Genomic DNA, 70,771 nt, shown 5'->3' with positions numbered 1-70,771 from the left:
CACTCAAGAACTGGCCGTATAAAAGTCAAATATACTTTCATTAGAACATCACAAGGGAGACCTGTGTTTTTAGCAACACAGAGATACTGGATTCTAGGACGCACCTTTGCAATCATGTACTTAATGTGGGCGTCCCATGACAAATCAGAAGAAATTTGAACTCCAACTCCAACAATTGCTATATATTGAATCTCATTTAATAGAGAATAAAATAGACTAAGCTTCCTGTGAGTAATTTGTAATGTTCCATCATAACTTCTTTATAGGGGTGTAATTAAATCCTTTAAAACATCATTCAAATACAAAACAGCAATTTGATGGCATACAGTAATTTCAAGAAATATGCAAAGAAAGTGGCAAAATATCAGAATCTGAATACATCTACATAGATATCTGTATAAATATCAACCAAAACAACATCCAAATCACCATGAAGTTAAAGATGTCATAACAGTACTGACCTCTAGTGTCATGTAAATGACACTGACAGCCAAGTTCAGATCCCCAGTAGATGCAGCTTTCATGTCTTTCAACAGCATCTGCTCCGTGGAGAGGCCTGAAGTACAGAGCAGTATTGAGAAATTTATTTTGATGAACACATGCTTTAAAGTTTTGATGAGTCTACGAGCAGTTTGATTCATTAACCTACACAATAAAAGATTCTCTCACCTGACACGTCAAACTTGGCATTCTGTAGCGACTGAAACAGAGCGCCCCTCGGAGGCAGCTTTGGAAAACGCTTCTCCAAAAAGATGGCGTACTGGCTGTCCTTAGGGGTGACTTTACCTGCCTCAGGTGCCATGTTAACACAGTCTAGGATAATGCTACCTGTCAACACAAGGCAGAAATACATTCTGCAAGTTAACAAGATTTTATCTTTCTGCTGACATCTCACATCTCTATCATATTGCATGTACAAGTCAATCTGCTCCAGCTAAATGCCACTGAAGACCATGCTGAGCCCATCTGATTTCTAACAGTGTCTAGCAGAATGAACAGCAGTCATGCTGACATTCCAAGCTGTGTTTATCATGTCGCCATGACACTCACCGTATAAAAGCTGAGCCACTTGTTGGTCGAGTACCTCAGGTGCTTTTTGGGCAATGATTTCTGTCACCAATGTGGCACAGGAGCCCACGGTCTCCACGGTGACGGGGCAGGAGAGAGATGAGGGTCTCTGTAGGAGATGATGGTCAATCACTTGCACAACTGCATCCTCCAGCTTACTGTCAGCACTACAGAATAAAACAGATTTATTATAAAAGAACAGACAGACCTAAAGAACTTGGTTGGCATTTGAGGTAGATATAAATAACCATTATTGTAACAATATTCTGATATTTATTTTTGTTGCCATTTATTTACATACAATTAGCCATATTTGCGGTTATTATTATTATTATTATAGTACATATATGGATATACATATCCATATATAAAATTTTTCAATGTTTTTAAAAGATGTCTCTTAAGCTTACCAAGGCTGCAAACTAATACAGTAAAATAATTATATTGTGTATATATATTAAAATGAAAATTCACTATAAAGCTCAAGTTAATGAATTAGTTCAAATTTGACTCCTTTATCATTCCTTTTTTGATGTGATTGTGAAGATGGAAGATGAAATATGGTGCAATACATGTATTGAACTGAACAGAACACTGACCTGGGCAGAACATTATGGTCAACCAGGGTCAGCGTTAGCTGTTTGTTCTTGTGAAGGCCGTGGAGGTCCACCTCGTCCCTGAAAAGCAGGTAGTCCTGCGACAGACCGGTTTCTCTCAGCAGAAAGATGCTGTCAGATCGCAAGGGAAACTCAGCCCGTGGGATGTTGAGTACAGGCACCGGTAACCTCTTACAATCAAGACTCTACAACAGGTCAACAATAATGATGAACTAAACAATAATCCTCAACCTCCAGTACAGAATTATCACGTCTGTTATCTCCACCACAATTTAAAGCTTTCCAAGAACAACACAGCAGATATGATTGGTTTATTAGGTTGGACATTGCATACCTTTGAAAGAAAGTAGGCGAAGGTCAGGGCTGATACCATGGAGTCCATATCACAAGCCTCATTTCCCATTACGACATGCAGCCCTGGGCTGTTCTTACTACAACCCTGAGAATGAAGGAGAATAATGTCACAGGCTATTGGACTAATATAGGACAATAATTCATTACGTACAACTGCAAGCCTAGTTCTTCATAACAAGGCTTTGGTGGCCTCTATTAAACTGCAGGCTGAACTACAAAACTAAAATGTCTGTGAATTTTGTGACATTCCCTACTGTATGCATGCACACATATTTACAGCAAGCAAACTACATGACAAGCTGAAAATTTATCCAATAGGCCTTCATCTGACAAACAATGTTTGACTTCTAATCAACCAGTCACTCTATATCACTGACAGCCAGTGTGAGGAGTGGTGCAATGTGTCAAAGATAAAACACATTCTTGAGGCTTCTCAACAAACATAGTCCAGCAGTGTATTCCTTAACAGATGATAACATGGATGTTGTTCTTATAGTACACCCAAAGATGACAATTCTATCATAATATACTCATCTTCTTGTGTTCGAAACCTGTATGACTTTCTTTTATCCATGGAACATAAAAGGAGATGTTGACTGCTATTTTACATACAATAAAACCATTTAGTGATGAGGGGTTATCAAGAAAAGACAAAAAGAAGCTCCATATAAGTTGTGCGTACAACCTACGTACTATGTAGTCAAATGGTATATTTGTGTGAGGAACAGACCTGAAATGTCTTTCTTCCAAGTCAAATCTCATTTGCATATCCACATTTTTAAACTTGCCATGTGAAGACATTTTAATGTCAAATGGCTTTAAATGTTGCATGTCTCGTAACCGATTACATAGCAAGTATGATTAAAGGTCACGTTCACATCACAGTTCAGTTATTTTCAGAAATCACAACCGCATTCTTGGAAAACCTGCACTGTGTGAACGCAACCGGACTGGACAGCTAGTTGTCTGCCACATCATCCAGTGCGAGAGGGCCGCTCTGCACAGCACGACCACAGCACAGTCTATGTTGAATTAAAATTTCATTTAAATAAAAATGTACATTTAAATAAAACAAAATATAAAAACTTATTGTATTGGCAAAATTTCTTATTTTCATTTAGTTTAACTTTATGTGCTAAAACTAAAATAAATTTAATAAAAAACTACAGACAAAATAAATTACTAAAACTTGAGCTAAAATATCAAAATAAAAATGAATTCAAAATATGAATAAAAACTCAAATAGATACTCTAATAATGATAACACTACTAAAATAACACTGGCTTCAGAAGACATGAATTTACACTTCCGTATAAAAGTTTGGGGTCTGTTAGATTTCATGTTTTTGAAAAAAGTTTCTTATGCTCTCTAAGGCTGCATTTATTTATTTATTATATTATACATTTATATTAAAATACAGGGGGAAAAAACCCTGTAAAATCTTGAAATATTACTACAATTCAAAATAACGGATTTGTATTTTAATATATTTTAAAATATAATTTATTTCTGTGATGCAAAGCTGAATTTTTTGCATCATTACTCCAGTCTTCAATGTCCCATGATCCTTCAGATACAATATGCTGATTTCGCTCAAGATTTTAATTTTTTTTATTATAATCAATGCTGAAAACAGTTGTGCTGCTTAATATTTTTAGGGAAAGCAAACTTTGTAATACCTCTTTTTCAAGATTTTTTGAGGAATAGAAAGTAAAAAATAAAAAATTTTTTTTTGCATCATTGCCAAACAAAAGGATTACTTTCTAAAATAAAAAATACTGACCCCACAATTTTGAACAATAGTGTAGTTATGGACTAGATTTATGTTACTTAAAATAAGCTTTCTTTTTTTTGGAACTTGAGAACCCAAAACTCTATATCAAAGCCAATTTGCTGGACCACTTGTGAGACGAAGATAACTTTTAATAGAATAACACTGAATGCATCACCCTGGATTCAACAAAGCCTTTTATATCTCCCCATGATGACTCCTCGTCCAGCGTTAATTAGCATTTGGCCTTCTCCATTACTCCAGCCGAATACAGAAGGCATCTGTGACGTCAGCATTAGGCTAAATGATGTACTCTGATCTGGGCAACCAACTGGGGTTTGTTTTAAATACTGAATGATGGACTGTCAACACAGACTGACTGAGCTCACAGCTGGCACAGACCAGGGGTGAGGCTTGTTTAGGGTCAGCTTTTGGCAAGCTCCCTCTCTTCTCATGTGATAATCATCACCAAAAACCTTGTTAGATGGGGAAGTGCAGGGGAAAAAAGGCTTATTCATGGCCATATGTGCACGGCCGGTGGGACAGCACAGGAAGTTAGTCACCGCAATGTGAAATGGACCACGGGATGGTGAGTAAACAGTACAGAACCTGTGGGTCTTGGGTCAGTGTGGAAAGAACTCTAGTGTGCACTCTCTATTAACAACATCATGCTTCAATGCAGACAAAAAAGCACTTTAACCACAAGTGCAACCGTATCATTTTTTTAATCATTGACTAAATTAGTTAAAGAACCCATTTCTGCTGGCTTCCTTGAGCTGAGAGTCTCAAAGTAAACACACAGGACTTCATAATATCTGCCCAGCAGTTGGTGAGCGCAGGAGTCAGGGTGTTTGGGTTTAAAACAACAGTGTTTAAGGTATAGAGAGACGCACTGCTGTTGGACAGATGCTGTCAGGATCATATGCAAAGGACAGTCACAGCAGGTGTTATTGTCTCTGCAAATAGGGCCACCTTCAGTCTTGAAACTGAGCACATTAAGCTGTAAAACTAGAAAAGTGGGAATTGTTCTTATTGACTAAACACACTGGCAGAAAATAGTAAACATATTCTAGATGGATTTGTACCAAACAGCTGAACAAACTGACCTTCTTAAACTGCTAAGCATGGCACAGCTGTGTGCGCGTGTGTGTATATATATATACATACGTGTGTGTGTGTGTGTCTATGTATGCATGTCATTGCCTGGTACATGAAATGGTGATATAAAAACACGACAGTTAACTCTTTTTGTATAAAAAATATTATAATAAAACGTCTAATTAGTATTGTGTAACAAATGTAAACAAACAAACTTGTGTGCTTTCTCTCTTTCTCTCAATGCATGTGATGTGGTTGTTTCTGTAATTGGCGCACGCGGCCAGGGTCTGTGCACGCGCGTCATACCATATGACTTATGTCAATATCAAGTGTACATCAAAGCAAGCAAGCATGCATGCATTATTTTTCACACCAAGCTATCATATACGGCAAACACACGTTTATGAATGTCTCTCAACATACAGAAAGTGCAAGAACTGGCCACTGACCATATTTTAAGTGGGTAAAATGGTAGTAGCCAAGCCAACATACCACGAGCAACCCTCTCTCTTTAAGCGTACAGTACCATAATCTTACCTTAATCACATCACAACAGCTCCGTAAATATGCCTCCATTGTTACACGGAGCCCGAAGGTTTTTATGTAACGAAAAATCCTTAAGGAGTGTAAAATGCCCTTCAGTGCCTCTGAAATGTGAACTGTCTCGGCGGTTGACTGTGTGCAAGTTGCCACTCAGAATTCAGAGGTTTGAGCAAGGGACGTTAGTAACGTACGCCTCCTCGAGTTACGTCCTGACGTCACATTATGTGCTGAAAAATGTAGTTCTACGGAGTTACGAAAGAAGAGTGAGTTTGTAGTTTTTAGTCCAGGTGTTACTTTTAAGACCAACTTACTACGTAAAAGGTGACTAAATTGTTTTAATCACTTTTGAAAACCAAAAATATTTATCATTTAGGATTCATCCTGCACTAAACAGATTTTTGTCCAATCAAATGCTTACTAGAATGATAAGTCCCTCGCTCTAATTACACCTGCTACTGACTAGCAAGTAGCACATTATGGCTCACGGATGTGATGCAACTAAAAAGCAAAATACATAAAACAAAAAAAATAAAAAGGCAATGAACCCTTTAATATGTCCCACTCCATCTTTCTGCTTCATTAGGAATTTTGTTTATAACGGGAAAAGAATTGTGTTTGTCAAAAAAACTAACCGGCCTTTAAAACAACTTTCATGATGCTTATATTGGAAAAATTAAACAAAAAAAGTGTTCCATTTTATTTTCGTTCTAGGAGTATCTGAAAACAGCTTTCTGATTTTATACAATTGTACAATATCTGTAAAAAAGTAGCATTTGGATCTTTAAAAATACAACTTCAGTAAAATACAGTACATTAAAATATTGATTTATCCATTCCATTCTCCAAAAACACATTTAAAAACCTATAGTGAAACACAATTATAGTTTTTCTTCTACATTTATGTCTAATATTACTTTCTATAAAAAATGTATCACATAAAAGTTCATCGGGGTATAAAGAAGGATCCTACTGAATATTAACACATTGTTAGAGTGGCACCTTTTGCAGTAAACATCTATGCACTTGGGGATATGACTTGGCACCAAGCTGCTTTGATTTAATGCTGATGCTTTGTTCCTCTTGATCTAATTTCTGCAATGAATCACATTTTGTCCAATACCATGCCAGTTTAAATCTTCTCAACATAGTTGCCAGGAAACATGCCTTCCTTTCCTCGAAGACGGCCAACCCACCAACCTGAGGGGTCTGGAAAGACAGCACATCTTGGGTTAGTGCAGAATTCACTTACCCAATATACCCTGTATAAAGTTCACTTTTAAATGGTATAAAAATAGATTACCTTCACGTATGAGTTCTATGAGTTCATCTGATTGAAAGCTGAGCTCATCAGTGTCTTGAGCATCATAAGCGTAAAGTGCTCTGCATTGTAGGGTGCGGGGTTTGGGTTTGGGTTTGGGTAGCCCTGACCCTGGGAGAGGCTTGTACTCTTTCGAACGTCTGCGTTGCATCCTGAGAGAAAAGACCGATTATTTTCTTTGAAAAACTGAAATAACCACAAACACTAATAATTGGAATAAAAAATAAAAAATAAACTACCTAGTAAAGCCTGAAACTAAACTAAAATACATTTCTATGAGTCCAAAACTAACTAAAATAATATTTAAAAAAAAATCTAAACATTATTTTTAGTTTAAGGTATCTCTGACAAAACTAAACTAAAATTGAAAAAATATATATAATTAACCTGTGACAGAATTTATTTCCCCCAAAAGTGTTTGAATTGCTATTATTAACTTCATTGTGTCATGTACATAATTGCTCGTCATGTACTGATCTGTGAAAACTAGTTCCAGCTGAATAGGTTTTCCGATTGTTAAGTCTTCAGTTAGTATGGCTTGGAGGATAAAATATTGATGATTGCTTTTATTGGAGCTTCCTGCTGTCATATGAGCCATCATCTCACCCTGCCACGCCTTGATCAGGAACTTTCATGAAGCCCATATCGGAGTAGATCTGACTCTCGAGCTGACTGCGGCGAGATCCCTGGAGTCGGGGAAGGGTGGGCTGATCCATACTGGACTGCTGACGGAGCAGAGAGTTCCTAACGGCAGGCTGCCCTTGAGATCCTCTTCCTCGACCAACAGACTTGGGAGCCTCTGAAATTACAAGCCATTAAAACATTTTAAAGCCATTTCTAAAACAGTTTAGTAGCAATTTTAATGAAATATGTCAAACCCGTCTTACCACGTGAATTCTGGCCTACATTGCGATTCTGGTTCCCCATGTGCCTGCTCTTTCGGTTGTCACGCCGAGTGGGTCCTGTAGAATTGGTAAATATGTAACACAAATTTTTTATCAGTTTCCACAAAAATATTCTTAAAATATATTAAAAGAAAATAGTTACTTTAAATTGTAATAATATTTCACAATATCACTGTTTTACTAGCATAAGAGACTTATTTCACAAACATTACAAAATCATACCAACCCAAATATATATATATATATATATATATATATATATATATATATATATATATATATATATATATATATATATATATATTAAACAATATTTCTTTACAATCTCAAAATGGTCTGCAAAATGGTTGTCAATGGTGTAAGACCACTAGATAGTGATTATATGGCCCATAAAGATATTACAAAATATTTTGCAAACATGACTAAACGGACAGCACACAATCTATAGGTTAAAGGGATAGTTCACCCAAAAATGTCGTCATTTACTCACCCTCAAGTTTCTTTCTTCCACTGAACACAAAAGAAGATATTTGAACAATATGGATAACCAAACAGTTTATGGGCTACATTGTCTTCCATAGTACAGAAAAAATAAAAATAAAAATACAATTTGGGAGGTCAATGGAGCCCATCAGCTGTTTGATTACCGACATTCTTCAAAATATCTTCTTTTGTGTCCAGCGGAAGAAAGAAATCCATTCGAGTTTGGAACAACTTGAGGGTGAGTAAATGACAACAGAATTTTCATTTTTGAGTGGTACTGTAAGCCACTTTTTAGTTTTACTAAAATACGGAATTTCAACACAGACTCACTTGCGTTTTTAGGCAGACCGGGGCCAATACTGACAGTCAATGCCTTGCTGCTCGGCTTCAGAACTGCATCGTCCCCCTGACCCATCTGAAACTGGATCTGTCGAGAGCCAGCAGATGCAAACGGACCCCATCCCCCTTTCTTCACCTTAAATTCAAGTCTGAGTGAGAAATATGTTGAATGTTAGAATTACAAGACCAACATATGAACATATGATAGTTTTTCTGAGTATGATGTAATACAGCACATGGTAAATTTCACTGTTAGGGAAACATTGCTCACAGGTTGTTGAACTTGAGTGGCAACTTTTTCCGCGTTTTTTCCTCGTAACGCTTGTACAGCAGACTGAGGAATTCTGTTTTAAAGACAGACTGCAGCACACTGTCATATTGATCCTCGTGCAGTATGAAGAGGTCATCCTGTAGTGTGCTGAGGAAAGAGATCCACCCATCATCATCATCATGCAATAAAAAATAAATAAAAGAAAAACTTGCTTAAATGCTTAAGTACTTTAGTGTTTGAAAACATTCCGATTTTTCATTCTGTTGTAATTGGATGATTTATTAGGCATATTGAAGCTGTAATGTAGGGAGAAGACTCAAGTCCAAAAGGTTATCAAGCATATTGCATGATAAAGTACCTAAGAGAGACAGACTGGATCTTCTCCACCTCAATCTTCCTCTTCAAGACCTCCCGGATCTGGCCTTTCTCAGGACCCTGTTTCACCTTCTCGCGTCCAATCAGATAGAGGAACTTAGGAGTGAGAACGAGGTCACGCTTGACAGTCTGTGGGTGTTGAAACAGCATGTGATTATGTGATCACATGAAACATCTCAGATGAACTACAATGTGCAGAACGAAACATCTGTTGCTGAGCAGCTTCAGTAAACTAGCACAAAATACTTCTCGACAGTTACCAAGGAAGTGATCCATGAGTTTCAGGGTGTTAAATGGGACTTTGAGTCATACCTTAAATCTGCGGTCGAATTTGACCACCACGTCAGCAAAGTCAATTCTCTCCCTGCGACCCACGAACTGTCGAATCTCCGGGTGGTTGTCTGTGCCGATGTAGTCTCCCATGAAATTACGGTTCAGACTGTTCTTTCGTCTCTCCTTCTTGTTCAACAGGAGGTCAGAGGCTGGAATCAGTAAAGAAGCAATGTGATTTAACATCAGTTTCATCTGATTGTATTCCCAAGGCCTATTGATTGTTACAGAGGAACAATGAGATCCGGACACAAACTTAGTCGTCTTTATATATCAAAACATTTCTAAATTATTATTATGCAGGTATTAAAGTGAAGAATCTGAGTTTGCGCTCACCTTCCTCTCGCATGCGGACATACTTGCGGACAGCGATGTGTTTGCGCCAGGCTTGTTGGATTACCCGAGCATATCCGTTGTATTTTCTTTCCCTCATTTCCTCCAACAGGAACAACTGTAGATCGACATGCCATACTTACTTTTCATAGTCATCACTGTGATTTCAGAATATCAACAAAATGCAAAGACAACCACGAAATGACCAAAATAACTTTGAGAAGTGTGTGTGTGAATATACAGAGTCTATTCTATATAAACAATGTTTTGGAAAAATAGCCACACAAGAAGCCATTTGAACAACAGCTGAAGAATATTTGACCTAATATGACTGAATTAAATGTAATCTTTTGCACAACGCCAGAGGAATGCATTTAAAGAGCCAAACTGGGAAGTAATTCAATTTGTCCATGACGAAAATAAACACACCGACCTCTGTAAAAAAATTGTAACAATGGCAACACAGGAAGATAACATGGCCTCAAATGTTCATTTAATGAATTAGATTATTGAAAACATTTCAGAAAACATCACATCAAATCACAACTGTGAAATTATATGTTCACATTAATACCTTCAAGTTATCAACTAAACGGGTGGTGACACTACACTTTTCGTTCCACTGACTTGCATTCATACACATGCAAATGTGGGAGACAGGAAACGCATGCTCAAGCGAAGAAGTTTTACATTTCTCTGTGTTGCAAATTTCAAGTTTGTTGAACTGTAACCCTGTAAATTGGTATCACGTGAAGACGTGTGAAAATGTTTAATTTGCAGGATTGCAGTAAAGTGGAGCACATTTATGATGTACCACTGGTTAAATTTTGCTTTTAAAAAAAAAATCATTTTGCAACCATTGCAGTGTCCGTAGAAATTTGGCGTGCTCAAATTCTAGTGTGACCGTGGTATAATACTTACAGATTCTGGGGCCTTGATGAAGATTTTTGTCTTGCCCAGCTGGTACTGGTCAGAGTCCATGTTGACAGATTTTAAAAGGTGTAGGACACCCTGTTTCTCATCTCCACGCCACTGGGGCCATGTTTCTTTGGTCAAGATTGCATATCTGAACATAATAGAACAGTTAATTATAATACATTACATTTTATAAGTGAAACTTATCAAAATCCCCATATACAGCATTCGGCATCTTAAACAGGAATTATTAAGTGGGGATTTTACCTATGCAGGAATTTCTTGAAGACACGTCGGAAGGCGTAGCCGGCTCTGCGCACACGGATGTTCTCTCGCAGTCCAAGATATTCCACCTGGTGTTTGACACGGCTTTCCTCCCAGTCGCGAGCCTTTTTTGTCTCGTTGGGCTTGATGCATCGAATATAGTGAGGGGTGCATTTCATTAACGTCTGGACAAGATTATTTGCTTGTTTCTGTAAGGGGAGAAGAGAGAAAAATCAGACAGAAAATTAACAATAGCATTATAAATATTTATGAGTATAATATTACATGCACGAAAACTAAGTATACACAGGCCCCAAAACAGTCGCCAGATGCAAATTGCATGTATGGTTGGCCAGTAACTTTGTTAGGAACTGAAACATAATACATGGTTTAAATCAAATCATGGGAATGTTTCTAGTTCAGTTTAAGCGTGCATTTCTTTATTTCGTAAATCAGTAATTTCACCTTAATCTTTGAACCTGCAGTGGTGGGACGGCCCCTTTTCTCAGCATCAAGGTTCTCTGGGAACAGATCTTTGATAAAGGCGCTATGGAGATGACCAGAAAAAGGCATTGACCATTTCAAACATCTTTTTTTACAAGCACATGGAAGACATAACCAGAGCTGACTCTAGTGAAGTAATACATCACAGAATATCTCTCACAAAATGAACTCATCATCCTCCATAAAAATGCTACACCATATTGATTTTATGATTTATTAATGTGACTTCTTATTTCATTAAAGAATTACAGCAGAACTGCAGATATTCTGCATCACTGCATGAGTGCATTAGGGGCTTTTAAAAAGCTTCAGCTGACATGGGCTAAAAAAAGCCAAATAACCACTTACAACTCACTGCTCTGCATGAGCTCGATGATGTCATTGAACAGCACATCCCTGTTCCTCTCACAGAAGCCGCTCACATCATAAGACACCTGGAAATAAGGGCTCTTATTACTCTCACCAAGAAGAGAATCAATATCAGAGTGACTTTACTTGCTGGAAGCAATCTCTAAAACACATCTATATTCAGTTATATTTCAATCCATCCATTCTCCAAACTGCTTGTCCTCTGTTATGTGCTGGGCCAAAGAATAATTTGAGAAATTATTGCTGTTTTATGGAAACCATCAAGACAAACAAATTTGAAATAAGAGATTCAATCAGTACGTTTAATTAGTAAAAAGTCAAAGCTATGAGATGCACACACTGCATCCACAGGGGGCAATGTTGTAGCCATACTAGAGTTCTACATGAGTCCACTTCCCCATCCGAAAAACCAGAGGTCTGTCTGACCCGAGAGTCCCTCGGACACCGGTTTGGTATTGGCAGTCATGAGTAATCTTAAATCAATTCTTTACCTAATGGACCCGAGAATACCCAAATTATTTAAAAATAAGCCTACTTTCTATGCGCAAATAACTAAACCCTCCATTCGAGAGAGTAATTGAGGGGATTTGTTTATTAATATTAACTTTAATATAAATTTCCTTGTCATTTGAAGTGCAACAAAGTTTGTGAGCATTTTATCTACTTGGAATTGCTCACCCAAGTGGAAAAATTATGTACCGTTGGCAGATATTGATTACAGAAAACCATCTAAATGCAGTTGATGCCACACTAATCAACTAAATCAAATGAATTATAATTAAACCATAACTGTATAGTTTTGTGTTTTTCCTCAAACAAAAATATTTGTGAAAAGAAAACATTTTCAGACATTTTTGACATGCACAAAAAATTGGCTTGAAGCAACTTGGCTTATCAACTTATGAATTTCATCTACAAATAAGGTAGAAAGATGGGCATACTTTTAAATCTACATATTGCCATCGGGTCTCGACTGATCTCATTTTATTGGGTCGGTCTTTTAAAAAAAATGAATTTTTGCCTGTCGGGTTAGGGTAAGAAGTGATTGGGGTCAATTCTGGTCGGTACATATCTTAGAGACCGAAAAGGCCACTAAACCACACTACTTTCCAACCATCAAAAAGATGAATTTTATACAGCCTGATTATGTTTACCATTTATTCCTGAGTTTGAAACTTTATTTCACTAAAGATGTTTGCTAAATAGACATTTACCAATTTATAGAGCTCTATTTGAATATTTGAAAAGTGTCTCTTACCTTGCCTGCATAGTGGTGCACTATGAAACCCTTGTTCCAGCTGTTGAAATGCTCATGGGTGCCAATTTGTGACTGCAGTTTTTGCAGCAGAGTCTGGTCTGCACCTTCTCCTTTTGCATGCATGGTGGCACACACATCATCCAAGATGCTCATGATGCCAATAGGATTCTGGGTTATTAAGGTGCCCATTAGATGCCATTAGTCGAATGGGTGGTGTTATGCATGACAACCATTTTGATGCAGAAAACCCTGAAAGTGTAAACTCACCACTTTGGACTCAATTAAATCACATACGACTTTGTTGTTGAAGTACTCAATGGGGGTCCATTTGATTCCCTCCTGCACATACTCTTCCTGCAAAAGAGATAGCGGAAAACATCAGCAAACACTTCCATAGAGCCCTTTTAGTATTGGCTTATTAAAAATCATTATTCTCACCTGCTCCGCTTTTAGTGTGAGCTCAATAAATATCTGCTGCAGTTTTTCATTCACAAAGTTAATGCAGAATTGTTCAAATCCATTTTTCTAGAGAGGAAAAGGCATGAGGTTATTTTAAATTAATATGAGTAAAAAAGAAAAGAAAAAGAGATGCATTTAGAAAATACAACTAAATTCACCTGAAAGATTTCAAAGCCATAGATGTCCAGAACTCCAATGTTTAAATCCTCACGGTCTTTCTGCATTGCCTTGTTTATGACCTGCAAATGAAAGCAGAAACTAATTCAAATGAATTTTCTTTTGCTTTACACTACCAAAAAGTTTGGGGTCAGTATAATATTTATGTTTTTTTAAGTCTTTTACACTTACCAAGGCTGTATTTGTTTGATCAAACATACAGTAAAACAGTAATACTGAGAAATATTACAATATATTTAAAAAAAAAAAAAGTTTCTATTTTAATATATTTTAAAATGTAATTAAATTATTAATTTCTTTCAACAAAAATATCATACTAACCCCAATCTTTTGAACAGTAGTATATACCATACATAAAAACACAAAACAATTTGGTATCTTTGAATCAATTTGAATCTAGCAGATTGACTTACATCAACCAAGTAATCAAAGAGCCTAGAATACAGTGCTTTAGACAGGGCGTCTCGAGTGAATGAGGCCTGCTCCGTGTTTAAGGTGACCGAAATAGTCTCCGTCTTGCCACCCCACTTGCTGTCCATGATGCGACTGGTCAGTTTGCTCTTTAGACCATCCTGATTGATTCCCAAAAGGTACGACGGGAATGCCAGGACTGCAGCAGAGTCAAAGTGAATTAATTAAATTAGGCAAGATATTTATCCATGTGCAATAATTTCTTGTTTTGTACTAAATGGAATCAGATACACAGACCAGCGAAAATAATAAATGCAAGCATAAACTCACAGTCTTCACTCTCCACCATAGCATAGTTGCCCTCCTCTCTAAAAGTGATGTTTCCAAGATGGAGGATTGCCGCCACAATCTGCAGCACAGTATCCTGTGCATCCACAGACAGGCCGACCACAGACATGGCAGCCTAAAAACGTAATATTTATCATTTATCATTATGAGATTGTTTATATTGAATGGCAGGAACACAACCAGATGGTTTGTATTAGGATACAATGCTTTACACCCACCATTGTGTCTTCAAACTCCTTCTTGTCATTGACTTCCTCCACGGTGTAGGTGCTGGACTGGTTTAAGTAGAAGTAGTAATCAGGGGTTGTGACGCCTAAATTCTCTCTCTGCTCCTTGGTGGCTCCTTGCAAGAGCTGACACGGAGACATTGGAAATAAACCAGTGGTGTCACCAACATACAAGACTTTTATGCAATTTAAAAACTCTAATCTTCAATACGCCCTGATTAAGTAGCATTAGCTATTAGTATGACACAATACAATCCACAATAATGGCCTTGAAATCATACTGTCCAAACATGACACACAACAATTTGCCAACTTGCATTACACATCATTCCCTGCAATGACCTTTTCTTGGACGTGTTTCAATGAGTTCACAGCTTTACCTGGTAGTATATATGGAAATTCCTTTCCCCATGGTTTTGAGACACTACTCTGGATTTTTCCAGGAGGAAGTTGGAGATCTTCCCACCATCAGGTTCTCCTCCTCGGCTGAACTGTATTTCAAAGTATTTTCCCTGAGGTATGAAATAAACACATCATGCAGTGAACTCAAAGCTTGTGCACTGACATTATTACATATTACGAGTAATGACATACAGTACCCATGCAGAAAAGGGAATGAACAGTAAAGCCTACTGAACTACAACGTCAACGTCTACACACACACAAACTGCACTCCTGCAAACAAGCTATGACATGTTGAGAACCAGCATGCTCCAAATGACATTCTTAAAACTAGACAACACACCGATTCAAGAGACTGAACAGCAGAGAGGCTAATATGCTCCTTCTAAATAGATTTATTTTATTTATTTTTTTAATTAAAATAATCAATATTGTTTTATAATTTGCATATAATTATATATATTCAATATAATTAAAAATAATTATTAATCTTTAATTTTAAAAGTACATATTTCTTTTTAAATTAGATTTATATTCTACTGTATATAAATTATACACACAATATATACACAAAATTATATATATATACACACACACACATACATGTATATACAGTACATGCACGTGTATGTATGTATGTATATATATATATATATATATATATATATATATATATATATATATATATACACACTGATATATTCGAGAGAGAGAGAGAGAGAGAGAGAGAGAGAGAGAGAGAGAGAGAGAGAGAGAGAGAGAGAGATAGAGATAGAGATAGAGATAGAGATAGAGATAGAGATAGAGATAGAGAGAGAGACTAATCATTGCGGCAAGACTTACAAAGCGACTGGAGTTGTTGTTGCGGACGGTTTTGGCATTCCCAAATGCCTCCAGGAGGGGGTTAGACTGGAGAATGATGTCTTTAACATGCTAAACGAGGAAAGAGGAAACCACATGACGTCACAGACAGTTAAAGTATGCCATGTATGATATACACTAAACACTGTTCTTTTTTTTTTAACTATGAAAAGTAGTTTAAATTATAATTGTATAGTTCCTGATTCGTTCCATACACTTAATCAGATCTGGTATCGATCTGTTCAGAGTCACAGAGGAACAAAGAGATCACTGTTTCTGATCTCAGATAACAGTCTGGGTGATTTCAAGGGTGCAACATTTCACACAGAATGAGGACAAAATGTGGCCAATATTAACAAAAGAAACAACCACACCCATGAGTTCACACAGATTTTGGGTTGAGTTCAATCTGGCTCTTTTTAAGCACAATGGCCATCTAGCCCAGAGATTCACAAACTTTTTTGTCAGCCACACCTGTTTGACCTAAAATACTTACTTGAAGTACCTCCCTGAGGTTTTAAGTTAATTTAGCAACATATTTACATGTTCATGGTTCTCTGATGTCGGTAAATGCTGACATGACATGCAAGTCAACAAATTCAACACTTAATCTTTTTTAGCAAGCATTTTATTTATTTATTTTAAACTGTTTTCATTTTATTTCATTTTTGTTTATTAATAATTATTATTATAATAATTTTATTTAATATACATTGTATCATATTTGATGAAAAGCTGATAATTCATTAAATCCCCTGAGGTTCCTCCCAGTTTGGGAAACCCTGTTCTAGCAGATGATAAACTCACCTGAACTTTAGTCCCACCTCCTGAAACTTTCGAGATGTAGCTCATAATGTACTTGGCTGCCACTGTCTTTCCTGCTCCACTCTCTCCGCTGTATCACAGACACATTTAGATCACGTATAATGCAAACATTTGATGCCACACAAATACTTGAAATGTGCCTCATGGTGAGGGCATCAGATCCTTGATCCCTGACCTGATAATGACACACTGGTTCTCTGAGTCAATCATCATGTTGCGGTACACATTGTCGGCGAGAGCGTAGATGTGGGGGGGATTCTCATACTGTGCCTGGGAAAGACAGAATACATGTGCAGTTTAATACGGCTGTCTTGGAAAATTAAAAGTCACATTTGCATGAAATTGAGGTAGTGACATTATTCCGTAACCATTAACACCTTCTGATTTGCATATGTGCTTTCTATGATTTAGCCATCCAGGGGAAGATGTTAACAAATACAGATCCGTAGGCAGTCTCTGGAAGCACAATGGGCAAGACTGGACATGCAATGGCATTGCTCTGCTCCGTCTGGCCATGTTTAAATGTCTTATCCCGCAGGAATGATTATTCAACTGAACTTTGATTCCATTTCATATTCATGTATTTAGGTGTGCTGTACTTACGGCTCCCTGATACAGTTCAATCTCACGGTCGGTGAAATATGGCAGCTGTTTAAAGGGGTTCACTGATATCAGCACAGGACCAATGTATGTCTGAGGAGTTGTGGTTATGGCAAAAACAAAAGCTGGTAGGTAAAAAAAAAAAAAAGATGCTTCACTAGAAGCAGTATTGACATAATACTAAATTCAAGAACAATAACTAACCAGATATTTACTAGAGCTATTATAGTTAACCAAAGCAAAAACCATTAAAAAAAAACATTTTTGTTGCTTGAAATAAAATAAATGTAAAATGTAAAAAAAACGTAAATATTATTATTATTTTAATTTTTTTATTGCTAAGACATCTCTCATTTAGTTTAACTTAATGAACTAAAATAACAAAAACAGAAATACAAATGTAGACATTTAAAAAAAACTAAAACTTTTAAAAATGACAAACACACAACTAAATTACTAAAAAATAAAAATAAAATGAAACTTTCAAAATATTAATAAAAACTATAATAGCAATTCAAAATATTAATAAAAACTATAACAGTATTGATAATAGTATATGACACTAAAATAACACTGATATAAAACATTTCTGAGGAAAATATAAGTGGTGCTTGCCAATGCAAAACTCGCCAGGGTGTTGCCATGCAGTTGCTAGGGTGTTCTGCATGATTGCTAAGTGTTCACTTTTTGGTGTAAGACAATTGAGCCCATCTCAAATCTCTGTAATATTCAGATATGATATACTTGACTGCCTAAATAAAGTATTATACTAATAAGGCTGCATTTATTTGATCAAAAATACAGTAAAATATTGTAAAGCATTATTACAATTTAAAATAACAGTTTTATGTTTTAATATATTTTTACATTTAAATCATTCTTTGATTGCAAAGCTGAATTTTCAGCAGCCATTACTCCAGTCTTCAAAAATCATTCTAATATGATGATTTGGTGTAACATTTCAAATTATTATCAAAGTTGAAAAAAGGTGATGATTAATATTTTTGTAGAAACAAATTATTATTTGATGAATATAAAGTTCAAAATAACAGAATTTATTAATAATAGAAATCTTTTGTAACATCATTCATGTCTTTATTGTTACTTTATCAATGTGATGCATCACGGCTGAATAAAAACATTTATTTCTTTCACCAAAAAAAAAAAACCCTTACTGAACTTTAGAAAGATAGTGTAAGTAAAGTATGCCGGACCAAATTACCAAATAATTCTTGTACATTATAGACATAAGGATACAAAAATGTAGTCATCCATGTATCTTTTCTTGAGGTTATCTGTGATGGCTTCTTCACTGATCTTGGAGAGGAGGACCATGTCGTCCACACCACTGACCTTCACATTCTGGGTCTGCCAGTGATATTTCTCTTTGCTCCCCTGTGCGAGAGAGAAAGAGGACAGTTTATTTATTCAAACATCTCTATGGTCACCTGGGATCAAATGCTGACACACTGTTGGGTAAATAAAGATTTAAATGCATCTTACAACTTTAAACATTTGCCGGCACTGCATTAGACAAACGGGCTGGTGTTCAGCAGAATTAATAAGTTAATTAAAGAGTTAATAAATGTAAGAATATACTGATTAACTGAGAGCCAGTGGTAACCATGCACATAGGAGGAAATGACATTTATAAAATACTTTCTGTTTTGAGTGCTTTCATAAGACGTTAAATGTTAAAGCCTCTGACACTTTGACAAGACTGGACTATGACAAAAACAAAACTACTACTGAGCCTTTGAGCTCCTGTATAGATTAGATTAACAATCATTATTATGGTATAGTTCACCCAAAAATGAACTATTCTATAAAATTCTATGGAAGTCAATGGCTACCATCAACTGTTTGGTTACCAACATTCTTTAAAATATCTTATTTTATGTTCGACAGAACAAAGAAACTCATACAGGTTTGGAACAACTTGAGGGTGAGTAAATGATGACAGAATTTTTATTTTTGGGTGAACTATCCCTTTAAGTCAGGCATATAGTCTTAGGTCTACAACAAAACAAAGAAACATGACACAAGCCATATTTCTACTAATCCCCAAGCAATAAACTTTAGGCAAAAGCTTAGTCAGTGTGACAATTAAAATCTGTGATAAATATAACAAGAGTATCTCCTCCTTTCATAAGTCAAAAACAGTAAATCTGAGAATATTTGAGCTCCCCACCAACATCCGAATAGAAAAATAAAATTCCACAAATGTTTTGTTTTCAGGCTTGAATTGATTTTGAACTCAAATTACTCTTAAGTTAAGTTATTTATGATCCCTTGACGAGATAATCATTTTCCACCTAATATCCTAAATGTTTTTCAAAAGTTGTTCCTGGGCCATTTCTTTAGGCCATACTCGTGAGTTGGGATTCACTCTGACAGGAAAAATAATGGCGTAAATGTCTTCAAGCCAAATGAATCTTCATAAATAATCATTTGTTTGGTCGACAATTAAAATGCACCTTCTATGTTGCGAAGTAGTAGCCATGCCTATCGAACAATCACAGCTTTGTGAACAAGATTTAGAGCCAGCGGCAGATTTCCTATTATTAACTCAACATTTAGAGCCAGCTGCAGCTCTTAATTGACTAACTCTAAATAACAATTTTAATAAGTAATTTCAAGTTTTTTAAGAGCACTTACCATGATGAATTAAAGGTAGCCTACTTCCTGTATCACACCCTTGATAAACTTCCAGTCCTGTGTTGGGACTCCTCGAGGAACTCTTGCAAGCTTCAGGTGAAACTCCAGGATTTAACTAGTCGTCCATTTGATATTCCATCTATAACCTCGGATACAATTTCTTAATTATATCCAAAAGCGTAAACTACTCTGGATATAGTGTTTCATGTATCGGAAACACTGTAAAACGATTAAATAATTGGTTCCACGGGTGTTGTCCATGCAGCAGCAAGTGTAGGCAGGTATCGGAGAGTTTTTCCTTCTCTCGGTTGCGGAAGGAATCGCAGATACTCACACATAACGGCGCCACCCCACGATCCTGAACGAATTTACCTGCGCCACAGGTAATCACAGCACACTCCAAGCACAGGAAAATGAGCCTCTGGGCCAGGGATGTAGCTAGTGAGGTGAAACGATTTTACTGGTTCACAACTCTTTCAAAATGTTATTTATAAAAAGATAAGGGGTCAAAATGTCTAACTACCACCCTCCTGAGTATCCTTTAACCTGCTGAAACCCATCAGACTAGGTTTTAATTTATTTATCGTTTTTCAGTTAACCATAGTTTCCACCAAAATCACTCCAATTTTGGTTATTGTATTATTTTACTAAACACAATCTGTTAGTACTTATCATTTATAAAGCATTTTTTGTAAAGGATCCACCTAGACATACACTACACTTGAATTTAAAATAGTGTCATGCACCAATAAATAAAAATAATTAATATCAATTACTGGGTCTCAAAAGACTTTTTGAAAATATACAATTTGTGGAACGGGAACATTTAATTTATTATACAAAGGAACATTCACAAGGAAGGTTATTCACATGATCTTAATAGCTGGTCCGTTTTACAAGTTTCAAAGGAAAGTTTGACGTTGAAACAATAGAAGTATAAAATAGTAAAGAGAAAAGATAAGCTGCTGAAAACATATACATCGTCTAAATTGCCCTTCGCTCAGGCAAACAAATGAGAGGAAACTGTGGCTTCTGCTGAAAGGATGAATTAAAACTATTAAGAGAAGAACTGATGTCACAGGGAAAGAAGACGAGGCTCAACACGCGCCCCAAATTCTATGAAATTAAAGAACAATAATAATAAAAAATGTTTTTAAAAAAAACCTAGAAATTTTACGCAGGGAATTTTATACCTGTACATGTGTAGGAAATAAAAACTAACAATTAATGTGTTGATTTCTCTCAAATTTTTTTTTTATAGCCCTTTCCATTTCTCCTGTGCAACAGATCTGAACTTCTCTCCGTTAAAAACAGACAAAAACAAAACCCCAGTGGCTCACAGTCACACATTTAAACATGGCTGCCCACCTCAGAATGAGGTCAGCGGTAAGAATGCACATTAGAAATTCAGGTTAGCTGTACAAACTAGCTTGCATTGTAACTTGTGCCAAACAAAATTAAATGAAATCCACAGAGAACATGTTGAGAGAGTGTTATTTCATACATGTTGTGTAAGTATATGAAATATTTGTAAAAGGGCAATAAATAGTGTTCATATCTCTCAGTCCACCATATTTCAGTCCAGACTTTTGGAAACTCAAAATAGTTTCTTTATACATTAATTTTGACCTAGAAAACCAACCAGGATATTTGAATTAAGTCCTAATTATTTTATATTAGCCTTTGTATCAATCAAAGATTAATACTCTCATATGATTGGCAAAGCCACTGGTCTGTGTCTTTGGTGTTTTGACGTTTAACAAATCCACACTGAATTAAAAAGCTTCATTAACCCTATTATGGGCAAAGCGCTCTTCAGGATCAAGTGAGAGGCCTTTAAGCAAATGTTTCATGGCTTAACGGCTCTTTGTGCGGCACTGAGCTGAAGATCTCTTAAACAGTTAATGTAACACTGACTTCACAAAGCTGAACAATGCAGCGATGTTTACCACCTGATTCCCTCAATTCACAATGCAATTTACAGGCGTAGATACAACATTCTCCTGTTTCCCATCCCATTGAATGTGTGTATGTTGAAAATCTGAATGTTACTCATTCAAAGTATACATCAAAAGTGGTAATGCAACAAAAAAAAGCTGATGATGATGATATTGGGTGTTGAAGTCAGTCAGTACACAGGTGAGAGTAAAACCAGAAGTCACTGCAGCTTAGTGTTTAAATGAGGCACTGGAAAGCTGGATAAAATTCAACTCTGGGCATCCAGAGTACAGCAAGATGACAGGACAAAAAGGAAGGGTTTAAACAAAAGGAAAGGCGGTTGGAAAAAAAGACGACAAGGTTACTTCACAGCTCAAGACCTCTTCAGTCAGGATAAAAAAACTAACAAAAAAGTCCATCTTTAAAGATCATCAGTCTGAAGGGTGCAGAAACACAGGGGTGGTTATGGGAAGCGGGCATTGGGAGTGGTTTTTTAAAGTGGTGCAGCCTTTTTTCCCCCCAGTTTTAGCTCTCTAGTCTGTATGCACCCCGCTCGCCGCTCACATGATGCCATTGGTGAGATACTGGAAGCCGTCGTAGAGCTTGGTAGTGATGGAACGCATTGAGGCGTCCACCATCTGCTCCACCAACACCTGCAGCTGCTCCTCCGTCAGGTTCATGTGGAAACGCTCCTTCAGGTTACGGATGGTGCTGGAGCCGTGGAAGCAGGGAAGCTGAGAACCTGCAGAACATACAAACAGTTCTGTAACAAAAGCTGAACGATAAAGTGTCCTCGGATGATTAAAGAAAGGAAAAAAATGCTCCATTCCCTGAAGCTTCAGCCTAACAGTACCTTGCTGCATGATTTCTACAATCTGGATGACCTTCTCCATGTGCTTGCGTGCAGCGATGAGGCCTTGGAGCATAAGCATCTTGTAATAGTTGAACATGTCTCCATCCAGACCTCCCATTACCTAAAACAAGAGATGCACAAATATAAAAAAATTGGCGAGTGAGTGTAGGGCTATGCCCTTCTTGTTTTACACTTCATGCATGAGTATTGATTGATAAATAATGATAACGAGTGGAGAACTCTTTTTTTTTCTCTTCACCAGAGACACATTTTTGTGATTTGCTCTAAACAAGCCTAACAGACAGCGACAGAGAGAGAACAAATGAGCGCGTGAGATTAGCATCAATGCCATGTGGTCTGTTGAATGAAGCCGGTTTCAGTTGCAACACAGGTAAGTTTAAGATTAACTTGAAAAACTCTGGTTTTTCGGGCTCAAGAAGTTGGATTGGTTTTTAACGGGTTTCACTGAAATGGTAATTTACACTACATGGCTGACTATTATTCTGGGTTAGAGATCACAGATCAAAACTGGACCAATCGGCAGTGAATAAAGTGACGGATCTGTTTAGAGTGAAAGAATTTGAGACAAAAGTGCCCATCTTTTGCTGCTAATTTATATTATATGAATTGTAACTGTATAATTCATATAATTATATTATAAATTATTATAACTAATATTAATTTACAATTAATATTAGCATTTGCTTGTAAATTAATATAAATATATATATAAATGCTTTAAACAGATTAAGCTTACGTGCATTCTTTTAAGCTCTTTTTGAAACTAATTTATAAGGCCTATTTGTTTGATTCACTTGCATTGATATAGTCAGATATTTTCTTTCAGCTGCCTTCTCAAACTTTCGCTACAGCAGCAGTGTTTATTCCTGCCTTGTAAATTCATTTCATTTCATGATATTTTTTCATAATGATCTATAAATTTTTTATTGTCCTACGCCATCTACAAATGATATACATTTATAAAAATACATTTAGACCACTTAACTATGCAGGATAATCATATCCTGATTGCCATCAGGATATGAGACTTTCAACCAGCATAACAAAAAATGTTTCTGTAGAGAATTACCTATTGCACCTTTAAACCTGAGTTGACAGAGAACGTTTAAACCGAGCGTTGTGAGGCGGTGAACCTTATATGGATTTGTCAACAAATCTACTCTGAAACTCAAGAGTTTGTTCAACTAGCTTCATGCAACAGATCTATAGTCTCTATGGCCACGTACACACTGTAAAGTTTCAGGAGTGGCAACAGCATTTAAATGCGGGAGTGAGTCCCCTAAATTATCGTTCCATGTGTGTACTGGTGACTCAGTCCCGAAACTGTGATGATTGACACCGTGGTAACTATAGCAACGTTCTGGTGGTATCCACTATTTGACAAAAGAAATATTACAGTGACAAAAGACTCCTTATGTTCAGCAATTTAGTCGATGGAGGAGTTTTGTTTATGTTTGTAAGGCTGCTTCACAGAGCACTATTGCTGGTTCCCATGTCCACGTATTTTATGCGTTTTGGGGTTGTTGCTTATACAGCGATTGAGTTTATGAAATTATTAAGTGAGCAGGTATTTCATACTTATTTTCAGCATAAAGTATGTCCATTTATTTAGTTTTTTTATGGGCTTGTTTGCTATTTTTTTTCCCACATTAAAATCCGTATTTTAACGTGTCATCTCTCATCGTACGTCATTAATAACTAGTTGTTCAGTTCGGTTCTGTACACACTGTATAGAAGTTTTGTAAATGCGGTTGTCACTAGCTGCATTTTTCGGGGGGGTTAATTTGAATGTAGAATGTGGTTGTCTCTCCCGTACATTACTAGATTAAGCACTAAAATATGAGTTGACAACCAAATTTAGCTGAAGTTTGTATGTGGTAAACATGTGTAAACATTTAACTTGTTTCATTAATGAATAAATCAGCGTTTTCGAACGGTTTAATGGCTCACTCAAAGACAGTCCCTTGCCGCCACCTAGTGGCGTAATGTAACCTGCACTGACTGACAGCCTGTCTAGAACATGGAGAAACAAGCAGTGCTGCTGATACTGGTGAAATATCCACAGTCTTCCTCTCGTCCAGTCAGATTCAAGAATCGGAACTAACTGTTATGCATATAACAATAACCCAATTAACTTATTGTCAGGTTTATGTTCTGTTATGTTGACCCTATTTTTGACCTTATGTTCCGTTTCCTTTCCTTTTTTGTTCTGTTTCCTTTAGTTCCTGTTTTGTCTTTTTGTCTGCTGACCACATTGTTACACTTATGTATAAAGCAAAAAAAATAAATGCAATATTGAGCCACTCAAAATCACTGCAAGGGAAATTGCTTCACTGCGACAGCCCTAAGAGAGCACGATCAGGTGAAAGGCGCGTCTGTGATGGAGGGCTGTGAGGGCGCAAATGAAGCAACAATAATTTGTGCAAGCAAGTAAATTATGGTTTAGTAATTTTTTTAATATGGAATGATAGTTGATGGAATGATATTATAGATGCATCTTGAAAACGAGTGAATTGTTACACTTCTAGTAGACAGCCAATATGGTACTGATTTGATTTATCATGCAAACTTAGCCATATAACCATAAAACCTAGAGCACAGTCATCATCCTTCTCCAAAATTATGAGTACTCCACCAATGATAACTATATCCTATATAAACATAGCTACTTACATCAACAAATTCACTGGTTAGTTTGAAGGCAGACGTCTCGAAGCCTAGATTTCGTGGAGAGCTGGAAAGGATGAAGCCAAAGTCGATGTGAATGATGTGGCCCTCCGAGTCCAGCAGGATATTTCCATTGTGCCTGAAAAACATGAGTGGTTACAACTTTTCTACACTATTTAGTTTCCAACATGATTCAGCAATGATTTTACCATTCCCAGTGTCTCTCACCTGTCCTTGACCTGCAGCAGATAGCAGATGAGACAGTAGCCAGCGCAGCTCTGAACAAAGTTACGCTGAGCAGTAAGGAATTCCTCTGTAGTGTAGTTGCCGTGCTCTTGCCGGAAGTAGTCGAGCAATAAAAGCTGACTCTGTTTCTTCACCTGGTGAATGGACACAGCGTTGACCACTGGCTCAATCATGCCACTGTCTGAAGAGATGACCAGGATCTTGTAGGGCTTGATCCACAAGGGAACCCGTTCTTGCTCCCAGATAATCTGGAAGACCACAAATATGGTGAGAAGATTCAGTATAGCAACACTGCCTCAGCAAACCTCAATTGAGTAAACACTTTTGTAAATTGTGGAAAATTATCACTTTTATTCAGCAAGGAGGCATTAAATTGATCTACAGTGTCAGTAAAGACATTTACAATGTTACAAAAGATTTCTACTCCAATAAATGCTGTTCTTTTGAACTTTATATTCATCAAAAAAATCCTATTTTTTTAATAAATTCCCACAAAATGTTCTAAAATTGATAATAAGAAAATGTTTCTTGAGCACAAAATGTGCATATTAGAATGATTTCTGAAGGATCATGTGACATGATGTCTAAATGATGTTTGCTGAAAATTCAGCTTTGCCATCACAGGAATAAATACATTTTATTCAATTTATACACTGAATTTATACTATTTATACTATTCACAACAGTTTATAAAACAGTTATATTAAATTGTAATAGTATTTCACAATATTCCTATTTTTACTGTATTTTTGATCAAATAAATGCTGCTTTGGTAAGCATAATAATCTTCTTAAAAAAAAAAATTTTAATTAAAAAAACTGTAGTTTACATTAATTAATATATAAAAAAAATAAAAAAAATAATTATATATATATATATATATATATATATATATATATATATAGGCACAAAAAGTATTATATACTTTTTGGAACTGTATGAATTTAGGCATCATAACATTAGTGGTAAGTGAATTTAGGCATCATACAATTCTGAAAATGTATTTTAAATGTAAAAATAGGGGAAATGAGCAAGCATAATTACATAAACAATATTGGCCAATAACCAATATGATACAGATATATTGTGCATCCCTAGATCTAACCCCATTTTGAAAGAAAAAAATATGATGATAGCAACCTGCAGTTGTTTCAGAACTTGATAGGCGAGAAGCTCTTGTCTCAGGTCATCGCCACATTTCACAATAACAGAAAGTAGACGCCAGTTGGGCAGGTGGCCATAGGGGGAGCCCTCCCTGATCCGTCTATTCAACAGCACAGGAAACACAAATTCAGACTCAACAAATGAAGAAAACAATCTACCCTGATGGAGAATGTTGTACACATACCTCACTTTCTCCTCCCACGGTTCCTTTAAGGCTACAGCTGAGGGATCCTCTGGGTCCTTCCTAAATGTGGTGGGGGTGTGGGCGAGTTGCTCGGATAGGCGTCGTCTGAAATAACCAAAACATCTCAGTTAAATTTGAATTTGTCTTCCTTAATGCGAATTCACACTGCATCAACCAACCAACGTTGACAGACGCAGACAATCACTAGATTACAGTATGTCACTTTTCAGACATTCCACAACCCGATAACAAGCTCTGACAGACGCCAACAGGGGTAACACAATATTCCGCCAAAACCCGACGAAGTGTCTATTGCCGTCTGTCGGAGCCTGAATTGGCCTTTACTGTATTCGACCACACATACACCAGCTCCAAGTGTACCTGATATCTCCAGCTGCAATAAAAATAGGTTCCTTGCTCTCCTGGCTGGTGATGCTATCTACTGAGAACTGGGAGATGTTGTCACAGCTGTTGGTGTGGATCTCTGGAAGCTTAAGAAAAAAAAAAGAACAGGTCAGCTCTCTGAGGATAAAGACAACCACAAATTTGTAAAGGATGTTTTGAAAGTCACACTTTCCGAGTACCTCCACTTGCAACTCTCCAATGTCATCTACAGACCATGCCTCATCATCGTTATCGTAATTGGGAACCGTGGAGAAGCTGCTGGCACGCTGGTCGGGTGTGATGCCACAATCCGGAAGATTCTCTACGGATCGAGTGCTGCGGATCCGTGTTTCCGGGATCCTCACGGGCACACTCGACGTCTCAAAGTTCTCACATTCCAGAACTTCTACATAGATTAAGTAAGGTGCCTGAAGAAGCACAAAAAGGCAGTTAGCACTGAAATTAGTGTCTTTCAAAACCCAATAGAACAAAACAAAGTCTGGATTCACATCCACATTGATCTGAGCACAACCTCACCTTATCCTTTGAGTTGAGCACGACGGCCTGCGTGTGGGGCACACGCACCACGTGGTGGTCAAAGGCAGCCGTGGGCAACCATACCCGGGCAGGCAGCTTGTGGTTAAGAAGGGACAGCTCAGAGATGAGCCTCTGGGTCTTCTGTTCTTTAGTTGGCAGAGTGGCCAGTCTCTTCCCGATCCCCATCAGAGACTTAATAAACTCCCTCTGAGGGGTCAGACGCACCGGCTGAGAGCAGAAGATTGAGAGAAGAACAAAAAGGAGAAGAGAGAAACATTACTGTACCACACAAAATGAAATGTATGCAAACATATTTGGGCATTTGCAAAGGAATTATTCTACCAAAAAGGGTTGCACAATATATATACTGGGTACAACAAATAAAATGGTTTAAAAACGTACCACTGATTTACAATGGTATGATACCAATTTATCACAATTTTTGTTTATGTACTGATTTCCAGCACAGTTTGTCTATTCAGACAGGAAACAAAAAACAAAGTTAAATGCGATGTGTCCTTTTATCCCATTTCAAAATGCTAAATGCCATATTATATAGATATTTCATTTATTATTGGTTTTCAATTATTAATGTTCACATTATGCAAATATGTAAATCTATCACAGTTTGATTTAGTATCAATACTTTAGTATAAGAGCTGGTATCGTACCAAAGCCTAAAATTTGGTTTTGAACCGACAGTACAACCAAATAAAACCAATCACTGAATTTCTACGGATGTATGAGTTATTGCATTTTATTATTCAGCACAGGAGTGTGTGGAGCAGTGCTCAAAACTGCTAAATATCTGCATGCATGATCGGTACAGCATTCTAAACTCAAAAGTGAAGCATGGGTGTAAAAATAAATCAGAAATGTTAAGAGAGAGTAGAGCGTTTTAGCAACAGCTGACCACAGGGTAGAGCAAGTGAGTCATGAATGAATAGCATCACCTGAAATGAGGAAAAATTATTAACAAAAATACATAACATCAAAGGACAGGAAAATGTGGAGAAAGACTCATCAAACTCCTCCACATGTGCAACCTATGGTTTATAGATGTCAAAATAATACATGGATATCTGTAATCCATGTAGAAGGGGTTACAAAAACAAATGACAAAGTCCTAAAATTATTTTTCATACAACTAAGAATACCATTTAATCCTTTGCAAATAGGCAAAAGAAAACCCAAAACACCATTGAAAAGAATTCAATCCACCAAATTAAAACACTTTACAGAGAATTCTCCTTTGCCCAGGTTAACAAAGTCTCTGTAAGAAACCACAGGTCTTGCAGTAGATCACAGAACCCAAAACAAATTGAATTGTCCCATTTTTATTGACTTTATTAGTCAAAAAAGTATACACTTTTATACAAGTATACACAATTGATTGATTTAATAAGAGAATGTCACATCCAACTAATTAATTACAGCTAAAACGGAAAAGAACAACCACACAAAGAACAAGTGTTTGCAAGCATGCCATCAGTTCACCGATGAAGATTTATTGCTCATATTAATATGCAACATGCAATATGCATTTCCCCAAATAGGTACAAATTGGTGTCTCATTACTTTTTATTTGAGAAATAAAGGCCCAAATCCTACATCCACTTATGTTACATACAATATCAAACATAACTAGTAACTAGCTTTCATTATTAAATTGTAGTGATTACTGCAGTTAAACTATCATTTAACACTGTTCCCAAATGTTATTGTAATAAAAAAAGACAGACAATTCTGGAAAACTATTCAGACACCAAATATCCCAAATTTAAGTAATAGGGTTGCAAAAAAAATTAAATAATTGCACTACCAATAAAATAAAATAAGTTAAATAAAAATAAAATAACATATCGTATATATTTAGTTTTGTCTCCAGAGGTTTAAAAAATATTTTGATTTTAAAGAACCTCATTGAAAAAAGGGGAAAATATCCCTATTTTCATGTGAAGTGCCAATATTATGCCCAGTTTGTGATGTTTGATGGCATGATTGCAAATCTTTAAGGCACACATTTGAAGGAATCTGTGGAGTCAACCCAGCCTGCAAACAGACACAGCCATCATCCCACTACGCACAGAGGAGCGTTAGACGGTGAGAGACTTACTGTACCAGCCTCTAGCTCGAGACTGTCGGAGCTGGAGCTCAGATCCTGGGAAAAGGAAGAGGGAGGGAGGGGGGAGTTACAGTGCAAGAGCAGGGGAGGGTGGAGCAGGGTCAGAACAAGACAAAAACACATCTCAAGGTTACACTCATCCCATCTGTTTGAGTAGCAGGGCCTGGCCATGACTCCGCAGGGCTATAAAATATACTGTGTCATATTTATCTCTGGCTGATGATGTGACTCTTGAAAGCCGCTCTGATTAAACCCATGTAAAGCGCCACGATTGGTGGTGAGGACAAGCTGAAGGATTACACACATACACACTCCTCCGACAAGGCCAGGGATTACAGTTGGATTAGTTTTATCATCTAAATATTAACATAAAACTTGCATGATTTAGAAGACCAACCATAAAGCATTATCATCATGGTGTACAGCCAAGCGAACACTCCCCATATGATCTTTGATCATACCGATTACTATTTTCCAAAAAAGCTGTTGATCACAGCCAATCAGGAGATACGTAATGTTTAACGTACTGTAATGAGAATCAGCAGTTCTTACGGTGGGTGTGGTAAGGCCACAGGAATAACTGTCACTAGTCATGGCTGGTTAGGACATGAACATGAAAGAGAGCGTGAAATCACGTTAATGTATCACACCACGCCTGGTTAACTTGCAGAGTTAAGCATGAAACTTGTACTAATATACTACTAACATTGAAACTACTATTATCCTATTGTTAATTATCCTAATTAAAATAGTACTACAAGATTATTACTATATGCTGACAAAAAAGAGTGGTAGACTTGATTATGTGGATATGATACACAGATAAACACGTTGTGCTTACGGCACTTTTCATTATTCCATTAACCTCCAGACTGCATAAATTAATCATGCTTTTACTCACATGACACAGGCCGTGTTCTTGCTCACTAACACACAAGAGCGAAGAAACCCCAAACAAAAAATGGATTACTTCCTCCTAGATACTAACGCAGTAAACCACAAAAGTCTGTGAGTTACAGTGGTTTGGCCAATGTTAAGGTGTGTTGACAAGAACAATGTCTAATATGATTCAAACGTTCAATTCATAATAGCATTTATTAATATAATATAACCAAAAATAATATTTTAATTGAATACACTACCCTTCAAATGTTTGGGGATCAGTACGATTTTGTATTTAATCAAAAATGCAGTAAAATCAGTGAAACATAATATTACGATTTAAAATAACTGTTCTTTATTTTAAAATATATTCCTGTAATACCAAAGCCTGAAAGTCTTCAGTGTCACATGATCCTTCAGAAATCATTCTAATATGCTGATTTGGTTTATCATCATCATGTTGAAAACAGCTGCTTAACATGTGGAAACTAATTTAATTTTCAGGATTCTTTGAAGAATAGAAAGTTAGAAAAAAAACATTTATTTTTAAATATTCTTTCCCCCCCAAAAAAATTCCCCCACATCGTATGACCATTGGACAGCTATTAAAGCTGCTTGCCGCCCACCTGAAACTCAACGGATCTGCACTCGTAATTACAAACCTGCGTTGGACACCGATAAACATACTTTGCATTTAACTTGCATTGACCGAACTCTGTTCTCCAGGGTCGTGTAACAGCTGCTCGAACAACTATCGTGTCTCAGTTCTCAGGGAGTGCCAAACAGCGGCCTTGCTTCAACTCTCATGGAGTATCAAGCAGCTGTCATGTTTAGTTGTACCACATCCAACAAACAAAGTCAATTTACATTTCAGTCTTGTTTACAAGATGTGGTCAAGCATCCTGTGTAGGCAACTCTTGCACAGGCAAGCACCACTTAGATAATGTAAAGACTCGGGGAAAAAACAAGAATCAAGGTTACAGAGTGAAACTTACGATGAAATTAAATGGTGCCATTTTTTGAGGAGTAAAAAGCAGCAATGTAAAGGTTATAACTAATTTTATATAATTATAACCTATAATTTTAGCACTTGATTTATTGTATTTACTTGTGAATTATTTGATCTGTAAAGTTGTTCTTGTTATTTTTATGGTCATTTTAATGTTTTAGGCATTACATTGTCATGGCAACAAAGTTATAAAAATGGAAATAACTTGTGGCTGTGTTATAGAAACACTGAGCATTTTAATCTTTACAATTTGGCCCTATTCACTTCTTTTGTCCTCACTGTAACTCAGGTTTCTGGTCTGTGTACTGGATGAATTGACATTGTGAAAGAGTTGTCTGGTCAAACAGGGGTCCAAATTCCACACGATGACACACAATGGACTTTCTCTAATGGAAAACCTCTCTCCTGAAAAGCTTTCAAAAAAGAGGGAGACGATAAGACTTGTTTTATCTTTCTAGAATAAATCTCCACTGTTTGGAGAAATCCAGCAACTGAAATATTTACATGATTAGGTTGAAAAACTGCAGCTTAAATGTGCAAATAAATCACAGTGGATCTGTTTAACTGATTAACTTGAGACCCGAACAGCACACGTTGCTATCTGTTTAAACTAAACTCATTTAATCCTTGCCAATTTAAACATTCAAGTCTTGCGCTTGAACGGATAAATTCACACAAAAATTATGTCAACACGCCGATGATGGCAAGTATTCTAGCAAACATAGTCGATTATGTCTTAAAGGGATAGTTCACCCAAAAATGAAAATTATCCCATGATTTACTCACCCTCAAGCCATCTAGTTGCATGTGACTATCTTTTTTCAGGCGAACACAATCGGAGTTATATTAAAAAATATCATTGCTCTTCCAAGCTTTATTAAGGGTAGTGAATGGCTGATACGATGTATGACGTAGGAGTAGCGTAAGCTGTGACGCCTCTCACGGTTCAGACAAATAGGGCTGGGCAACAAACTCAAGCTCCTCTCAAGAGAACCCTCTTCTCTTAAAAAATTCGTGTTTTGTTTTGCTCTATCATCTGAGCTTTTGCGTTCATCAATACGTCATGCGCCAGGTCAGGGGTTACTCTTTCGCCGTAAATCGATGCGTATGGACGTCTGTCGGAAGCTAGTTATTTTAGTTTATAAAGTTATAAAAATTGATATTTTTCTTACACAAACGCATCGTTTCGCTTCAGAAGGCCTTTATTAACCCCCCCGGAGCCTTGTGGAATACTTTTATGATGCACTTTTTTGGACTTCAAAATCAGGACTGTCATTCACTACCATTATAAAGCTTGGAAGAGCCAAGATATTTTTAAATATAACTCTGATTGTATTCGTTTGAAAGAAGAAAGTCATATACACCTATTATGGCTTAAAAGGGTGAGTAAATCATGAGGAAATTTTCATTTTTGGGTGAACTATCCCTTTAAGTTAACATAAACTGTCAAGACAGCACATGTGTGTCAGTATTTTGGATCAGTTTATTATGTCTTAAAGTGACAGCAGCCTAATATTTCTAAATGTCTGTGTTTTTAATGTTAATCAAACAACAAAAGACAAGGAAATCACTCACTGCTCTTGACAATAGCTTTTGTAACTTTAATAATGATTCATCTTAATCAATGTTATTTTACATTTGATTTCTTTATTCAATTTCTGTACCTGAAAACTACTGTTAGATACCTAGCCTATATAACCTGAAAAGGATTTTTTTTATTTTTGCTCGACTGTATTCATTTGTTCTTTTGCCTGTAATTTGATTGATTATTGTTTCCTATTTTCTGTATTTTTATTTGACAGTAGTCAGTTCCCCTGAACATAGCACATACCAAACCGTACCGAAACCGTGACAAAAACCAAACCATGAGTAATTTAAACCGTTACACCCCTACAATACAGCATTTCTGTATTTTTTTTTATAATTCATTACATTTATATAGCGCTTTTCTCGGCACTCAAAGCGCTTTACATGGAAGGGGGGAATCTCCTCAACCACCACCAATGTGCAGCATCCACTTGGATGATGCGACGGCAGCCATATTGCGCCAGAACGCCCACCACACACCAGCTTACTGGTGGAGAGGAGACAGTGATGAAGCCAATCAGTATATGAGGATGATTAGGAGGCCATGATGGACAGAGGCCAAGGGGCAAATTTGGCCAGGATGCCGGGGTTACACCCCTACTCTTTCGAAAGACATCCTGGGATTTTTAATGACCACAGAGAGTCAGGACCTCGGTTTAACGTCTCATCCGAAGGACGGTGCTCTTTTGGCAGTATAGTGTCCCCATCACTACACTGGGGTGTTAGGACCCACACAGACCACAGGGTGAGCACCCCCTGCTGGCCTCACTAACACCTCTTCCAGTAGCAACCTGGTTTTCTCAGGAGGTCTCCCATCCAGGTACTAACCAGGCTCAGCCCTGCTTAGCTTCAGTGGGCAACCAGTCTTGGGCTACAGGGTGACATGGCTGCTTTAAGGCACACATTTGAAGGAATCTGGATGAAAAAAATTAACATCATTTAGCTGTTCTTTCAAGCCTTTGAGCAGCACTATACTGATTAATGTTTATTCGGGCTTAATGCAATTCACATAAGACACCTACACTACACTTCACATGGTGGAGATAAAGCAAACCGTGGTATTCCTACATTAACACCTTCTGCTCTCAAAAGAAGTTAGCTGAAGTGTGTAAACAGTGTGGAGGAGTTGTGGAGCAACGTATTTCATAATCGCTGATCTTTACTCCATTTACCAGTGGAGCGGCTCGAAGCCATGTGAATGGCAACATCGCCGTTGCCATAGCAGCAAATGCTGCACCAAGATCACATTCGAGGAAGAAGGAAGGGAAGAAACTGTTGCTGCAGGAAGATAAAAGAGGAAGGCGAGTGATCATGTGCACATCACTGAACGTCAGAACAGAGGGCGTGCCGTACGACAAGGTTGAAATCTGAAGGGAGCTCTAAAGTTACACTTCAGAATAGAACTTGATCTAAGGTAGGTTCTTACATAACGTTCTGCCATACAGTTTCACTGACACAATATAATGGTCGGGAAATACAAATGGAAATGGGCACGACTATACTAACAAACAGTTTCCATCTAAAAGGTGAAAAGCTGCTACTTAAGCTTTGACACATATTGGCAAGACCAACTAAACAGTCTTTTTGACATTAATAGCATTAGGTAATAATTTAGTAAAATGGGTTAATATGGTTGGCAAGGACAAGCTAAGGGTTTTTAGTATACACAGGTGCAAAATCACACTGATACACAGCAGTGAATTAATTTCCTAGTCTACATATGAAAATGTCTTTCGATTACAAACCATAAACCCTTATCAAAAAATAATTAAAGAGTGTATTATGGTGCATTGCTACATTGTAATTACTCTCCACTCCCTTTGACAACACCGATTAGCCTATTAATAAGGGGGGAAAAAAGATAAATGCACAATCTAAAGCTCAAAGTCGTCACAAGTCTTCCTGTTTGACAGAGAGAACCATACACTACTAATACTAGTGATCGATACACTACCATTTGGGGTTCCTACGTTTTTTATAAAGAAATTAATACTTTTACTCAGCTCGGGTGCATTAATTTAATCAAAAGTCAGACATTTATAATCTTATAAAGATTTCTATTTCAAATAAACGGTTTTCTTTTAAACTTTCTATTTATCAAAGTATCCTGGAAAAAAGCATCACACGGTTACCACAACATTTTCTATTTGAAAAAATAACAGTTTTCAACATTGATAATAAGAAATGTTTCTTGAGCAGCATATTAGAATGATTACTGAAGAATCATGTGAAACTGAAGACTGGAGAAATAATGTCTGCTGAAAATTCAACTTTAAATAACAGGGATAAATTACATTTTAAATTATATAACACTACGGGTTTACTTTTTTGATCAAACAAATGCAACCTTGGTAAGCATAAGAGACTTTTTTCAAAAACATTGTTAAAACATTTTTAACTTTGAAAGGTGCATTGTAGTCTATATTTGTGTAACAGTACTTCACTTGTACTGCAGCTTGTACTGTTGCTTGCAGCTCTCAATGAAGATTATTTTCACATGTTTTGAGTAAATACTGTGTTTCAGCAATTTTTTTGTGCATGTCTCATCTGCTATTATTAAAATTGACTTTCAGCCACCTGGAATCTTCCATGATACAACAATAATCCGATGCATGTGGTACAAACTGATCTGATCTGTCTGCCACACTGACCTCGGATCTAATCCTAGAGCTGTGATTCGCAACGTGGCAATTATTAACAGCGTGAGAAGTGATTTGTTAGTGGAATGACATTTAGCCCTGAGGACTATTATCATGACTGTGCAAATGAACGCAAAGAGAGAGGGGACGTCGTCTTAACAGAAGAGCTGAAGAGATCATCATTCTTCTGGAAATCAGGCAGTAGTGGTAGTTAATTATTTTCTGATAGCAAAAACAAAAATCTATTCATCTCCCTGTTGGCTTCAGCCTTAACTGGGATTAGCACTTAAAAATTAATATTCGTAACTGCCATGTGACAGACCAACTCAAGCGCAGTAGGACGACACAGCTCTGTTCCAAAACCTAGAGAGCTACGTAGACAACATTAAAGTCTTGATGAAACGCAAGTAGGGACAGATCTTTTCTTCAATATTGTGACGTTCATCCAAGTAAAAAGGATAATCGAAAAAAAAGTAGGGTGGAGATTTGTTTCAATCCATGGGTTGTTGATTGGATAAAAGCAGCTCTGAATGTGAGCTTGCAGTTGATTGTAAGAAAGGGGCAGGGATTGAGCAGACTACATTTGGTAAAAGTCTGTTGTTTTACCAGAAGATCAAGTTATGACATTTTGATAAAAGAAATGAAACATTGCATGGATGAATTGTTCACTATAAGATCAATAACATGCATTTAGAAATAGAGAATTTTCATTTCATGCCAACTTTATGGCATCACAGGCGTACTCCTGACACCAAGTCTGTTCTGAAAAGACTGCCTTGTAACTTGTTTTGGCCAAATTGTAAGTCACCATCACAACAGTATCAGTGAAAAAGTTAATACAAAAAGTCAGATGATATCAAGAGGAACACTGACAATATATTTTTTTCATGTAAAAAAAAAAACTGTAATTGAAAAAAATCTGTATTATGCTTATTAGATACTAACATAAAAGTTTATGAGAATCCATTGTAAACTGACTCTCCCATGCTTTTACATAAAGAGTGTTGTTTGTCAAAGTTTGATTTGACAAGTTTGAGTTGTTTGTCGAAGATTGTGCCAAATCAGTCATTTTTTAGGTTCAATTTAAGTTAGGATGCTGTAGGAAGACAGCTTGCATTGTGTTTAAAATATTAGCTCATCCATCTGTCATTAAAGTAACTACATGAAATTTGATTTATTTTACAGAGCTTGTCTGAGTATCAGCTTTACATCGACACGCCTTTTCCAGCGCAGTCATAGAAACCACACAAATCTGGGCTGTTTGCCTTCCTCGTTTGCATGAAACAGCTGAGAAACACCATCTGTAGGAGGTGGAAGTGACGGCCAGAGGCTGATCAACTAAAATCAGCTTACGTGTAACTAGCTAGGCAAGCAAGCATGTGACATCACAGGTGTCTCACCTCATCCTGGCTGGTCTCTACTTTGGGGTTGCTGGCGGTCCTCTTCAGGTTGCTGCTGAGGCTGATGCTGACCGTGGCGTCGGATTTGGAGCGTTGGTGGGTGCGTTTGGAGGGCGAGAGGCTGTGTTCGCTCATGCCCTGGCCGTGGTGGAGGAGTGGGGGGCAGGAGGGGGGAGGCTGCGGCACCTCCCTGCGGATGCGCTGGCTGGAGGGCTTGAGCTCGTCTGACAGGATGAGTTTGCGCAGTTTGGTGCCACGGGAGTAGCGCTGCGTGGAGATGTGCATGTCAGAGGAGTAGGCCCCCAGCAGCCAGGCGCACTGCAGGGAGAAATTTATGCTCTGCCGGCAGCGGTGCACCACATAGGGCTTGATGGCATCGCCCACATCCTCGTCCATGTGGATGTACATATTGAGCAACTGGGGCAAGTAGAAGTCTACTTCTTCATTCCGGAAGCTGAAGAGCCGATTGCCGATGTAGGCTTGCACGCCAGGCTCCTTGGAATTGTAAAGATAGGAGATGGCCATGGAGATGTCGAACAGCTTGGACTCGAAGAGCCGCAGGAGCCAGGACTGCTTGGAGGAGTTGTTCTTCTGACGACGACGCACGCTCTTCACGGGCTCCGCTTCCTCCGTGGTGATCTTAGGAGGTTTGCCTCCATTGGTGGACTCGGGGTGCGCTGTACCGTTCACCAAAACTGGCTCTGAAGTGGCTGAAGATACCTCTCCATCAGGCTTCAGGAACTTCACTTTTTGAAGGACCTCCTGGCAGGCTTTTTTCGCCACCTCGGTATCAATGACCAGGCTGAGTTCGCCCACTCCCTCTGATATGACATCTAGAGTGGGGCTGGAGGTGGGCAGGCCTTCACTGGTGCTCGGGCTGGAGCTGGTGAGGGCACGAGGGCCAGAAGAGGGAGACGAGGGCAGGGACAGTGAGGAGGTACTGGATGTGGAGGAGGTGGATGGGCTCTTCTGTAGTTCCTCGAGCCGGGCGGGAGAGAGCTCCAGCTCTGTGTCACCCATGGCCACTGCAAAACACAAAAAGACACCCAATCAGCAAGCTTGACAAAGCAGAAAACATGATGACGTTCAATGCATTTAAACCGCTGTAATGTGACATTTATGAGTGAAATAGGAAATTTTGTATAATAATGTGGGGCAGGACATCAAGATTTGATTGGATCATGTAAAACGTTATATTATGATACATTGATTACTATTTTCCCAGACTGCATTTGTCCCTTAGTTATGTCAGCAGAAAAGTTATTACAGTGGCAGAAAAATATATTACCCACACTACAAAAAGGAGTCATTACGTTTTTTTTATTACCTCTTTAATTCAGCAAAGAGGCATTAAATTGAAGAAAAGGGACATTTGTAACATAACATAACAGACTTGTATTTCAAATAAATGCTGTTGTTATTTTGAAAAATCTCAGTTTCCACAAAAATATGAGCATTTTCAGCGCTGATAATAATAAGAAATGTTTCTTGAGCACCAAATCAGCATATTAGAATGATTTCTGAAGGATCATGTGACACTGAAGAGAAGACTGGAGTAATGATGCTAGAAATTCAGCTTTGCCATCACAGGAATGACTTACATTTTAAAATATATTAAAATAGAACACTTAAAAAAAAAAAGTGTGTGTGTGTGTGTATATATATATATATATATATATATATATATATATATATATATATATATATATATATATAACTGTTTTACTGTATTTTTGATCAAATAAATGCAGCCTAGGTGAGCATAAGAGGCTTCTTTCACAACCCCAAACTTTTTTATGATGTACATTTTGATGAAAGAGAAGTTTTGGCTAATTTATGACTACAAATCCTGTAAACTGCCATTCAAATATAAAATTCACAATAACTCAGAGGAACAGGCTTTTCTAACAGCCACTTCCTCAGGGTCATGGCGTCCCACTGATCCACAGCTACGGAGGACAGCGCCATAATCCGCCTCCAGCAGATTACCTCACCATTACCAGCAGGCCAATATCAGATAAAGTGAAGCATCAGTCTCAGATTCCACAAAGCTGCTACATTATAAAACCCATTGTGCTTTAAAACACATCATTCTGTCAGAAAGACGCAGTTCACCAGAAAAGGCCATGAACTTACGGAAGATGTACCCCTGGTTCCACTTTCACGTTGTTAGTGGTTATGATGGAAAGTCCTCAAGTTAACAATGGAAATTCAGATGAGTTCGATTGATTAGTTTAGTTTGATGAAAGAGAAATTAGCATGAGAAAAAGTGGTTGTTCTTAGATCACCGAAATGTAAGAACAGAAACTATAACAGAAGAAATGAAAACTGATTCTGAAAGTGATGAGCTTAAAGCACATGTAAACTGGTGGAGACTGAGTCATCTTTGATGGAGATGCCAGCTCTCCTCTCACATATCACATGCTGAATCCAACTCGGATAGTTTACTCTGAACTGACAGTTTGTGTGTTGTTCTAGCTTGCCAGCTCTTTCTCCAAATTAAATTCTGCACAACTGAAAACAAAACAAAAAAACCCTACAAGCGTAAAGTGGTAACAGTTGAAACACTGATTCACACGATCAAACCACAAGCACAGGAATATTTTTATTTCTCTGTATCAAACGGTTTCACTGAACCTCTCAGATTGCAATGGAAAAAAGTAAATTCAATCAGCCTTTGCCTTGAAATGTGAGAGCAGGACAGTGTGAAACAGTGATCTACAGGAACACATAACATGTAGATCATGAATGATCAGTCTCAAGAGTCTCCTTCTACCAACACCCACAACACTTTCCACAATCCAAAGCCATTATCGAACTATTTGATGAAACACTTGAGTAACTAGATAACAAGACTGTAACAACATAAATAAGCCATGAAATCTAACATTCTTCAGATCAAGCACACTGAAACAAAATCAACAAACTTAGAGCCAAGCCAATAGCAATAGGTAGCTATAATTTGGGACCGAAGTGATGCATCAGTTGTCCCAAACAGGACATAAAGATCTAGATAAACTAAAATGATAGTGGTGAACTGGTTAATCAACTTGCCATAAAAAAAATATCAATGTTATTTCCTTTCGTAGTCAATTGGGAGTACAAGCACATCAAGCTAAATATGTGCAGTTGTGGGTGCCAAACCTCGCAATAACGCCCATATTTACACTCTGATATGTTTTATAATCATAATATTGCCTGTTTTTTCTTACTTCAGACGCTAAAAAGTAAGCAGTCTATCATTCAGTTGACTTTTGCACTCAAGTTAGCATCTGAGCATGTTTAGCTGAGACCTTTAAAAGACACGTAAACTACTTTTCTCTCTTGCAGGGCTCAAGCTCATTTTTTAAATGAAAAACAGTGCAACATTAAGTGTGCTGGACTTGAGAATAACTTAACAATTACATTATTACATAGTTCAACTGTTATTAAGGCCTGAATGGATCAGCCTCATAAAAACACAAACGGATGCTACACTTAGCCAAGCAGCTAACGCAACGTCTCTACTTTATAACGTTCTTCTACTTTTGAACCGACCCAAGCGATCATGCTTTCATATGACTTACCTCAAAATAATCCGGGTGAATGTATAAATAATCGGTTTATCTGTGTTTTAACTGCCCCATTTGGGAGGTGCGGTTCTCCTGTTGCTGAATAGCCGGTGTTGTTCGCTAAGAAAGTGAGTGGGGAGATGACACACGCAGAGGCTGCCCACATCAACTGCCTGATTCCAGCATACACACTTACATCCTGTGGCTCAAAACACAAGGCAGCATTCCCGGCCATTTATGCAATGCCCACAAATGTTATCTAGGTAGGAAGCTCTCTAGGCTAGGAGACACAGACACTGTGTGTGTGATAAATATTTTACATGCTTGCTCTTTTTTATAGGATGTTAATGCATTAAAAACATATGTTGAAACGTTTTGCTCAACATTTAAGAACAAGAAGAAAGAACATTAACAACAATAATACTAATATTAATATTGAAAAGTAATATATTCTATATATTTATTTAAACACACACATATATAAAGTAAATATTAATTTTTAAAAGTAAAATTTAAATACATTTTCACTAGCACAATCATTACTACTGCAGATTTCATCTGGTTGTGTGTCAGTGGATGACATTTCACTTGATACTCGTTATATTTATTACTAACCATTTGACCTATTCCTTCTATTTATTGTTGTATTGTACTTATTCATGTTACAGTACTTTGTTAAAAAAAAAAGAAGTCTGCTTGTTTACAAAATAATGTGTCCTTATCTGCAGACTTGAAGAGATAACTTTTCATTCTTGTACTGTATGAATGGCAATAAACCTAAAACTTAACTAGCCCAAGTACTAAAATAACTCAATGAAAATTGTTTGTGCTGTTGTATTTATTCTTTCTCTGCACATTGATGAAAAATAAGATTTAAAAATATTCACATTTGTTATTACAGTTGTTATATGTCCATATAGAGTTTCTAAACACAGAAAACAAAAATACAACATAATTGATTGCTTTATGTTAGAACATATTCGAAACCGGATACTTCAAAATATGTGCCCTCATAGTAATGGTGAGTGTGTCCTCTCTCTGTGCACCGGCATCACGTGTTTCAAATCTGCTTTGCAATTCTAATGATTTGGAAAGCCCTTATAACAACAAATCACAAAACCTTTGAGTTCATTGGGATACATAATGTGTATTTAAAACAATAGTAGAAAGAGTACAAAGACAATCAAAATAAGTTTTTGAAGTTGAGATGTCATTAACAACATAATTCACTCTTGGAATCGCTAATAGACACATAATATGATTAAGGATTTGGTCCATACATTGACTAAACATGATTGTAAAATGATGATATATCTCCATTCAATTGTGAGAATATGGGAATAGTAATTCTGCTCCTAGGAACGTGATGGCTTGGCCCTAATTTCATAACCAGATATCAGAAGTGCAGTCTCCACCAGGATATCTGAGCTCATGAGCAAGAGCAGGACCTTCTGGCTCTGCTCCGAAATCCACAAGGAAATTCTCGTTGAGCTTCAGGCCGCCTTTATCTGTGTCCACGTCAATCTGCATCATGACTGACCCCTCCCTAAAGTGAAATAAGAGCATAATAAACAAATCAGAGGTTATTTCTGAAACTATTTAAACAGCCTTTACAAGCCTATAATGCTTGACCTACACTATGGAAGCTTGTTTCTGCCACAGAAAAAAAAGAAAGAAAAAGGAATTGTTACTTCTTTTTATCTCACAATTCTTACTTTTTTATCTCAGAATTGTGACTTTATTTCTCAGATAAAAACTTGCAATTAACCATTTAATTTTTTAATTGCATGGAAAAAAACAAGCTTTCATACTTATATTTATATTTGATCAATTTAGAATGTATTTTGAAAGTCTTTAAAAAGTCAGAATTGCAAGTTTATATCTCTCAATTCATTCTGAGAAAAAAAGAATCAAAAAATTGAAAAGGTAACTGCAACTTTTTAATCACAATTCTGAGAAATAAAGTCAAAATGTATACCTTTTTTCCCTCAAAATTGTGAGATATACAGAACTTCAATTGAGTTATGAAGTCACAATTGTAAGATGTAAACTCACAATTGCGAGTTATAAAGTTAGAATTACATGTTTATATCTCGTAAATCTGACATTATTTCTTTATTCCGTGGCGAAAACAAACTTTAATACTGTACCTATATTATTATTATTACTTACACAAAATACTCAAATAACATTTATAAAAATGATTTTTTTTGTCTCACTTGACAAGGTCAGGGTAGAACTGCTTGTCCCAGGCACTGTATAAAGAAGTGGTGACATACAGTCGTTTTCCATCCAAACTCAGCTGAAGCATCTGAGGACCTCCCTGTACCCGCTTTCCCTGATGAGGAAAAGAAAATTTTAACCTCAAGCAAATTATGCGCTCTAATTGCTCTGTTTAGCTCTGTATGACCTAATGATTTGGAGGACATTAAGCTGGGTCATCTGTCAATTAGTTAGTTGCCAACAGCTTTAGGCTGTTTTCCTCTGCTTAAATGTCTAACTCAAATGTATACACAGAGATCACATGAAGCATACTTGGAAATGAAAAGGTACCTTCAGTATCCGTGGGGTTGGCTGGCTGTCCAGTTCTTTGTCCTCCAATACTTTCACTGGTCCATCTTTCAAAATACTGCCGCCAAGGAAGACCTCAAAACAGCATTTCATGAATTAAAAATGCAAGTTTTGCTGTTTTGACACTTTATTCGTCGTTCACATGATTCTATAAATGAAGACAAATCTTGATCCTGCTAATCGAAGTTGTCTTACCTGACCAACCATTCGTGGATTCCTCCTGTCGGTGACATCATACTGTCGAATGTCTCCATGCAACCAGTTACTGAAGTAGAGGAAGCGATCATCCAATGAAATCAAGATATCAGTAATGAGACCTATGGCAAAAAAAGTAACGGTGTCTAATTTTATTTTATTTTTTTACTGTTTGACATTATAGCAGGTTGTCAAACTGGGATCCAGGGAAAATCCAAAAGGGGGGAAACATTGAGAAAAAGAAAAAAGTTTTACTAAATGTATTTCCATATATTAAATGTTTATTACGACATGTTTTAAACATTTACAAAATTTCATTTTATTACAATTTCATTCTTTTAAAAACGAGTCCAAAATTGAGAAATAAATCCCATAAAAAAATAAAATTAAAAAAAATATTATACATCCTACATTACACTAAAAAAATATAGAAAACAATATACACAATCTCCAGACAATATTTGAATATTTTCACTTTTTGCCATTATAGCAGACTGTAAAACTGTGGTCCAAGGAAAATTTAGTAATGTTAGATATCAGGGCTGTTAGATATCAATGTTTAGTACAAGATTTTTTTAAACGTTCATTACATTTAACATTACAGTTTCATTCTTTTAAAAACGAGTTAAAATAAGAAATGAATAACTATAATAATAACTATTTCATTGACAGCCCAAGTCTTTAACAGTCAGATATAAAGGTTGATAAATCTTACATCACATTAACAATACAAAAAAAAAAACTAAATATTTACCAGAATATTTTAAGAATTTCTTTAGACTTTAGTACAATGACAAATAAAAGCCAATTATTTAATTTATGTATAATATCACACTAAATATTTTTTTCACAGAGTATAAGTGGGTCTTTATCCACAAACATATATGGACACCTTTGTTTAAGAAAGGGGGTCCTTTTCAAGGGGATCATCATATTTGGGAGTTATTGATCTACTAGAGTATATTTCTTTATTTTTTTAATTTTCTCTGTTCAGCTGTGTTTTTTTGGAAATCACATTGTGCATAAGAATTTGTTCCTTCCCTGAGTATTTCCATTAATTAAAAAAATTTAACAAAAAAACTATACTATAGTACATTTCTAAAAGCACTTGCCTGGCATTTCAGGAAGAGCCCAACCTTCCACTTTTTTACTAGGAACTTTGATGACTTTCTCTGCAGCCCAGTCCCCTTTCTGTAAAACAAAATTTGAAGCTAAAAATATTAATTGCCTAAAACTGAAAAAAGAAGGCCTTTAACATTCATGTTTTAGCCTTTATAAAAAGGCTAGATAAAAAGGTTTTTTTATGTACTTGCCGGAGTCTTGTAGAAGCGGTAGACGGTGCTCTGAAGCGCACAGCCCACGAATCCTTCAGCAGCAGCAGGGTCGTGCAGGAACCGGATCTCTAGAGGAATAGCACCCTCTTCCCCCAGATCCAGAGTCTGAATCCGCTTGTGTGTGGTCCAGTCCCACACATGGAGGCGCTGCCCATAGTGACCTGCAAACAGACCCGATCATCACTCCCAGTCGGCTGCAATGCATCAAGCATACTGTTGGACGTACACACACCAGCTTTGACATCTGCAGGGTTGAAGCCATTTCCCAAAGCTTTAGGTGCACCCCACTCAGTGCTGATCATGACATTGTGGCGAGGCTGGTACCAGAAGTCATAACCAAACGGTGCTGCTTCACCTGGCTGCTCCCAGTTTCCAATGACTTCAAAAGTCTTGCCATCCAGCAACACAAAACCACCTTACAATGAACACAAACAAAAAGTAAGCCTAGTGTGTATTGTAAATACAGCGAGGTAAACACAGCATCTTACCCTTGCCATTTCCAGAGGGATCTCCCATGGTACTGATCATGATTTGGCCACTGCCTAAGCAGTGAGAAGTGTGGGGGTTGGCAAGGCCACATTTCCAGAACAGATCTGTGGGCTCGACTATCTGCAGAAGGACAGAGATGGAAAGAATTCACAAGTTTGGCAAGAGCAAAACATTCTCAGAGTCAACAGTCATGTATTAAGGGGCGGTCACTATTGATGTTAAGCATTGTGTTGTAGATGTTAAAGAAAATGACTTCTGACCCCAATCAATAAAGGCAACAGGACATGACGTCATGCTTCTGGGCTTCTAAAATCAAATCAAACTGTTCAAATGCACTCAAGTTTACTGTTGTACTGCAAAACTTTCTTCTTAACTTAAAGGAATAGTTCACCCAAAAATTTAAATTATCCCATAATTTACTCACCCTCAAACTAGGAGCATATGACTTTCTTCTTTTAGCCGAACACAAACGAAGTTATATTAAATAATATCCTGGCTCTTCCCTGCTTTGTAATGGCATTGAATAATGCCCAAGTTTTTGAAGCCCCAAAAAGAACATCCATCCATCATAAAAGTAATCCATACGACTCCAGTGGGTTCTGTGCATTCTGAAGCGAAGAGTTTTTTAAATCTATATTTTATAAACTACAATCACTGGCTTCCGGCAACGGCCGCACACGTGTTCACGAGTCTATTCTCACTTAAGCTTACGCTACGTCCTACGTCAGGTCAGAGGTCACCCTTCCGCCGGAAATCGACTCTCTCTTGAATGCATGTGAAGCCAGTGCTTATAGATTATAAAGTTATAAATATGGATATTTTTCTTACAAAAACCCATCGCTTCGCTTCAGAATGCATTTATTAACCGACTGAAGTTGTATGGATTACTTTTATGATGGATGGACGCGCTTTTAGGAGCTTCAAAAACTCGGGCACAATTCAATGCCATTACAAAGCTGGGAAGAGCCAGGATATTATTTAATATAACTCTGAAGAAAGTCATATACACCTAAGATGGCTTGACAGCGAGTTAAAGGGATACTCCACTTTAAAATGAAAATTCTGTCATCATTCACTCACCCCGATATTGTTTCAAACCTGTATGAATTTCTTTCTTCTGCTGAACAGAAAGGAAGATATTTAGAAGAATGTCAGTAACCAGACAGTTTTTGGTACCATTGACTTCCATAGTAGGAAAAAAATATACTATGGAAGTCAATGGTACCAAAAACTGTCTGGTTACTGACATTCTTCTAAATATCTTCCTTTCTGTTCAGCAGAAGAAAGAAATTCATACAGGTTTGAAACAATATCGGGGTGAGTGAATGATGACAGAATTTTCATTTTAAAGTGGAGTATCCCTTTAATTAAGGTACAATTTTCATTTTGAGCTGAACTAATAATTCCTTTAATAGAGCTTTTAAATCAAGATGATATGAATTCACTAACATTTTTTGTTTGATGTTCACCCAAGTGGTTCATCATTTAGATTGTGACGTCCATTGGTCAAACTTTTTTTCATGATACAAACTAGCTGGTCTGAGTTTATCAAACTTGAAGTATTAAGTTTTTTAGCAAGCAGTAAATGATCAAAATCTCAAGTGTATGCATTGAAGTGAGAACAGCCCTTCTGGAGCTTTTACTACCTCAAATTACTAACCCATATGTTTACTAAGTTAACACCATCAAAATATGTGTATTCTTATATAGACAGACTCTTGCGAACCTTGTGAAGCCGTGGAGCCAGAGGATCCGTCCCTACATCAACGACGTAGATACGGGAGGAGATCAGGGAAGGTAGAATGAGACGATTGCGCCTTTTGGAGGAATCATCATAACAACTGCTGCAGGCGTTCCAACCAGAATGATGTAATTCATCCTTCAGATTGGGCATGGGCAACCTATGAATCACCTAGACCATCACAAAATGGAGAAAATGTTCCTAAATTAACAGTTATACTAGTAAATAATTTACATTTACATTTATGCATTTGGCAGACGCTTTTATCCAGAGCGACTTACATTGCGTTATCCTATACATTTATACATAGGTATGTGCAATCCCCTGGGATCGAACCCACAACCTTGCGTTGTTAACACAATGCTCTTACCACTGAGCTACAGGAAAGCTAATTAAAGCAAATGTGTTGCTGCCACACTCTGATCTAAAACAGTTTTAGTTTTGAATCATATTTGCTTTTACCTTGCAAAAATTGGGAGATTTTGGATTGATATCAACAGTTGCAAGATAATCGGGTTTCTGGATGTCTGTGTTGCGATAAATGCATGGCAGGTAGACGATCTCTTCTCGAGGACCTGTTGGAAGAATTTATTTTTAAGTTTAGAGTTTAAATATATATTGATCTTTGTTTCCTATAATTTATTAATGAATTTCCTAAAGGGTGTACTATTTGTGTCTAAAACATTTGAAGAATTGCACTTAACATCTGCTATTAAGAGTGTTGCAAGCTTAAATAAACAAATAAAAAATTATATATTTATTCCATTTAAAACATTTATGTGATTATGGTGTTTTTTATAAGTTTAGAAGACATTTAGAAGTTTTTTTCTGAAATGCAAAGAATAGAAAATAATAGTAATAAAAAAAGCTCTGTAAACACTTGCATTTTTTCCAAGACTATATGTGTGATCAATCGGGTAATCAAAAGTTCTATACACACTTGCAGTCTTCATGCCTACTTGAACACTTGGGCCAAATACAGGAAATACATCATGTAAGTAGACAAGTGGACATTGAACAAGTGCAAAGTTGCAAACACCACCAGTGAGGGTATTTGGATGGGGCAAATGTGAGGTAAATCAGAAGGCAAACCAAACAATACAAAACAATGCCAATCTACAAGTAAGGGGGACCTCTGGTGGTAGGGAGGAGGACCTGCCAGATCAGATGATGACAGTAAATCTCTAGTACAAAGGTCACGCTACCTTTTAGTGACTTGCAACTATGAAGTACTAACTCATGTTAATATACTCTACCAACCTATTCATTCACACAATATGTTGTGCTTTTAAAGCAACTCACCTTTCATAGCATCCAGAGGGGTTTTATATCCTGGTCCACATCCTGAACAAGTTGAAGCTGTACGTAAGCAGACATCAAATGTCAGATCTCAAATATCACAATGTGAGTTACACTCAAACTATCAAAAATTAAAGCAGGCCAGACTCAACTCAATGCAATCTGGGAAGTATACACCCAACTCTGCTTGTTATAGCATTTCATCCGTAATAAAAATCTGAGAGATTGAATAAAAGCATGAAGTAAAAAAAAAAAAAAAAAAATTATATATGAAGAGTTCAGATGCAAAAACTAAGTGTCGTCTGAAGTTTTCTTCTAGAATGATCATTTTTATCAAGCTCGTATATTTAAGTTCAATAATTTCACTTGAATGGCAATGCAAATTACCTATTAATTGTCATTTAAGTGAAATTACTTAACTTAAATAAGCTTTATAAAAATGATCATTCTTGAAGAAAATTCTTGAAGATGCAAATTTGCATCTGAACCCTTCATATATATGATATATATGATATATATATATATATATATATATATATATATATATATATATATTAATATATATCAAGTCAAGTCAAGTCAAGATTATTTGTATAGCGCTTTTCACAATACAGATTGTATCAAAGCAGCTTCACAGTATTAAATTAAAATAATACAACAAAGTTTTTTTTTTCAAGAGGAATTTATTGATTGATAAAATTAAATTAAATATCCCCAAAATATCCCCATATATATATTATTTCAAAGTGGGATTTATGATTTATGATGATATATTTGCCTGCATGGTGCACCATCAAATGAGTATGAGTCCGTTACTGTGTACATTCTTACAAGGCATAAATGATGCCTTGCCAAGTGAAATATTGGAATACATTTTACTGTTCTGTAGACGTTTAAAAAAAATACACGTACAAATACAAACCAACTACAACAACAGATGGCCTGCATGGCCAATGTCACGACCTACTAGGAGACAAAATGTCTTGCCAAGAATTGTTCAACATCCTTCCCTTGATATCCAGACAAATGTTTATGGGTTAGTAAGGTCAGCCTCCTCACTGAACAACTATCTCCGAATGAAAAGTGTTGTGGAAATAAAGCAGTCTAATGAGGCACCAATATTTTTTTATTATTTGTATTAACATAATTAATTAGGCACTTTCTGTATTGCACTACTGCACGAGATCAATTAATAAAGTAAAACTAAAAGAATTCAGTTTGCTGTAAACACTGAACAACGTTAATGCGCAGCACCATCCGCAATGTTAAAAACAACAACAACAACAACAACAACAACTTCGATTTTGATTACAAGGGGCTTTAAAGTCTTCAACATGCCTCGGTAAAAACGTTAAAATGCAGCTTCAATATTGCACGAAATCGACCTTAAATGACTTCAACAGCGGTTAGGCACTGATAATTGAAAAGAATCTGAAGCAACACTTTCCTCCAAACTGGAGCTATTGCGTACTAAACATGAGAATGAAAATGTCGAATGCATGAAATAAAGTGTAATCAACAATTCTGCAATGGTTAAACGTGCATTAGAAGTGAATGAACTTACCCATGCTGCTGCTTGCACAGGCGGAAACTCGCTCACTGACCTCGATAAAGCGCGTCGGACGTGCAGGAATATTTTATAACTGTTGGATTAACCCTTTCAGCGATAACACCACTGGGACTGAGAGATGATCCTGAAAAAACCACACCCGGATATTCGATTGAAGATTAAAAAGATCAAATGTCGTTTGCACCTCTGTCCCTGGAAATCAGCACGCTAACAGGAAATTCACCCCCTTTCTTGTGCATTTGCCCTATTGAATAACTTTCTCACACAGTCGTACCCAAGAGAAAAGTAACTCTGCAGCTGCTATGCTACAATCTTTTCCACGGCCGAAAACAAATCACAAAACTATTAATGTTTGTTAGAGATTCGTTTTTTTTTTGTGAATGTTAAATCTACGGCTTACATCTACATTTCAAATCGGTTCCAGAAATTTGGAAGGTAGCAAGGGTGCATAACTGTAATTCAAATGTCAAAGCATTTATACTACTTATACATTTAATTATATTGAATTCTTTAACTTTAATTTAATGGGCCACAGTGGATGAACATTACAGACAGCAAATTACATTTCCCAGAATGGTTAAATTTACCTTATATGTAGAATTCAATGTTTATTTTCAATTTACCTGAAAAAAAATTGGTAGAAAATTTGTGGTGCTATATCCCACAAAATGTGAAAAAATAACCAGGGAAACATGGTGAATAAATTAAATAAATAAAAAAGCAAAAAGGGGAAAAAGAGTGGTCTTTCTGCACAGACTGAGTTTATTTTAAGTTTATTCATGAGGAATTGTCAAGGAATGCCAAGTCACACACGTAACACTTTTTTCTCTTAAATTATCCATTTTAGGCTATACAACCCCCAGTTATATAAACTCCCACTTACCATTCTCACCATTCAGTACATCACATGTTTATTACATACAAAATTGTTGCAGCAAACAGAGATGAAATCAAAGCACCTTTACAAACATGGAAGGGCACCAATAAAGTGCTACAGAACATCTTTGAATTGAATGTCAATGGATGTCACCTGGAGTGTACTTACACCATCCTGTGGGTGCTACGGTAAATTCAGATGCTGAAAGTAATACTGAATATACATTCACTGATACTACTCCATTCACTGCTGCTGCAATACCAATGCTAAGACTCTTCAGCATGTATCATGGTTTATGCGGTCTGTAAGTAGATAAATAACTAAAATGGAAGAACTTAAGAGTCTGTTTAGTCCAACTAACATAGCAATCTGGACTAGTACAGCCACATATGGTAATCGTGTTGCATCTCGAACAGACACCGTAAAGCTATGGAAGAAAAGTTGTATTGTTCAGTAATGGCCTATCCAAATGCAAGAGCTAAATAATAATAAATTATCGCTAAATTGAAGAATATTAATTAGTACTGTTTGTATTTGCTTGATTTTACATTAAGTGTCTGGCTTGATGAATTGAAATTTCTCTCCTTACAGTTTCAAAATGACAAACATAAGCAGATGTAAAAACACTGATTTACTTACAGAGGATGTAGAATCTAAACACGTAATAGCTGTCCATAGACAAAAAAAAAAGCCTAACACTGTGGACTGTGTATTAGATTGTTTTATACAAGTGAAAAAAAACAAAAAGAACCAACAGTAGAAAACTTAAGTCAATCATGCAATGTTTAATCTGTAAATCTATACATTATTTAGGGTAAAAAAGAAAAAGATTTTCAAATGTGTTTACATTTTCACTCCACCACATAATAAGTTGTAAATTAAATATCCACAGTCACATTCAGCCCAAAATAAGTATGTCTGACCCAAATCCATCTATTTACCTTCACATTGTCTCTTAGTAGATCAAATATCACCTGTTTGCAGAGTCTGTATGGCAAGCACTGGGATCCGGAGTGGATTCTGAGCAATGATCTTGTTCAGAGTTGTGTGAAGGGGTCTCAGATTCAGGGGATGAATGTGAAAAATCTGTGGACTCACTTGCAATTTCCAAACATTCATCAGTTTTTTCCTTTTGTTGTTCTGTCTTTTTTATCTCAATTGGTGTTGCGTCTTCATCCTTCATTTGATCGACTTCATTTTCTGTATCGTCTTGGTCCAGTGTCAGATCAATTTTCTCAGTTACCTGGTTCACTTGGTCTACAGTATGTGTGTCCATTGGCTCTTCTTCTGACTCAAGATCTACAATTTCTGACTCCAGATCTACTATTTCAGGTTCAAGCATGGCCTCCGACAGCATATTTAACAGCTCTAACGGAGTACCAGGCAAATTTGTATGTGCTTCCTGATCAGGAAGCAGACGGGCCAAGCAGAACGAGTGCTGAATAAATTCAGGCTTACCAGAGAAGCAAGACATGGCCTCTTCCAACCAAGATACGAGAAGCTGCACAAGGTCTTCAGACTTAACCCCAGATGCACCATCACTAGGTTGTTGTGCCCAACGAGCAATAAATAACCTTTGCAGCACAGGGCGTAGGCACATCTCTAAAGGTTGATGTCGGCCCGTACACCCAGCCGGAACGGTGGCGAGGAATGCTTTGGTGCTACTGATTGTGGATATGACGTTCTCAGATGTTTGGTTATGATGGCTATCCATAACCAGCAGGGCTTCGTTCGCATTCTGCGAGTCCAGATGCTTCTTCCACACTTTGGTGGCCCAAACGTCCAGCTCTTCCGATGCACTGAAACCTTCCTCTTTGGCCATTAGTAGGATCGAGTCTGGTGGGCTTCTGCTCAGCATGCTTGCAGCATGACTTGTGAAGAGAGCTGCAGGTAGCATTGTACCGTTTGCAAGCATTGCAATGTAAATCTTTACAAAAGGCTTACCAGAACCAGTAAACTGAAAAGCAGTCTCTCTGCTTATTCTGGTATTCTCCTTCAGCATGTTGAAGTCTACAAAAACAGAAAGCTGGTCCATAGCACCAATGACACACTGTGGGACGTTGGTTGTCTTTATTTGACTGTGAACCAACTCTGTGAAGTGACGACAGTTTTCCTCCATGGCATTAGGGAGTTCCCGATGTACTGTGAAAGAGGTATCCAAGCCCAATTTGTGTTGCATCATGAAGCTCACGGCCCACTCGTAAGAAATACGGAAAGAACTGCTCTCATTGGTTTGGGTTTGAAGCTCTGAAGCTTTTTCGAACAGTTTCGCCTCACTGATAGGACGCTGCTGTTCCCGTTGGGTCAGAACCCACTCCACTAGATGATCAACGGCCTCTCCACAGCTCCTGCTGCAGCATTCATTTAATTGATTCTCTTTGGCTTGAAGCCAGGACTTAATGAGTTGAGGTTTGGTGTCCATTTCTTTAGCTGCTTTCTGGATCCCGGAGCACAGCGCAAGGAGTAGTATTCGACGCTGATGAATAGACAGAGTCTCCTCTCTGTTTTTCACAGGTTGTGAAAGCGTATTGGTTACCATTCCCTCTACTTTATGTTTTGCCACTGTTTGATGTGGCATGTCCTCATCGCTTTCAGTCGTCTCAGAGACTGAGTCAGAGTCTTCCTCTTCTAGAGGGGCCATTTCCTGATCCACGTCTTCATCCAGACTAGCATTGGCAACACGTGAAACAGTTTTGACGTCCACTGAAGTTCTGTGCAGGCCTCTTTCCAACATTTCAGTTCGATATTTAAGTCCAGGCTCCGTGCCTTCCCTGGAAGGGAAATAGTGTGTCACTTTCCAGGGTCTGTATAACATGAAAAATGTTGAAACTTAAAGTTTGCGAATTAAAAATAAAGAAGCCTTTGCACATTACATTTCCATTTCAAATTTCAAGGGTTTTAGAATTTATCTATTGCAGGTTGGAATTTTTAATCCAACAATTATTTCAGTTTGTCAGAAAACAACTTTGGTTTCCAGTATACGTACCTCTTAGAATCAATAAATCCAACTTTAGCGTTACCTGTACAGGAAAAAAAATGTACATGAATTATAATAATCTAAGACAATAAATGTAAACAATGTGTTTAGGCTATCTTCCATGTTAAAAATATGTAATACAATGCATTATCACTTTAATGCATGCCAATTAAAAAGCTGTTTGAAAACTGTATTCTTTAATTATGTGCAACATCTGAATAGAAAACAAACAATCAGAAATAGACTGATATTTAGTGTCAGAATTTGAGCTTTGTAACCTTGGTAATTAGGTGAGAAACCATGGAAGTCCCAGAAGCAGCAAGAACGTTTGCACAGATTCACAAGGCATGCTGTGCAGCCATATACACTCTCATGACGCTCGTTTTTCAGGTTGCAAACTTTACATCTCCTTGTCCTACGAGTAATTTTGGCTAATCGATGTCTGACCCCTTCTTGAGTCTCCAGATTTTCTTTTTTAACAATCTGTTGCTCAGGCATGCTATCGTGGACTTGGTTCTGGCGAGCATATCTTTCGGCACACTTGGCCAGCTGGTACCCCAGACGTTTTCGGTAGATGGCCTGGGAAAAGTGACCCCCCGGAAACCACCCTGGTGGGTTGTCTTTGCGGGTCTCTCGTAGGACAATGAAAGAGTTGATGATGCTCAAGTTGACAAGAAACCAGAAGAGACGCCGCCAATTGGTGTCAAGTACCAGCCCGCCGAGTTGGTTGCACGTCAGCAGCTGGTTACAGATGTCCACACCACGCATGTTGTCCTGGAGCAACTTAAAGGCCTGGGGTCTTTCAATGGCGCAAAGCTCACCAATCTTAGTGGGAGATCTCCTCCACACCACGTCTGGCTGGCCTGCAACAGCATTAGTGGATAGACATACCAGCTGCTTGTTATCTTTCCATCTGGTGGCAAGGAGTGGGGTGAGTTCATTCTGTTGGAAATCACCTGGATTGTTCAGTGGAGGTTCATCCCAAAACTCCTTGGGCAAAATTGGACTTTGGGGCAGGACAGAGCTAGAGCAGTATATACCAATGTCATACAGCTCCCGCATGAGTGGCACAGACACAAGTGAGCTGGACAAGAAAATGTGGTGATGTTTACCCTCAAAGCCCTCTATGAGTTGAGGTACAACTAATTTTCCCAAGTCTTTGTTTTTCTCCTGTTGTGTTAAAACCAGCAGTTTATGACAGTAGCCTGACTTTGAGTCACACAGTAGCCATATCCTCGGCTGGGAATTTCTACTCTTCTCCTGAGCGATTCCTTTGTCATGGCTTGGTAGAAAAGCTTGATCGACAGTCAGACACTTATTTGGCCTGTAGGCCTCCCGCATACTTGTCTGCAGGATGCTCAGCATTGGCTGAAAAAAGGACAACTTGTCAGCACTCTGGTTTTCGTTCTCCACAAGCATGCTGCTCATTCGGATGTGAGTTCTGATCTGCTTGAAGCGTTTGACTGACATGGTCCTGTAAAAGAGCTCACATATTCTGGAGCCATAGCGGCCATGGTGATGGTCCCAGGACCAGTACAACTCCGGCTCAACCTGGCCTTGAAGCCCCATGAGGATAGAGAGACCAAAGAAGCCTTTGACTTCCTCAATGGACACGGAGTTCCAGGAAGGATCCCCCAGCCCCAAAGAGCAGCAATAAGTAGCATAAGAATTGGTCTCAAAAACGATCTGCTCAAAAAGGATGTCGGGAAAAAGAAGCTGGAAGTAGTCGAGGACATCACTATTTCGGGCCATTATATGCTGTGGGCCACAACTGTCCATGAATTCTGGCACAGTTCCTTCCTCTTTGGGCACAATCCACTGCTTCATGGACAACCAGTCAGGCTGTGTCCCAACATCACTAGCTTCATCCCCTTGTGGACCCTCCACCTCCTCCTCAACCTGGCAGAACTCAATATCTGTCTCCAAACACTCTGTAGGGGAGGGGAGGGATTATAGGAACACAGAGTTAGTCTTCTCCTTGGAGTCTCTACCATCACCAATAATCCATTTTATAACACCATGCTCAATGTATATGTGGTTCTGATAGGTCAGTTAGCTTTTGAAAAAAGAAAACAATAAGCAGCTCAGAAGCAGCAGATAATTTCCCGATGGATAGTCCTTGTCGTTATTCATTTGTCATGTTTCTAAATTAACCCATTTTAGGGTTTTTTTTGTACTCCTCCTGATATTCTCCAGCTCAGGTGGTGTGCAGGTTTTGTGTAAATACTCATTTACTCATCCAGAGTGCTCTTGCAAAGGCTTGCCAGTAAGTCCTGCAAAGTCACACCAAGTACAAAAGGCCCACGTTTGTCCATTTTGACAATGGACAGCTTGAGTTCATACCCCACACGTGTGATTGCTGTGCATCACATACTGCGGGCTATTACTCAAGACTTTGCAAAAGTTTTTAAGCATATCTGTAATGTTTGAGTTTAGCTAAGTATGCATGGAAAAATTATCCTTCTTTATTGTAGGTGTCTATCAACTGGACAAATAACATTCAGCCTGTGAAAGTATATACAGTGCTATGCAGGGTGTGTCAATCAAGCCGCAAGTTTAACAGTTTGCATATGTACAATGTTGAGATTCTCTGATGTAAGAAAACAGCTGTCAGAGAGTTTGATCCAATTACAAAGTTCTGAACGAACTGATGTAATTACCACACGCTGTTTAATTAAGCCTGTAGATATGGATAAGACAAAAAGGTGTTGCATGTGTAAATAGCAGATGTCGTACATTTTACTGAAAAAGCTATTCCGGCAGTTCTACAGCAATTTAACGGGTCTTACATTGTGAATAAAACTTGTATTATATTGATATTACAAAATAATTTTACAGATCCAGGAAAAAAAACATTTAATTTATTCCCAAAAAAGTTTACACATGTATTTTGCACTTGACAAGCATTCATTTTGGACCGTTGTTTAGTAGATGTAATTTACAGTTATAAGTAGTACTAACAAGATTCAAGTAGCAATGTATGTCATTATACTATTTATTTAGTTCCAAGGTATTTTTACTTTTGTGTCTACACTGTATTAGTACTATAATCATGCAATTAATGACACCTACAATAGAGTTGGATGCCTTCTGACTACAGAAGTAAGAAAGCAGAGAAAGAAAAACAAGCATGCAGTAAGACACAACATTTTCTAAAGACTCAGGAAAAACATGTATTAATGTTCTATTGAGTTGGAATACACCCACCTTTATGAGTGAAGATGCAGTGGGAGTGATTAAAGAACTTAATGAGATGTTTGGCCATCATATTCCCCAGAGCAGTGGAGTATTCACAACCCGCACAGTTCAGCTTCACGCCGCTACAAAAGAGCAACAAATTACCTGTACCGTTTCAGATTTTGTAAAATAGAACTTAAAATCGAAAGATTAATAGATTACCTTGGCGGACCCTTTTTAGAAGCTTTTGGGACTCTTCCAGGAACGTGATTGCTGAAATAAATAAATTAATTGCAATCAGTATATTGACATGACTGCCTGGCATACCAAACTAAACTTCAAACTCTAATTTCAAGTGGCACAGTTTTTCAATTTACAAAGGTGCAAGAGGATGTAAAGAAAGATATATGACTTGATTTACTTGATCATGTGGTTTGCATAAGCACGAGAACAGCATGTGCTGTAGAAGCAGAGTGAGCAGTGAACATAAGTAGGGTAGTGATTCGCAAAGTCTGGAATGTCAAAAGTGCACTCCACACACTTATGTCTGCCCAGTAGCGCCCTGGAGAGAGGAAGACCAAAAGTACATAATTCAAAATTCTGATATCCAGTGGAAATGGTTCGATGAATCCGTTAAAATTAAACATAAGCTTACCTCTGCTCTTGGAACTTGGACAAGAAGTCAAACGTCTTGCTGACCTTTTTCTTCACAGGTCCATGTCGTTGTGATTGCTGGTCACCACTACAATTTGATGTTTGTGAAGTGCTAACACTATTCTTCTGAGAGTTAGTGGATGCTTTTGATGCCTGACCCGGTGACTTCTTCATCCCAACATATGCCCTAATGGTTACCTAGAAATAAACAGATGACATATAAAGCAATATATATTTTAGCAATAGTTGAACTTGCTCTCAAACAAACAAACAGACAGACAGACAAACAAACAAACAAACATATTTTACTTTTGTCCCAGGCTGGAGTCCTTCCAATTCACAAGGCTTTCGGAAAGTCCTGTGATGATTGATTTTATGCTCAACTTTGTCTTTTGTGAACAAGAACTGGAGACGGCATTTGTTACAGTGGTAAACTGTTGATTTCTGGAGAGAACAAAACAAAACAGTCACATAATGGTTCAAAATGTCTGTTGAGTCAAGCAATAATGGACATAGGAGCACATGCGCATCTTTCTTTGCAAAATATTCAAACAATGCATCCTTATAGGCCCTTTCACTATTTAATTAACCATTAAGACTTTGCAAAAGCAGCAAATAGTCTGCAAAGGAGAATGTGTTGAAAATAATTATACATGCAATTATTATTTCTTTTTATTATATTATAATTTATTCTCATAACTTATTCTCACCTGATGACGAATATAGTGCTGCTGGTAACTGGTGGAATGCTTGAAAACTTTGAGGCAGTACTGGCACAGAAGGTGGCGGGTATCCTCATGCCAGGTACGAAAGTGGTTAAACACATCCGAGTAGAGGGAGGAGCGGTATTCACACACCTGAAAGTGTCAAGGCATTATAGATGCTGAGACACTCCTCATATTATAAAGACTGGTAATAAGGTTCATGCAGATCAATTTCACTTAATTTACCTGGCACACATAAGGCATCTCTCCAGGTTTGTGGGTGTTCTTCATGTGCTGCAGGAACACTGGCTCACTCTCGAAGGACCACTCACATATCTTACACTTTGCTGAACAGAAAGCATAACAATCACTAAATCAGCTGATAAACTGAATTTACTTCAGTTACAGTCTGTAACAAACCAGCAAAAAAAAAAAAAAAAGGCTAACAGGCACCATCTGAATACAATATGTGTTAAAGTTAAATGTGTTAACATTAAAAATACATTTGTTGCCCCAGTCACCTCTTCAGTCTTCATGTTTGAATTTAGTCAAATATACTAGTGCACAAGTACTAGTGGCAAAAGTGTGTCAGTTGAAAATACTGTATCTGCATAGGCTCTAACCAGCATAACCAGTCTTGCAAGCTCGTTTTTAAAAAAAAAAAAAAAAAAAAAAAAAATCTGACTCCAACAGGTTGCCAACTAAGTGTGGGATGATGAACAAACTAAAAGCTTTATCTGTGTCTGTATGACCTGTTTCACTGTAAAGAAAAGCTTCTATTGTTTCTTGTGCATAAGAATATTATGGAACAAGAAAATAACAGTTAGAAAACACACACACACACACACACACACACACACACACACACACACACACACACACACACACACACACACACACACACACACACACACACACACACATATTGCTTCGCATAAATAATGGTTGGCAACAAGGTGGTGGGAGACACAAATGTGAAATGTGAAATCACAGCCCATCTACATGTTTAACTGGAATAACATACAGACTGAATGTTGTGAACATCATTAGATAATTCTGGAAAACAAACAAATACAGTTGTATCTAAACATTAATGTACACTACCAGGTCAGTGAGATTTTTTTGAAAGAAAATAATACTTCTATTCAGCAAGCATATTATTCTTCAAAGAATCCTGAAAATATTCCACGACAATACTGTGATTGTAATAATAATAAATGTTTCTTGAACATCAAATCAGCATATTAGAATGATTTCAGAAGGATCATGTGACACTGAAGCCTGGAGTAATGATGCTGAAAATTCAACTTTGCCATCACAGAAATAAAATACATTTTGAACATATATTACAATATGAAACAGATATTTTAAACTGTAATAATATTTCACAATATTACTGTTTTTTATTGTATGTTTTGATCGAATAAATGCAGCCTTGTTAGCATAAGTTTCCTTTTAAAAAACTTTTTTTTTCTTATCATATAGAGCCCTAACTTTATTATACTGGAAAAGTTCTTACTAGATGACTCAATGGAAGTGTGGACGCTCTCCAGGTGGCATTGAAGACGAAATGGTGTGGGAAAGCGGCGGAAACAGTGCTGGCAGGACGTGTGCGTGTCCATCTCCCCATTTTGCTGCTCCAACTCAACATGGTACCTCATATGGTTCATAAGCCTGCAATGAGAATAAGCACTTACTAAATGCAGCATTCTAGTATATGAAAGAAAACACCTTCTGTCCAAGTTTAGAAGAAGCACTGGGAAATATCCTAAAAATTAAACATATCATCTGCAAGTAGACAGATATATCCATAATTCTTGACTGTCCATCAACATACCTAACATTATTTTTCAGTCTCTTGTTACAGGAAAGGCATTTGAACGATAATGGTTCCTTTGAGTTGTCCATTGGTACATAGACTCGATTCCCCTCAAATGTGCCATAGTAGAAATCATCCACCAGCATCACAAGTCTGGGCGGAGTATCTCCAGTCTTTGTCGGTGGGCTATCCAGCTTGACACTAGGCACAACAGAGAGGCTCTTAGGTGTTGTGGCTGGTGTGTTCACAGCAGTTGCTGTACTGCTTGTTTCGGGCGTCTGGACAAGAGCCGGGCAACAGAACTAAAGGGGGAATAATAATTCATTTACAACTTTTTAGGTGACCAGACACAAAAAGTATATACAAAAAGTATATACTTACACACATATGACTCCGTAGAGCCTCGATCATTTTGAACTGAGCTCCACAACGAGGACACAAATGAGTGATCGTTGATGGTGTTGTATGGGTAACAGGGATTGCTACAAAGAAAGAAAAGAGTTTGGAATTTATCAGCATGGCTTTACTCTAGTATGAAACTGATGCATTAACAAAGAAGAGAACAGCAAACTTACTTTGGACAACATTATGTGTCATGACAGGAACAGCAGAGGAAACAATAGGGCCGTTATTGGTTTTTTGATTGCTCATGACAACAAATGTCTGTGCTTGAGCCCCACCGGGAAGGTTAACAGATTTCACAAGGCTCATTATGTTTTGCATGTCCAAGGGTCCATTTCCTGGCTTTATTGTCACTGTAAATAGGAATAAAACCAATTTTAAAACAGATCATCGCAGTCCTGGATGCTGATTGGTCAATACAGTGTAATAAAATAAATATTACCATCTGTAATAAATACTCATTTACGTCAATTTATCTTTGTAGCAGATGATGGTGCTCATGAATTTGGGTGGTAATTTTTTTTAATCAAAATTTGTCCCTAGTTTTTCAATTATTATTTTGTACCTTCACTGTTTCTTAAAAAATCTCAAATCTTTATCTAAAAAACATAAATATAGTTTAGTTCTCAACAGGAGCATCTTACAGATTTTAGTAGTTGTTCGTGCTGTGGAGGGCTGAGTAATGGTTGTGGAGGACATGGTGGCCAGAGAATTGACTGCAGGTGGGGCGACCGCTGTTGTGGTACGAATAGTGAGAGTAGCAGGGATTTGCATCGTGCTGAAAGTGCTAGGCGTTTGGGCCCTGTTTACGACCGGCGCTCCGGCCCTTATCTGAGCTGGCTGGGTAATTATTTGGGTTCCTCCAACAGCTGGTTTAAATATTTGTGTCCCAGGTGCTGAAAAGACATAAAAATAAAACATTGTTAAATCAATGAGTAGATCAAACCCTGTAAAACTAAAACTGAAGTTTAAGGCACACTTTGACATACCTTGGACTAAAGTAATGGGTCGAACAGTCTGGCCTTGTTGGACATTCAGCACCAAACTCATTGGGCCCTGGCCGGGCTGGCCAGGATGGATATTCTGCACAGGAAGACCCTGTATCATACACAATAGGAAACATTTTGATCAACAAATTTTGAGATAACCAGAAATGAGCTGGGATCTATGAGGTGGGATGGCAGCACCTGTGTGGTAAAGTAAAACGGCTGGCTGTTGGTGGCATTGACAATAGAAGATGTGCCAGGCAGGAGAACCTGCGACAGAGCCACAGTGCCCAGCCCTCCTCCTGATGTTAAAAAGACCTGCTGCCCTTGCATTGCTTTAGGAATGTCCGCCGGCACAGCAGTGGGAACCATGCGTTGAGTCACTGAAAGAATAAATAACTGAGTAAAGAAGTAGTGCAGCTAAAAAGCTGTCATCAAGATAGTGGCGATGGCCCTGGTGTACCATTTTTATAGTTTATACAACTTTTGTGCTCACACATTATACAAAACACTTTTATAATGATACATTTTTTTATCATTTTTTAAATGGAAAAAGAGCAGCCAAGATAGTATTTATAATTAGTTTGTGTTTAACAGAACGGAGCGTGTCATACGGGTTTGGAACAACATTAGGATGAGTAAATAATGACACAATATTCCTTTAATAGGCAAAAGAACTGATAATACGGACCAGGATACTCACATGTATTTGTGATCAGCGGAACCGCGTTTGCCGTATTTACTACGGGTGGCAGGTTCTGGATCACCACAGTCTTAGGCTCAGCTGGAATATCAACCACCGTCCTGGCAGGAGTGGAAGACACTAAACAACAGTGAAGAAGGACAGGTGTTAGATAGCATAATGATATTAAAATAATTATTAAAATACAAATCTTTCTTAATTACACAAAGAATCTCTGGAATATGTGTGATCTAAACATACATTTAACTATAAATGATACAAAAAGAATTTATAAAATTACACACCAGTGGGAGTACTACTTTCAGCATTTCCCTCTGAATCATCCATGGAATTTTGCTGTTGCCATGGTTCCAGCTCCTCCTCCTCACACTCCATAAACAAATCCGCGTCCATGTTTCTGAAAGATAAAGTGTTTATTGAGCTAAACGGTTAACGTGCTTTTACAATCTACATGAAAAACCCCCAGTAATGTTATTGTTGCCCATGATATTTAGTGTATAAATAAATAATAAGTCGGGAAATTTTAGGGTTTCATTTTAGATTTTGACAGGTGAATGACGTCTGAAGTGAAGACCCTCACAATATTTACCGGACTCTGACACCATTCAGGTCCGACCAGTATCAACGTCAAGGGTGGCGTTTACAAAACCGCCTCATCCTGCAAATTACATAAATAAATAAGAGAGTGAGTAAAGCACATTTTGTGCTCAAATATATTATATATAAAAAATCTGTAATAAAATGGGTTAGATATTCAGTGTGCTGCCGTGTCACTTCAGGAAAGCCTTCAATAAATTGTCTAAGTACGCGCAATGTGATTTCATCCAACTGAAAGAAGCGAAGAGAAAAGTAGTTCCTGTGCCCTTTCATCCAATGCGGGAGACTAGATGGTTTGACAGACCTAAATAAAAGCATGAGCCTTAGATGTGTATAATAACAATAAATGTGGATTAAAATCTAAAGTAGGTTGGAACGAGTGACAGCGCGATGTTTATTACAATTACTCGGTCACAAATTATGCAGCAACCACCTCGCGCGCTAAGTGCGCACTCCGCATACTGTCCCCTGCGCACATAATGAACGACGATCATATAATGTGTGGATTAAAGCGCGAATATAACGAATATTGTCGAATTTATAAATAATACTTACCGGATTATAGTCTATACGGAAATATGTTCAATGTGATATATTGAAAGCACACAAAGCCAGCCGGTACGTCACAGACGAGACGAATAAATGCGCTAAATGGGCAGAGGTTCTGCTCTTTCTGCGGTAGCGATTGGTTGATGCGTGCAAAACGCCACTTCCTGTTTTAGATTCGGACCTCTGATTGGCTGTAATCTCTGAAATAAGGAGGAGTGGTTACTGGAACAAGAAAATGGCTTCCTTCCTTGCAACGACAACATTTTACACTATCTAACCAGCTGCTGGCTTAATAGTGGCAAGCAGATAGTGTTTGGATTTTATTCAACATGTTGCTTGTGTTTTGCAGATAAACTATCAAGACCATCATAGACTGGTGTTTTCTGAACTCAATTCATGATTTTAAATTATTGATCACTTAAAACATCTCCCATATAAAAATATTGGCTAAAAATATTAATTTACACTCCCCTTACAAGTAAAGCACTTATAAATAGTTTAGGAACCAAAAAGCAAAAAACAGTACTTTTTAGAACCGGTTCCAACCGGTTCTAAAACTGGAAATATATTGATGAGATTCGGTTTCATTAACGGTTCTCAAACGTGCGTCCTTCCCCCAATGTGGATGGATCATCCCATTGCAGTATTTACTTCACTACTATTCCAATTTACTGCAAAGTCGCTACTAAATAATTCAGCACGAAAAAAACGAGTGGTGATGTCCGATTCAAGAACAAACGACTCTTAAGAGTCGATTCTTTTTAGTTCATCAAACAGTGCGACCAGTATAGTCGGATGTAATGACTCTTCTGAACCGATTCTTTTTAGTGAATCAAAAACATTATGACTCAGAAGAAGCGGTAATCTAACTGAACCAATAACTTTATTGTTTTATGTTGTACTTTATTTTAACATAAATCAATTATTTCAAAATGCCCCAGGTATGTACTCTCAGCGCTGAACATTATTAAAACCACTATCTGACTATTAGGCTATTCATCAGAAACTGATGCTGAGATAAACGTTTCATAACGTTTCAAATCTGCTGCTAAATGATGAGACGTGCGTAATCAGCCAGTTGGCGAAACGGACAGCAGGTAGGCCACTAAGCTTTAAGACCTATATATAGCATTCTGCACAGGACACAATGTAACATTCCAGGGTTATTCTTCATTTTGTACACCTGCTACATGAGATATGATGGACCGAGTCACATCATCTGATCGAGTGAACTGTGGCATCGTCCTCGCGCTGACGTCGATCAGTAAGTTACGTGCATTATTTGACATCTTTAGAACCTTTAAGAATTAAAATAATCTCTCTCTCTCTCTCTCTCTCTCTCTCTCTCTCTCTCTCTCTCTCTCTCTCTCTCTCTCTCTCTCTCTCTGTGAAAAGACATTTTGAAAGAAAGTAATACTTTTATTCAGCACGGGTAAATACGGTTCAAGAGTAAAGCCATTTATAATGGTATAAGATGTATCTATTTCAAATAAATGCTTTTCTTTTGAACTTTTATTTATCAAAGAAAGAATCCTGAAAAAATTGTATCGAGGTTTGCTCATAAATTTTAAGCAACACAACTGTTTAATTTTATAATAAGAAATGTTGCATGCCAAATCAGCATATTAGAATGATGTCTGAAGGATCATGTGACACTGACGAGATTGGAGTAATGGCTGCTGAAAATTGCTATCACAGGAATAAATTACATGTTGAAATAATACATAAATAGAAAAAAAATATTTTAAATTGTAATAATATTTCAGAATACAGTTTTTACTGTATACTTGATTAAATAAATGCAGCCTTGATGAGCATAAGATACTTTAATTAAACACTGTGTATGTAATGCCATCTCCCATACAGGCTTTATGGTGCTGCGAAAATGGATAGCTGGTGGTGTCTGCAAAAGCTTTGCTCGTTTGGATGGAAAGACAGTTGTGATCACTGGTGCCAACACTGGGATTGGCAAGGAAACTGCCAAAGATATGGCTCGCAGAGGTATGATACATTACCTACGTCCTCATCTATTATTCCCTTACTTCTAGTGTATAAGTGTGTATGTGTGTGCATATAGGGGCTCGGGTAATTATGGCCTGCCGGGACTTGACACGTGCTGAGAAAGCTGCGGAATATATTCGCCGCTCCACGGGAAATGGCAATGTAGTCATCAGACACTTAAATCTAGCCTCTCTCTATTCTGTCCGAGAATTTTCCAAAGAGTTCATATCCACAGAAGAACGACTGGATATACTCATCAACAATGCAGGTGAGTAAGATTTCACAAGAATGAAGCAAGCATTCAGAGACAGATTTGAAAGGGGACCTATTATGCCCCCTTTTTACATGCCCCTGTTTTCATACATGTATCTTAAAATGCAAATGAGCTGCTGCTCCCCACCCTGCTTTCCAGAAGAGGGCAAAGCCTTTACAGCTCCTGCCTCGTAATACTCTGCCAAAAACGAAAACATCTGTTTGGTTTTGATTATCATCTCTATTGCGGTTACGCTCACGTGACATTGCAGTTCTTCATCATCCTGAAAGTTTATTATCTGCGTGCGTTTTAAAGCCATATCAGTCTAAATTTCTGATATTGTTATCTGAGCGCAGGCGCACATATCGATGGATGTCAGACGGCACGTCCCGTGAGTATTAAACTAAGTTCTTTTTTCTCATGTTATTGCGCTTAAACTGTCAAATCCATTCAAGGTTACCGGTATGTCAAACAAAGTTCACATAAACACAGTCGGTTATGTCTGTGAACGTAACATACGTAGAAATCGCATGTGTATATTAGATTACAATTAAAGTGAAAGCAGAGTAATATACAGTGTCTACTGCTATATATGCTGTTAATATGAATCAAACAACAAAAGAGAAACAGAAAATCACTCACTGCTCTTGACTGAATAACTTTAGTAGCTTTAATAAGAAAACATTTCTGACTTGAATGCTGCTGTTAGATGCTCTGGCGAGGAGATAAACTTGGCGGACTGTGTACAGGTCACTCAGGGCGGGGTCTATGCTAATGAGGCAGAGTCCATCAGCAATCGTGGGCATATGTGACGTCACAAATGCTAGACTCTGGAAACTGCATATTCTGAGACACTGCTTATGATTTATGGGGATTAAAAAAAAAGTGTAGGTGGATTTTTACCATGATTGGGTAGTTGTGTACACTCACTGCTGACACACATTTATGTTCAAACACCATGCAAAAGTGAATTTTGCATAATAGGTCCCCTTTAAAGTTTTTGTTTTTTTTCTGACAGGTGTGATGATGTGTCCAAAGTTGATCACAGAGGATGGCTTTGAAACACAGCTGGCTGTCAATCACTTGGGACATTTTCTTCTGACCAATCTACTACTAGGAGTGCTAAAGAGATCCTCCCCCAGCCGCGTAGTGAATGTGTCCAGTGTTGTACATGTTGGTGGTAATTTTCAAAAATTCACTCATTTTCAAAAGTTAAGGGGAAAAAAACAGTAATATTGTGAAATATTTATTTATCACTTATATTTTTGTTTTCTATTTTAATATATTTAAATTTTGTATTTATTCCTCTGATGGCAAAGCTGAATTTTTAGCATCATTATTCTAGTCTTCAGTGTCACACGATCCTTCAGAAATCATTCTAATATGCTGATTTGCTGCTCAAGGAACATTTCCTATTATTATCAATGTTGAAAAAAGTTGTGCAGATTAGTATATTTGTGGAAACCTTTTTTGATCATGATTCTTTGATTAATAGAAAGTTCAATTTAATGCATTCTTGCTGAAAAAAAGTATTTATTTCTTTTAAAGTAAAAAACGACAAAACAATAGAACATTTTTAGTCCAATAAATATCCTTATTTGTCACTGTTTTCATTTAGGTAAGATTGAATTTGATGACCTTTTCTTTGACAAAAGGCCTTACAGTCCTCTGGCCAGCTATAAACAGAGTAAGCTGGCCAATGTGCTTTTCTCCAAAGAACTTGCACGAAGAATGAAAGGTAAGATACTACTACAGTTTTTGGTATAGCAAACAAACCAAACAAACTAACAAAAGCTTTTTGTTAATTTTAAGCAAAAAGTAGGCAATATTCTATGTTTTATTGTTACGTCCTTGTTGATTTTGTCACATACTGTTTCAATGGCCGTGTTTAATCAAGTTTGCATTGCAACCAGTTGCTTTATATTTAAATGGATGCTTCCATAGGTTCAGGAGTTTCCTCATTCTGCCTGCATCCAGGAGTGATTCGAACAGAGCTGACTCGTCATGTTCTGTCATGGTACCCAATGCTGAAGACTATACTGTCTTTGCCCAGTATGCTGCTGATGAAAACTCCCTGGCAGGGCGCACAGACCTCTATCTACTGCGCTGTCACTGAAGACTTAGAGAGGAAGTCTGGCTGCTACTTCAGGTAAACGCAATACTCTGTCAATTGCTAAAGCATTGACCATTTTGTTCAAACACAGTTTGCAAGCAAAAAAGTTTCACTCTGATATACATCACAATAGGGAAGAAAAGACAAACGCAACTTCCGTTGACTTGGCAAGACAACTAGATCAATTCCGACTGGTTTCTGTGCATCTGTGTTTTGTGCAGTGATTGTGCTGAAAAAGACCCTGCTCCAGAAGGAAAAGATGATGCAGTGGCTAGAAGGTTGTGGGAGGAAAGTGTTCTACTGGTCGGACTAAACAACCAGCACTGACACTCTTCCTGATTGCAAGTGCTCCCCCTAGTGGTGATACCTGTGACCCAAAACTTACTAGAGCAGAACCACATAGGACGTCAATGGCAGAGCTAGTGCCAAGGCAAATTACATGATTTGCATTAAGAGATGCTTATTTGACAGCATTGTTTTTTCTTCCTTCTTCTTTAGTTTTTGGAACAGGATTTCCAAGAAATAAAGCACAGGTGTGTGGCTGTGTTTTATTTGAAATTGATCACATTCTTATCAATTAGAAGTGGACCGCTTTAGAGAAAGAACAAGAAGCAAATCGTGCTCTGTTTGTTAACCATCCAACAATGAGTTGTGCTTTTTTTATTAAATCTTTGTTCTCAGAATTCATTGATGACATGATGGTGCCCAGCACATTCTAGCACATTTTATCAGAACAAAGTCCCCTACGATTCTTTAAAAAGAAACGAGAGGTACATTGTTTCCAGTATGTACATACCTAATTACGTATATAGATTATGTTTGTTATAATTTATATATAATTTAACCACTAGATGGCGTTAAATATGTGTTTTTGGAAACATGGCATGCTATGCATTTCCCTCTACTTGAATTATGATACAACAACTCCAATACAACTCCACACTGTAACACTGCAGGTCAATTGAAAACAAAAGGAAAATATGTTTTGGAAAGATGCAGACCCTGGGTCACATGATCACCCTGTGATGTGGTTGTAGGTTACAGTTGCAATTATGTAACAAGGACATGCACTCAAATCAATATAAAACAACACAACTCCCATTTTTTCTCTTTATTGAATTTTGCATTCTGATATATATTACAATATAAAAACAGTTATTTTAAATTACAATAATATATCACAATATTATGTTTACGTTATAATGTTTTTATTGTATTTTTGATCAAATAAATGACCTCAAACACCCAAAACTTTTAAATAACAATGTATGTGTAAAAAAGCTGCTGCATAAAGACAAACAATGTGGAAATAATTGTCTGATTGAGACTGAAAAAACATTGTTGATGAGTTCACTGCCAGCAAATAACAAATCTTCCTCTGTCCCTGAGAAAGTTTCCTGTGTGAAATTTGCTTCCAAACAGCTGAGTCATTTTCCTGTATTCAATTCTTTGTCTGCTTATTACTGAAAACAAGTGATAATAATAACGTGTGCAGTGTGGCTGACAGTGGCACACAGAACCACTTTTGCACCGCGACAGGACAGAGATGTTTCATGTAAACATTATTAGTCCAAAAAAGTAAAGATTAATCAAGGCATGACAATGCACGACACCCTCAGTCATTTCTGAGTGCCTTGCAACAGAGAATAAAGATGAAATCCAATTAAAAACCTATTGCCGGGCCATTCAAACCATCCAACTCCCAGCGCAATTTAGCTTGTAGCATTAGCACATCATTTATGGTCGACACAGAGCATAATTCACTAAACTCATTCCATCATATCCAGCACCATAATGCTTGTCAAGAGCTGAACCCAATCAATGAGCGTTCTGCATGTGTGGCCCCTGTGGGCCTGGCGCCTGCTCGTCTCCACTGGCTTCATACAAGAGGAAGAGCGTTAAACAGAGATGTGCTGATTCTCTTTTACATTATTATAAGAAAAGAAAAAGCAGCATTAAACTAAAACCTATTGTTCAAAATAACTCGAATCTGCATCATCTTTCAGACTTGAATATCCATAATGTGCTGATATCATCAGATGCGGATGTATTCCCGCAGGTCGCACTGAGTATAATTTACATGTAACCAATATAAATTTTGTATTCAAATGTGATGTGGTCTGTCGTTGAGCTTATTTTTAGGGGAATTCTTTCAACGGCTCTTGTATTTGTTGCCATATTGTCTGGAAGTGTATATTTTGCCATGGAATAAAAATATAAAAAAAGGTAATTGTGACTTTTTAATCATGAAATTCTGACTTTTTTCTCACAATTGCGAGTTTATATCTCAAAAATCTGAGTTTATATCTTGCAATTCTTTATACCTGCCCTTGTGAAAAATAAATATACCAAAATGCATGTGAAATACATTTATTTTATGCCAACTACTACAAATACATTTAAATATCTACTTAATATGAATACCCTACAGTTGTACTTTTGGTGTAATAAATTGTTATACTTAAAGTCTTTCCATAAGTAGTGCTGAG

General features: G+C 37.4%; 6 protein-coding genes across 14 annotated transcripts in view; 1 reads left to right on the top strand and 5 right to left on the bottom strand.

The window, feature by feature from the left end:
- The window catches only part of prune (prune exopolyphosphatase), a 10,732-nt gene extending 4,901 nt beyond the window's left edge, over positions 1 to 5,831 (bottom strand). The window contains exons 1-6 of the mRNA XM_082149349.1: positions 5,447 to 5,831; positions 2,020 to 2,124; positions 1,668 to 1,870; positions 1,051 to 1,235; positions 670 to 828; positions 462 to 556 (exon numbers count right to left, since the gene is read on the bottom strand). Coding sequence (XP_082005475.1) covers positions 462 to 556; positions 670 to 828; positions 1,051 to 1,235; positions 1,668 to 1,870; positions 2,020 to 2,124; positions 5,447 to 5,485 — 786 coding nt within the window. The 5' untranslated portion in view covers positions 5,486 to 5,831. The remainder of the gene's footprint in view (positions 1 to 461; positions 557 to 669; positions 829 to 1,050; positions 1,236 to 1,667; positions 1,871 to 2,019; positions 2,125 to 5,446) is intronic.
- Positions 5,832 to 6,125: 294 nt separating this feature from the next.
- Positions 6,126 to 20,408, bottom strand: myo1eb (myosin IEb). The gene is made up of 27 exons (XM_082149317.1): positions 20,085 to 20,408; positions 18,684 to 18,821; positions 17,430 to 17,519; positions 17,002 to 17,096; positions 16,809 to 16,896; positions 15,984 to 16,073; positions 15,119 to 15,250; positions 14,730 to 14,864; positions 14,494 to 14,626; positions 14,166 to 14,362; positions 13,734 to 13,814; positions 13,555 to 13,641; positions 13,384 to 13,470; positions 13,117 to 13,284; positions 11,838 to 11,923; positions 11,451 to 11,532; positions 10,989 to 11,194; positions 10,728 to 10,872; positions 9,810 to 9,924; positions 9,456 to 9,625; positions 9,127 to 9,272; positions 8,769 to 8,915; positions 8,489 to 8,646; positions 7,658 to 7,732; positions 7,377 to 7,569; positions 6,753 to 6,922; positions 6,126 to 6,658 (listed from the first exon to the last, which is right to left on the bottom strand). Exons 1-27 carry the CDS (start codon positions 20,085 to 20,087, stop codon positions 6,582 to 6,584), a joined length of 3,294 nt encoding a protein of 1,097 aa, XP_082005443.1. The 5' UTR covers positions 20,088 to 20,408; the 3' UTR covers positions 6,126 to 6,581.
- Positions 20,409 to 20,892: 484 nt separating this feature from the next.
- Positions 20,893 to 41,445, bottom strand: pi4kb (phosphatidylinositol 4-kinase, catalytic, beta). Of its 6 annotated transcripts, XM_082149321.1 has the most exons (13): positions 41,287 to 41,445; positions 37,721 to 38,745; positions 30,195 to 30,239; positions 28,481 to 28,552; positions 28,079 to 28,306; positions 27,742 to 27,969; positions 27,539 to 27,648; positions 27,158 to 27,262; positions 26,950 to 27,073; positions 25,792 to 26,057; positions 25,570 to 25,702; positions 22,876 to 22,996; positions 20,893 to 22,764 (listed from the first exon to the last, which is right to left on the bottom strand). In XM_082149321.1, the coding sequence occupies exons 2-13, from the start codon at positions 38,738 to 38,740 to the stop codon at positions 22,583 to 22,585; spliced, it is 2,634 nt and encodes an 877-aa protein (XP_082005447.1). In that variant the 5' UTR covers positions 38,741 to 38,745; positions 41,287 to 41,445; the 3' UTR covers positions 20,893 to 22,582. The 6 variants fall into 6 exon arrangements, with proteins under 6 accessions (XP_082005447.1, XP_082005445.1, XP_082005449.1 ...); XM_082149319.1 differs by having other exon boundaries at positions 20,893 to 22,996; XM_082149323.1 differs by lacking the exon at positions 28,481 to 28,552.
- Positions 41,446 to 42,398: 953 nt separating this feature from the next.
- selenbp1 (selenium binding protein 1) lies at positions 42,399 to 50,716 on the bottom strand. Its single transcript, XM_082149344.1, has 12 exons — positions 50,465 to 50,716; positions 48,904 to 48,960; positions 48,064 to 48,176; positions 47,587 to 47,772; positions 45,860 to 45,980; positions 45,604 to 45,786; positions 45,347 to 45,532; positions 45,150 to 45,224; positions 44,038 to 44,159; positions 43,825 to 43,917; positions 43,491 to 43,609; positions 42,399 to 42,817 (listed from the first exon to the last, which is right to left on the bottom strand). Exons 1-12 carry the CDS (start codon positions 50,466 to 50,468, stop codon positions 42,655 to 42,657), a joined length of 1,422 nt encoding a protein of 473 aa, XP_082005470.1. The 5' UTR covers positions 50,469 to 50,716; the 3' UTR covers positions 42,399 to 42,654.
- Positions 50,717 to 51,364: 648 nt separating this feature from the next.
- Positions 51,365 to 64,041, bottom strand: pogzb (pogo transposable element derived with ZNF domain b). Of its 4 annotated transcripts, none has more exons than XM_082149292.1 (21): positions 63,922 to 64,041; positions 63,359 to 63,427; positions 63,054 to 63,166; positions 62,770 to 62,889; positions 62,268 to 62,449; positions 62,070 to 62,178; positions 61,725 to 61,976; positions 61,254 to 61,433; positions 61,060 to 61,160; positions 60,697 to 60,980; positions 60,379 to 60,533; positions 59,106 to 59,206; positions 58,866 to 59,012; positions 58,465 to 58,599; positions 58,157 to 58,353; positions 57,923 to 58,063; positions 57,724 to 57,774; positions 57,532 to 57,644; positions 54,603 to 56,255; positions 54,334 to 54,367; positions 51,365 to 54,151 (listed from the first exon to the last, which is right to left on the bottom strand). In XM_082149292.1, exons 3-21 carry the CDS (start codon positions 63,160 to 63,162, stop codon positions 52,318 to 52,320), a joined length of 5,898 nt encoding a protein of 1,965 aa, XP_082005418.1. In that variant the 5' UTR covers positions 63,163 to 63,166; positions 63,359 to 63,427; positions 63,922 to 64,041; the 3' UTR covers positions 51,365 to 52,317. The 4 variants fall into 4 exon arrangements, with proteins under 4 accessions (XP_082005418.1, XP_082005419.1, XP_082005420.1 ...); XM_082149293.1 differs by having other exon boundaries at positions 51,365 to 54,118; positions 63,922 to 64,040; XM_082149294.1 differs by lacking the exon at positions 54,603 to 56,255 and having other exon boundaries at positions 63,922 to 64,034.
- Positions 64,042 to 65,085: 1,044 nt separating this feature from the next.
- On the top strand, positions 65,086 to 70,472 carry LOC309483486 (retinol dehydrogenase 13). The gene is made up of 7 exons (XM_082149362.1): positions 65,086 to 65,179; positions 65,782 to 65,916; positions 65,993 to 66,184; positions 67,188 to 67,349; positions 67,788 to 67,907; positions 68,114 to 68,318; positions 68,504 to 70,472. Exons 1-7 carry the CDS (start codon positions 65,113 to 65,115, stop codon positions 68,607 to 68,609), a joined length of 987 nt encoding a protein of 328 aa, XP_082005488.1. The 5' UTR covers positions 65,086 to 65,112; the 3' UTR covers positions 68,610 to 70,472.
- The last annotated feature ends 299 nt before the right edge of the window (positions 70,473 to 70,771 follow it).

This window comes from Leuciscus leuciscus (assembly GCF_965113295.1).
Source record: "Leuciscus leuciscus genome assembly, chromosome: 20".
Lineage (NCBI taxonomy): Eukaryota > Metazoa > Chordata > Actinopteri > Cypriniformes > Leuciscidae > Leuciscus > Leuciscus leuciscus.
The sequence above is the reverse complement of the archived record's forward strand: the minus strand, read 5'-3'. Positions and strand labels throughout refer to the sequence as shown.

What these genes read in the sequence shown, in the direction of transcription:
- myo1eb (XM_082149317.1), bottom strand. An exon ending in TATGGTGGAGAGTGAAGACT is followed by an intron (nt 14,363 to 14,493) that starts GTGAGTTTATGC and finishes ACTCTGCTGCAG; the next exon opens with TCCTGGCATTCCCGTCGTAC. An exon ending in CTGCAGGTTCAAAGATTAAG is followed by an intron (nt 11,195 to 11,450) that starts GTGAAATTACTG and finishes CTCCCCTTACAG; the next exon opens with AAACAAGCAAATAATCTTGT.
- pi4kb (XM_082149319.1), bottom strand. Translation starts at nt 38,740, where the DNA reads ATGGGTGACACAGAGCTGGAGCTCTCTCCCGCCCGGCTCGAGGAACTA. An exon ending in ATTGCAGCTGGAGATATCAG is followed by an intron (nt 27,263 to 27,538) that starts GTACACTTGGAG and finishes TGGTTATTTCAG; the next exon opens with ACGACGCCTATCCGAGCAAC. An exon ending in TAACCAGTGAATTTGTTGAT is followed by an intron (nt 22,997 to 25,569) that starts GTAAGTAGCTAT and finishes CTCTTGTTTTAG; the next exon opens with GTAATGGGAGGTCTGGATGG.
- selenbp1 (XM_082149344.1), bottom strand. An exon ending in AATCTCCCAATTTTTGCAAG is followed by an intron (nt 47,773 to 48,063) that starts GTAAAAGCAAAT and finishes GTGATGGTCTAG; the next exon opens with GTGATTCATAGGTTGCCCAT. An exon ending in TTCTACCCTGACCTTGTCAA is followed by an intron (nt 42,818 to 43,490) that starts GTGAGACAAAAA and finishes ATTTCACTTTAG; the next exon opens with GGAGGGGTCAGTCATGATGC.
- pogzb (XM_082149292.1), bottom strand. Translation starts at nt 63,162, where the DNA reads ATGGACGCGGATTTGTTTATGGAGTGTGAGGAGGAGGAGCTGGAACCA. An exon ending in CGTTTTACTTTACCACACAG is followed by an intron (nt 62,179 to 62,267) that starts GTGCTGCCATCC and finishes TGTATGATACAG; the next exon opens with GGTCTTCCTGTGCAGAATAT. An exon ending in GACTCCAGCCTGGGACAAAA is followed by an intron (nt 58,354 to 58,464) that starts GTAAAATATGTT and finishes GTTTATTTCTAG; the next exon opens with GTAACCATTAGGGCATATGT.
- LOC309483486 (XM_082149362.1), top strand. Translation starts at nt 65,113, where the DNA reads ATGATGGACCGAGTCACATCATCTGATCGAGTGAACTGTGGCATCGTC. An exon ending in CCTCGCGCTGACGTCGATCA is followed by an intron (nt 65,180 to 65,781) that starts GTAAGTTACGTG and finishes TCTCCCATACAG; the next exon opens with GCTTTATGGTGCTGCGAAAA. An exon ending in AAGTCTGGCTGCTACTTCAG is followed by an intron (nt 68,319 to 68,503) that starts GTAAACGCAATA and finishes TGTTTTGTGCAG; the next exon opens with TGATTGTGCTGAAAAAGACC.